General features: G+C 51.5%; 1 protein-coding gene and 2 long non-coding RNA genes across 4 annotated transcripts in view; all 3 read right to left on the reverse strand.

The window, feature by feature from the left end:
* Positions 1 to 9,326, reverse strand: part of LOC115289139 — an 18,225-nt gene extending 8,899 nt beyond the window's left edge. Inside the window, exons 1-2 of one of the 2 annotated variants that reach the window (XR_003907408.1) lie at positions 9,162 to 9,326; positions 2,265 to 2,443 (exon numbers count right to left, since the gene is read on the reverse strand). This is a non-coding gene — a long non-coding RNA (uncharacterized LOC115289139). Of the gene's footprint in view, positions 1 to 2,264; positions 2,444 to 8,081; positions 8,216 to 9,161 lie in introns of those variants that run through there. The other variant, XR_003907407.1, reaches the window with a different exon arrangement.
* An 18,494-nt stretch (positions 9,327 to 27,820) lies between these two features.
* LOC115289140 lies at positions 27,821 to 28,732 on the reverse strand. Its single transcript, XR_003907409.1, has 3 exons — positions 28,453 to 28,732; positions 28,112 to 28,262; positions 27,821 to 27,890 (listed from the first exon to the last, which is right to left on the reverse strand). It is a non-coding gene; the product is annotated as an uncharacterized LOC115289140 (long non-coding RNA).
* An 8,173-nt stretch (positions 28,733 to 36,905) lies between these two features.
* On the reverse strand, positions 36,906 to 60,634 carry FOSL2 (FOS like 2, AP-1 transcription factor subunit). Its single transcript, XM_029938031.1, has 4 exons — positions 59,706 to 60,634; positions 49,722 to 49,973; positions 44,236 to 44,343; positions 36,906 to 41,623 (listed from the first exon to the last, which is right to left on the reverse strand). The coding sequence occupies exons 1-4, from the start codon at positions 59,802 to 59,804 to the stop codon at positions 41,105 to 41,107; spliced, it is 978 nt and encodes a 325-aa protein (XP_029793891.1). The 5' UTR covers positions 59,805 to 60,634; the 3' UTR covers positions 36,906 to 41,104.
* Between the last annotated feature and the right edge of the window lie 653 nt (positions 60,635 to 61,287).

A 61,287-nucleotide genomic window follows, 5' to 3' on the forward strand; every position in this document is an offset into this window, starting at 1 on the left:
CTGCTCTCCCCCAGGGGCGCTCACAGCCCTCTCTCTCTCTCTCTCCTGATGCCTCTTTTCCCTATTGGCAGGATAACAGCCACTCTTCTGCCTTTTTAGTGAAGTGTAGGGAGAAGCTCTCGAGTCCCTTCCGTCCTCTGTTCTATCCCAGCTTAAATGTCACCTCCTCACGAGGTCTTCCTTGACCACCTGAACCCCCAGCACGCCTCACTTCCTGAAATTAGCTGCTTGCTCACACGCTTCTTTCACGTTGCCCTGTAACAGAATGTAAGCTCCCCCAAGGCAGACACTATCCCTGGAGCTCAGAACAGTGGGTGGGACAGGGTAAGGGTTCAAAAATGTTTGTTGATGGCTTGAATAATTGTGTTACTGACCAGCTGTATAACCTGGGGCAAGGCAGTTAAACTTCTCTGGACCCCGGTTTCCTCATCTGTAAAATGAGCAATTAGACTTAATGACCATGACCTCTTCTTGCCGCAGAGCTCTGAGCGTTCCAGTGATAGTCAGAATGACCTTGTTATTCCACTTGAGGGCTTCTGCCAGGCCACTGGGTGACTGCGAGGTATTTAGGGAGAGAATTCCTAGCGACCCAGCGTTGGCTGACCTCTCAGGTAGGTTCGTGGGTGTAGGGGAGAGGTCAAAATGTGTGCTGGGTGGGGGCATCTGGGTGGCTCAGTCGGTTAAGCATCTGACTCTAGATTTTGGCTCAGGGCTTTTTTTCACGATTGTGGGACTGAGCCCTGTGTTGGGCTCTGCGCTGACAGCACGAGACCTGCTTGGAATTCTCTCTCTCCCTCTCTACCCATTCCCTGCATGTGCGCTCTTTCAAAAATAAACATTTAAGAAAAAGGGGTGCTGGGTGGATTGGGACTTGGGGGAGTCCCTCCCCTAGAATGTAAACTCCAGTACAGCAAGGATCTTGTGTTTGTCTATCCCATGTGCCGATTACAGTGCCTGGCACACAGTAGTGTCAACAGTGTGTGAGTGGAGAACACAGTGCATGCGTTTCCCTTCTTGGGTGAGTGCTGTTTGGGTCAGGCGTGGGGTGAAGACAGCAATCATCCCTTCCGTCGGCGGAGCCCTCTGTGGAGTGTTTGCACCTGCATCATCTCGTGCACTCCTCATGACAACCCCACGAGATTAGTCCCATTAAGTGTTATTAGCCCCAATTTACAGATGAGCTAACTGAGGCTCAAGGAATTTGACCTGCTCAAGGCCACATAGCTGGTAAATGGCAGAGCCTGATCTCAGACCTCAGTTTTCTTTTATTCTAGACCCAGTGCTTGTCTGTGTTGGTGGTCGTGCAAAGCTCGGAGTGTGAGCAGGAGAAGGAAGTCTTATGTGACAGGCAGGCCCTGAAGAGCAAAAAGGAGGAGCAGAGAGAAGAGCTACAAGCACTGGAGTGTGCGTGGGGCTTGAGCCCACGGCCCCCTGGCTGGGGTGGGGACTGAGTGAGCAGCAAGGGGACGGAGCAGAGACCACCCGCCCCCAACAGTGGCCGGTGACCGCATACAGGGAGCTGCTGGAGAGACTGCTGACCTCATGTAGGCTCTGCTGCCCCTCAGGCCCAGACACGCACGGCCCCAGACAGGCCCTTCTAGGCCATCCTAGAAGCCAAGGATGTGGGCAAACTGGTTTGAGGAACACAAAAGCCAACTCCAAGCTTCTTCCCTTTCCCGCACCATGCACGTACCTGCCCCTCACCCCTGTGCCAAGGGGAAATCTTCAGAATGACACTTGCCCATCTCCAAATCTCGCTGACTTTGCCAAAGTCACTCACAGGTCACCCCGAACCATCCCTACACACACACACACACACACACAGCAGAATGCCACCCATGAGGGCCCCAAACACAGCCCTGCTTCACCCTCACCCACCTCCACCCATGGAAGCCTTTTGGACTCAGTCTGCAAAAATCTTCTCTGCTTTCTGGGCCTAAGGTGGATTCCCTCTTCTGCAGCCAAAGCCCGCGGCAGGCCCTCTGTCCTGGCTCCTGCAACTGGAGCCTTCCACTCTGTGTGTGTGTGTGTGTGTGTGTGTGTGTGTGTGTGTGTGACTACTTCTCCTGAAGCTGCCATATCCCTGCAGGTAAAACTCAAGTCCCCATGCTGGGCCTGACCTGGCACAGGGGGTCACAGAAGTGGTCACCTTGCACCAGCCCACAGCAGGGAGCTGTCACACCTCCCTGAGGACCTGCCCAACGCGAGGTAGAGATGAGGAAATGGGAGGCGGGGTAGAGGGGGACAAATGGCGGCCCACACACCTGCCTGTGTTAGTCACCGAGGGCACTCAGCCGAGCCGAAGTCATCTCCACAGCTGGTGCAAGGGGGACAGGTGGGAAGAGGGAGGGCTCATCTGCAAAACCAGTGGGAAGAGGCACTGTGTCCAAATGTCCTTCTCTTGCTGGAGGGACAGTTTTCCTTCCAGATGCCCCAGCGAGATCTGAAATAGCAAGAGGAGGGATGTCTTGATCAATCACAGGATACATTTGGGGTTCGCTCCATCAGCCACCGTGCACCGAACCCCGTGACCTCCCGTCCGGCTGTGTGCCAGACTCTAGAACTTAGATTCTACCTTCCCGCATCAGAGGGAGCTTGGGCTGCAGCTTTCCCTGACTGCCGCTCTGGAAATGGGTCCCAAAGCTCAACCAACCAGAGGGTCATTACCGCCAAGTGTATCTAATAGTTATTTATTGATCACATGTCCGTTGATTGCCTACTCCCCCGGGCCTCGTGCTAAGGACTTCGCACGCATTCTCATTTACTTAATGGGGTGACTCCTGCAGATGATTCTGGTGGCTACTGGGGGGAGGGGGAGAATGCGACCAGGGTGGGGTGACCCTGACTTGCCCCGGGACAGTCCCCTTATATGTCTGTTGTCCCAGCATCACCATGAACAGAGCCGCCTCTCACTCTCAGAAGTGACCTTTTGAGGAGATAAATGATGGGTTTGGGGGGTACTCTCCCTGGCCTGCCGCAGGGGAGCTGTGTGTGAGGCACCTGTTCCCCAGAAGTGCACCTGGGCCTTGACAGGCAGACACTAGAGGGCGCCAGTCAGTTGTGCTTGACCTCCGCATCTCTAGAGTGGCCAGCAGCCCTGCAAGGCCAGTCTCTGGAAAGCAGAGGCAGCAGGTGGAGGGTGAGGTGGGAGAGTACCCAACAGAGCCCTGGCTGAGCCCCTTCTTGGCCTAGACCCAGGCCGGCCCGCCCCCTCTCCCACCTCCATCCACTCAGCAGCGCTCCTGAGCAAGCAGAGCCCTCTCCCTCCAGGGACCTGGGAATCCTATGAGGGAAGAGAGGTTCTAACACCGTTCCCCTCTCCTCCATTTCAGCCTGGCCAGGCCCCTGCCAGCCTCTCCCCCAGGATCTCATATGCAGTATGATTCACCCTGGGCTGAAGGCCACGGGACCTGGGACTGGGCTGCAGGTGGCCATTCTGGAAAAAAATAACGATTGGGCCAGGTATCAAGGAAACGCCTCAGCCCTCCAAGGGATGGGTGTGGGAGTGAGGAGGACAGGACGCAGGAGGTGGAAAGGCTGATAGAGCACTTGGTTAGGTGCACAGGGCGTGGGCACCGGCCTTCTCCTCCTCAACCAACCCTCACCAGCCTTGAGAACTCAGGCCCAGTGCTCAGGCCTCAGTGTCTTCTCCCTTGGAGGGGCCAGGAGGCTTGTGACCCTCAAAGAGCTCACGTCTCACCAGCCTGGCCTGACCACGGCCCCGCCCAGCACTCTGCCCTGAAACTGCAACCAGACACATGATTGGCCTCCAGGACCCGGGCCCAGGTGACTCCTCCCCAGCAGGGGGTCTGAGATTGCTGGGGCCGTTGGGGCACAGAGCAGGGGTGAGCAGGCCTGCTTCCTTAAACCGGATGCCCCCAGGCCTCTGTCTGCAGCCCTCTCCCAGAGAAGGCTGCACCAAGGTCGGGCCTGGGGACTTAAAAGTATTTTGGTGCCCAACAGACGTGGGCACGGGTTGCAGCTCTGACATTGGGAGCTGGGTGACATTTGATGCGTCATTTAACTTCTCTAAGCCTCAGGTGACTCAGCTGCAAGAGGTAATAAGAGTATCTATTTCATATAGCCTATTTCATAAGGCTGTCGTAAGATTAGACGCAATGAAGAACATAAAATGCACAGCTCAGTGCCTGGCACCCAAGTGTACAGTGAGCAGTGCTCACAGCCGAGGACGCCCAGAGCAGCACCAGCATGGCCCTCTGTCACAGGAGTCCTTGTCTGCGAGAGAAAAAACAAAGATGGACTTCACAATGCACTGTGGTACACATAGTACACATGGCCGAACCTTCTATTTGACAGTGACATCAATGGATGTAGGCAGCCACGGACGCCTCCATGCCAAGAATCACTTATCCAGGGGTGCCTGGTTGGCTCAGTAGATATCCAATTCTTGATTTCGCCTCAAGCCATGATCTCATAGTTTGTGGGATCAAGCCCCGCATCGGTTTCCATGCCGACAGAATGGAACCAGGTTGAGATTCTCTTCCTCCCTCCCTCTCTCAAAATAAATAAACATTTTAAAAAGGAAAACGAACCATTCATTCATTCATCTGTCGATTCATTCAGTCTTTTGTCCCAGATTACAACTCTTGTCCTGACATAATTATGAATAACCTCCTGTCACTCTTGAAGTGTCCCAGTTTGGATGACAGGTTATGTGATCGCCCTGCTTTGCCAGATCCTGTGGTAGACCCTGGAGATTGGGAGAAGGATGATGTCCCCCCGCCCTCCAGGGTTTCTCTCCAAGGAGACTCTGGAATGCAGTGCAACAGGGTGAGGCTGGGATGCTGTTTGTGGCCAACTGATGCCCCTCTGCCCCTTAAGAACCTACCAGGAAAAACACCCTCTGACTCATCTGCCCTTCTTAGGTTTATTTCATTTTACTTATTTACAAACCATCCTTTAGGGGTTCAATTCTTGACATACATCTTCCACTGGATACATGAGGTATTAGTCTTTTTATTTGTTCTGATATTATTTTTTTCCAGCCTCAGAAGCTGCCTTCTATTCAAATATTTGTGGTATTCAAGAAAAAGGAGATACAAATGGGGCGGCTGGGTGGCTCAGTCGGTTGAGCATCCGACTTTGGCTCGGGTCATGAACCCACAGTTGGTGAGTTCGAGCCCCGCGTTGGACTCTCTGCTGTCAGCGTAGAGACTGTTTCGAATCCTCTGCTCCCCTCTCTCTCCCCCTCCCCCACTCAGGCTCCCTATCTCAAAGATAAATAAACATGAAGAAAAAGAGAGTTACAAATATCCCATCAGTTCTATGGGATCATAGAACACGACAGTGATCTAGAGGCACACTCTGAATGGCCAGCCGCTCATAACTTATGCCAAAACACAACCCAACATTTCATGAACGAGATCTTGTCTTAAGGAAAAGGACAGGAGGGGCAAAAGGAGATGAAAGAGGCAGTGATGTCTCCTGAGGGTCCTGGGGCTCGGGGCTGGAGCAGTCACCTCGGGGCTACTGCCTGATTATCTACGTTGGGTTGGGGCAGAGTGACTGCCCTCCCCAAGGGGCAGTAGGAAGGCAGGCGTGAGTGTGTGGGCAAGGGTGGTGCCCCCCCACACCCATGCCAGAACCAGATATGCCTAGGAATGTGGAGGCTTTAAGAGGCCACACCCCATGTCAAACATCTTCCTCCCTCCCCCACCTATGTCCTCTTGCCCCCACCCCCACCCCGTTAGCTGGAGAGCATGAGAGTCCCATGTTTACAACAGGGTCTGTGTCTGTCCATCTGGAGGTGGACAGGAATCCTATCTGTCCCACCTCTCATCTGGGGATACATCTCATGACTCTGCCTCCCATTCCCCGAGAGTCATGACTGGGTGAAAATCATGACAATCCACGGGCCATGGGGGAGTGTGGCCTTATTTAGATGTGCCGCCACCAGAGGAGGAAGAGGAGGAAGGAGGGGGAGGGGGCTGAGAAGCAGATAGGAGTGAAAGGAGAAGAAAGAAGAAGGCATGGGTGATTCTGAGAATTGAGGGTAGCTAGTGACGTTACCGTGGCGAGTGTTTCACCCAGGTCAGTGGGTGGGGGCAAAGCATAGTGACTGTGGCCCTGTGACTCAGTTATGAGCCCTGTATCCAGAAGTCCTTCATTTAGTAAGTCATTAATTCTGTCAACACACGTTTATGGAGCTGTTATTATGTTTGAGACACTGGACTAGGCAGCAGGGAAGGAGAAGGGCCCAATGGGAGGGAGGGGGTGCTGGGGCCTCCAGGCCTGGCAGAAAAGGAAGTTCCCCTGCAGAGTGTAGGTGTGCAGGGAGGTGGGAGGGAGGGGGGTACAACCCTCCTCTCAGAAGGAGTGGCCAGGGAAGGGCCAGCGGGCTGGGCTGGGATTAAGTCCCAGTGGGAGGAGTAGGCAGAAGCCAAATGGAGGAAGGGGAAGGAGGGAGCGGTAGGGAGTTTCAGGCACAGGAAGGAGATTCGTGCTTGAAGGCACGGAGGGTGGGAGGGGAGGTTTGGGGAACTGTAAGTAGTTCCTGAGAGGCTGGAGGGAGAAATGAGCTTGAAGAGGTAAGAAGTGAGAGGTAAGGGGGTGGGTCCTAAAGGAGTTCAGAGGCTGTCTCCAGGTGGTGAGGCCCCCTGATGGGGAACACCCAGGAGAGTGTGGTCAGATCCCCCTCTCGCAGGGGTCTGGCCGGTGCTGGAGGGGCTACGGGGCATCACCCACGCTGCCCTGCAGCGGCCCTCGGAGGCATCCCCCAGCAGACGGATGGAAAGGCTGAGGCACAGGAGGCAAAGAGCTGGCCCCGCTCAGTCGAGAAGCTGCCACGCCAGGATTCCAAGCAGGGCTGTCAGAGCTTCCGAAGCTGGCCACCACGAGCCCTCCCTACCAGCTCCTGCTTGAACTCGCTTTCCAGGATACTTTACAGCTCCTCCTGGGCCACAGCCAGTTTCACAGGGTGCCCTTAACAACAGCCAGGCTTCCCTGTGATGCACGGGCCCCTCTGCCTGGGCCCTGTCAACCATGCCCTATCTGGTTCCACTGTAGATCTAGAAACCCTGTCTTCCTGGTCAAGGGTGAGGCAGCTCCTAGCCCTGTGGTCCCTCCCTGTCTTGAACCCCTGTGTCCAGAGGGGCCAGAGTGGGAAGCTCCCTCCTGAGGGAATTGAAGCCATGTCCTTCTGTAGGCCACAGCCCATCAGGATGATGAGGGCTCCTATGAAGGACCCTCCCCCCCTGGAATTCTGTTTTACAAATAGGAGACCCAGGCAAGGACCATGAAAAAGGGCTCCTGGACACTGAGGACTGCTTCTCTGTGAGCAATAGCCACATCCCCCTCATTCGGGCCCATGGAGGTTCCCGTCCACACAGAAGGAAGGAAAGACCATTTCCACCTGGCCTAGGGTGCCAACATTGCCAGTACTTCCTGGCTGGCCATAAATTCCCAAATATATTTTTGCTTCTCCCTCTAACGTTGAACCTTGGATATATTTCAAAGGAAACGCCACTCTACCCGCTTCTGATTCATACCCGCTGAGTTCATCAAAACCAGAATTATTTGGTAATAGCTGTTGGGTTTACTGGATGTCCTCTGGGATCTGTAAAAATCTCTGTTCCTCAGAAACAGGAAGTTTCAACAGCAGGACAGAGGCTGGTACAAAAATCAAAATTTGAATTCTCTCTGACTATTGGAGAGGCACAGGGTTCATGGCATTTCTTTCCATCAGCCAATCAATACACATGGACCTGCGGCCTGCCTGTGTGCAGCAGCTAGCAACACAAAGATGATTTTTTAAAATATTTTTAAATCTTTGTTTTTGAGAGAGAGAGAGAGAGAGAGACAATGGAAGTAGGGAGGAACAGATTGAGAGAGGGAGACATAGAATCCAAAACAGTCTCCAGGTTCTGAGCTGTCAGCACAGAGCCCAACACAGGGCTCAAACTCACAAACTACGACTTCATGACCCAAGCTGAAGTCAGATGCTTAACCCACTGAGCCACCCAGGCACCCGACAAAGATGACTTCTAAAAGGGGCTCTGAATTAATTTGAAGGGCTGCCATAACCAACTGGATGGCTTAAGGACAGACATTTATTTTCTCACAGTTCTGGAGAGAGATGTCCAAGATCAAAGATGTTGCAGGGGTTTTGAAAGCTCTCCTCTTGGTTTGCAGATGGCTGCCTTCTCTCTGTGTCTTCACCTGGTCTTCCTTACGTGAGGCTGTGTCTTGACCTCTTCTTTTTTTAAGGACACCAGTCACATTGGATTAGGGTCCCGTTTTAACTTAATTAGCTCTTTAAAGACCCTATCTCCAAATTCAGTCACATTAGGACTTCAACATATGAATTTTGGGAAGGGGGTGAAATACAATCCAGCTGATAAGAGGCTCTGATCTCAAAAAGCCGCTCACCCTTGATAACGTCTCTTTGATCTCTATCTGAGGTTAGCATCCCAGATGAGGTGGTTTAGGATGTAATCCCCACACTAGTGTAGACTTTCTGAGGCAGATGATTCAGCGGAATGAGCACTGAGCTTTCAGATCTGGATTCAAAGTGTGCCCCCTTCACTTACTAGTCGGGTGATGTAGCCCAAGTTATATAACCTATGAAGTCTCAGTTTCCTCATTTGTATAATGTGGATAATATTACCTGTATAGTATACAGGGAATTTTTATGAAGATCTAAAAATATAACACGTGGAAAATATAGCACAATGTCCAGGAGCAGAGTAGGTGCTCCCAAAATGGAAGTTTCTTTTCCAGGTGTGTTTTCTGCAAGGTTTCGTCTGCCGGAGATTGAAGGATGTAGTACGACTATTCTCTGGCAGGCCAGGAAATGCAAGAAACTCAGGCACAGGGTCACTTCCACCTGTCACTGCCTTGGAATACATTCCACCCTTAAAGCAGCCCAGCCTGTGGGTAGGAGGAAGAAGCAATAATCTGGGATTGGACCTCACTAGGAGCACCCACTGTTGGGACCTCTGTGAGAGTGCGGTGTAGGAAAGTGGCAGGGGACAAGTGTCGGGTCCTGAGCCCAGCAGTGCCAGGCCGATCTTGCAGAAACTAACAAGCCCAAAGGCTGACAAAGCCTCTGGTCACGGGAAGCCCTCACAGTCCAGAGGCGTGGGGTCTAGTCAAGTCAGATCATCTGGGTTCTATGCCCATCTCTGATATTTCCCACTCACCTGACCTCTCTGAGCTTCAGTCCCTGCAGAGGGGCAAATGGAATAACATGTTAGACAAATGTGAGTTCATATATTATTAATAAGTCCAAAAGGCACTGAACCGGCACCCTCCTCTGGGCGACCACACTTTCTCAGCTGCCTGGGGCTGAAGGGGGAAGTCCCTGTTGCTCTGGTTTCCAGTTTCCTTAAACTGCCGGCATTTACACACACACACACACACACACACACACACACACACACACACACAATCTCTCTCTCTCTCTCTCTCTCTCTCTCTCTCTCTCTCCACACATTAAAGCAGATTAAGGATGCATATCCAGCTTCCAAGTATGAGGGATGAGGGCTCATTTGGGCCACATCGCCTCTTCGACATCACCCCCCCAGCCCTCTCCCCCTCCCCCCACCCTCCCCAAATTACTCACACTCCTGGAAACATGACTGATGACTTCAGAATGAGTAAGAGACAGAGCACGTCATGGCCCAACTGCTGGCAGGGTAAATGAGTTCATTGCTCCCTTGAGCATGGCCACTTAGACATGTGCCAGGAGTCCCTTCTGGGGGAAGGGGGTCACGGGACCCTAGAGAGCAGCTCGGCTTGATTTAGCAACGAGTTAGAAGTCCTTTGACCTATTTCCCTGTTTCCAACCCCTGAGCCATGACTGCCTTCTTAGCCTGGGGTGACTGCTCCAGTGACTTTCTGGGAGGCCTAGGCAGCGGGGACAGGGCTCACACTGAGCTCTAGGACACTATGTTTCTCTGACCCAAGCACCCCTGGCCTCACCCCAGCAATGGCTCAGGGCAACCCTGAACTTGGCAGCCTAGCCTGGACGGCTTTGAAAGGGCCCTAATCCAGGGCCCAACCTGCAGAGTGCATGTGTGCCGTGGGGGGTGTGTTTGTTCTTTCCTGCACATCCTAATCCATGGAGCCAGTCAAGCAGACATTTTTGGTCTGTTTTCCATTTCCCACGTGTTCCATTTCTGAGCCTTTGGTGGAGATGGGATGACAGCAAAGGAGTGGATTAACTCAATGCGTTTTGAAATGCCAATTTTTACATTCTTGGTGTTAAGGTACAGGCTGAACATGCTAATATAAGCAAAACAGGACGCACACTAGACTGTCCTGGCACTTAATAAATAGGGCTGAAGCATCAGTTTCCCCATACCTAATATGGGCGGAGTCGGGACATGGATGGCTTGGAAAGTAAGGCCAGGACGGTGAAGCCTGAGGCAGCCTCACCTCAATGTCCTTTGCAACCAGGGCAAGATGGCATCCTCACCCTGAGCCTCCCCTGCCAGATGATCACTCCCATGAGGGGAACAGGGCTCACCCCCAAGCTTGGCTCTGCGAGGATATCAACATGTAAGAACTTTTTTAGAGTGTTTCAGGATGGAGAGACTAGAGTGCAGAAGAACATATCGTGACGATGATTTGTTTGATGAAGTCTGAGATCCTAAAGGCAAGGGCTGGAACACAAGCGAGGTGGGCACCCAATCCCTGTCAGCCATCTCCTCTCCCCTCAGAAAGGATGGGTCCTCTGCCCCCTCCCCACTCTCTATTAACAGCAGCTCTCCCCAGCCACAGTGAGGGTCCAGCGTTCATTCTGCTGCTCCTGGGCCATCAGAGTTGGGGAGCTCTGCAAGGCTGCCCCATGCCTCCCTGAGGTCTCCATGGCCCTTGAGCTCCTGACCCCTGACTTAGGGGTGCATAGTTGTTCTAATTCCTTCTACGCAGACTAGGGGATTTTTCTGTAGTCTTAGAAGTGCTGTTAACTGGAAGTAGAGGGTGGGTTGGTGTTCTCTAGCATGCTGTTTTCCCTTGAACTCTATGTCTCTATTCCCCTAAGGACCTCTTCAGAACCAAAGCCAAAAAGGCCCCCTTTTTTCCTTCCCTGCATCTTGAGATTGTACTCACATTCCCTTGGCAATCAGCAAATAATTCCTTAAGTGGTGAAAAGGGCAAAGGATAAATACTGGAAGAAATGGTTTGGTATTTCAAAAACTTGCTACCCCATAGAGGATTTTCACTACGTGAATTAGGACCTGCAGTTAAACTACAGCAATCAAGGCAGTGCGATATTGGCTTAAGAATGGACAATGGGATCAAGGGAAGAGTCCGGAAGTTGATGTTCACATGTGTGGTCAACTGATTATCAACAAAGACACCATGGGTAATTCAGTGGCTAAAGCAGTTTTTTTTAATTTTACATGGTATGAAAACAATTTGATATTCATATATTTAAAAGTGAGTAATCACCCTTACCTCACATCATACTCAAAAATTACTTTAAGGTGGATTACAGACCTAAACACACAAACTAAAACCATAAAGCTTCTAAAAGGGAACAGAGAAAGAAACTTTTCATGACCTGGCAGAAGGCAAAGTTTTCTTAAACGGGTCACAAAATCACAAACTATTAAAAAAAATTGATTGGACTTCCTCAAAAAAACTTTTTTTTCAATCAAAAGATACTGTTAAGAAAACAGGCCAGTCTGCAGTGATATATTCACAAAATATACATCTGACAAAGTGCTGGTATCCAGAATATATAAAGAATGCCAACAAATCAATAACAAAAAGATTTAAAAAAAAACCCAAACCAACCCAATAAATGAAAGAAAGCAAAAGACTTGACCAGACATGTCACAAAAGATTACAAGTGGCCAATAACCAAATGAAAATTGCTCAACATCTTTGTGTTAGGAAATGTGCAATAACATTTCACACCCACTGGAATGGCCAAACTTAAAAAGAGCAACAATACCTAACGCTGGTGAGGATATGGAGCAACTGGAACTCATACATTGTTGGCAGGAGCATAAAATGGTACAACCATTTTGGACAACTGTTTAGCTGTTTCTTACAAAGTGAAATATACACCTACCTTATGATTCACTGATGCCATTCCCAAGTATTTATCCAAGAAACCTGAAAACACATAGCACAAGAAAAATTGTCCAAAAATATTCACAGCAGTGTTATTCATAACAGCAAAAAACTAGAAATGACCTAAATGTCCTTCCAGAGGTTAACACGTAAACAAATTATGTTATCTTCATATAAAGGTATGCTACTCAGCAACAGAAAGGAGTAAACTACTGATAGACGCCACATGGCTGAATCTCAATATTATGTTGAAAGAAAGAGAAGCATAAAACAGTACATATGGGGTGATTCCATGTTTATGAAGATCTAGAACAGGCCAAGCCAATCCATGAGGATAGAAATCAAGACATTGGTTGTCTTGGGACAGGGAGGTGGGGGTTGACAGAAAAGTTCTGAAGATCTAATGTTCTGGAAATCGTTATCACAAGGTGACTATGATTAAAGTTAAGACTGAAAAACAAATAAAAACAAACAAATGAGAAGTATGGCAACTTTGTGTGATGATGGAAATATGCTGTATCTTGATTGGAGACGTGGTTACATCAGTGTGTATGGCCATCTGTCAGAATTCATTGGGTTTTACACTTAAGATCTATGCATTCACAGTATGTAGACTACACCTCAATAATAAAATTAAAAAACAAAACAAAACAGTTTCCAGGGGCCGGGGAGAGAGGGAAATGGGGAGTTGTGTTTAATGGGCATGGAGTTTCAGTTTTGCAAAATGAAAAATTATGGAATCAGTTGTACAACAATATGAATATATTTAACACTACTGAACTGTATACACTTAATAAGGTAAATTTTATGTGCATTTTACAATAAAAATGAATGAAACATGCTACCACAAACAACCTAGCAAACTTTATTCATGAAGATTCAAACACAAACAGCTTAATACCTTTGGGTTTTTTTTTTTCAGTATTATTTATTTTGAGAGGCGGGTGGAGAGAACAAGCAGAGGAAGGGCAGAGAGAGAGAGGTGGACAGAAGGTCCAAAGCTGAATCCGAGCCTACAGACAGCAGACAGCTCAACGCAGGTCATCACACACCACGAGATCATGACCTGAGCCAAGGCCAGACACTTAACCAAATGAGTCATCCAGGTCCCTCTTAACTTCTTAATATAATATTTATGTGGTCTCTTGAAACAGAAGAGCCAAGGTAAATCATAGGTTGTACTTGATCACGATACAGTACAATAGGAAATAAAATAAAACATGCAAGTATTGCCATGATCCTGCTCTCGGGGCATCTGCTGTCTGACTGTTGGCAGTGAGTGTGCCCAACAGTGTCCTGGCTTTCTAGATGGCACCATGATGGGTTTTGAGGGGAAGTCCTCAAATGCTGACATGGCTTGTACTACTGGGGAAAAGTTCCAGAAAGACTTTCTGAGGAATCCTACCCTAAAGAACATCATTTCTTGTATCTTCATCTTGGGTCTTTAGGGTCTCCTCCATCCCCACCCCAGGCCCTGGGCCCAGACTCCACTTCACACAGTCAAGGAGCGTTGGTCAAAGTGACTGGGCTCCTCCCACATCCTGCCCTCTGGGCCCTGCTCAGTGATGGGGCTGCCTGGTGGGAACCTGAGCCCTGAAGCCCTGTCATGCTTATCATGTGACACGCTTGCCATCCTCCTTTATGGGGAGGGTCCAGCCCATCCTTCCCTCTGTCCCAGGCAGAGGACGAGGTCATTCTGCAAGTCTGGCCACAATACCCAACATTCTGTTCATTTGGCAGACATTCAGGAGAAAGCGTGGTTGAGAAAGGGAGTCTTGAGTATTCCAGAGGTTGTGACTTTGCTCTCTACTTGCATCGTTGCTATACCTCTGCACTCAGCGTGCATCTTTGCCATCCACCCCAGCCCAGTGTTATGGTGGCGGGCATGGGCAGTGTGCCAGTGGCAGTGAAGAAGTGAGTGGGTGCCCCTGTGGACAGGAAGACCTCTCTGTAGGGCTGCCTGGCTCTGAAGCTGAAGAACATCATGGACCCTTTAAATTTCAGTCTCTGCCCACCTTGACTCCCCAGGGGACAGAGAGAGATGGAGCTAGAAGGCTCAGGAGACCTGTCCTATGAACCCGTTTCCTGAGAAGCTGGTCCCACAAGCCCAGCCAGGATCCTAGAGGTTTACATGTGCCAAGAGGAGCAGGCCCTGCTTTGGGTGTGTGTTGTCTGTGGTGGGGCCCAAGGAAGGAAGAAGGCAAGGGGGCGTGATGAGCCCCTAGCCTGGACTCCACAGGTAACACCCTACGTGGCCTTTGCCAAGTCTGTCATCTATTAAAAAAAAAAAAAAGTATATATTGCAGGAAGTAGCACGGCGCTTTTGTACCAAATTTCTCAGCACTGGCTAGGGCTCCCCTCTGGCTCTGCTTCTCCGGGAACCAGGCTGGGGCCGACCCCCCACATGTGGCTGACGTCCAGGCCCGCTACGTGGCTGAGGAGTGATGTTGTCAGTGGAATGGGGGTGGGAGCAGCTGTGGGGCCCAGATGGGAGGGAGGCACACAGAAAGGGCACCCTGGAGAAGCAGCCAATCATGAATCATGCTGTTCATTAACTCAGGCTAATTAGGAGGCAAGCATGATGGCCCCGGTTTTTACCATCCCCATCACCCTGTTGATAAGACCCCCTACCTCCTCATTGGTTCTGAGTGCCCTGGCGCACTGCATGTTTGGGGGTGCTTGGAGTGGATGGCTTCCTTGTGGCAAGGGGAAAGAGAGCTGGCATTTATTAATGCCAGGTCTGTGTTAAAGCTTTCCCAAGGGTTATATATCATTTGGTCCTCACAATACCCCAAGAGGTGGGATTCATTATTCTCATTTTGTAGACGGGAAAATTGAGGCTCCGACTGGGGATTGGACCCGCCCAAGTGCTCCTACTAAATTAGGCATAGCCTCTTCCTCCCTCACTTCATTGCCTTCATCACAATATATAACTGTCTCACTTGTAAGACTGAAGATATTTCTAGATTTTCTATTCTGACCCCTCCAGTTATGGCTGTCACCTGGCCTAACAATCAGCCTCCAGATCCTTCTGACAGTCCCCTTCCCTCGCTGGAAAACTTCCTCTACTGAGACAGCTTTTAAGGGCCTGGCTGAAGAGTGCACCCCAGAAGAGGGGAGCTGGGATTTTAATCTTTCTGAAATAAATTGGAAAAATAGAAGAGCAGCATGTACAGTGTATTGCAGAGATAGATAGAAGAATAGGCTTAGAATGTCCTAGAACCTGAGGGGGCCATTATGTCTGTAGTACAAGGGCTGGGGTGGGGCTCAGACAGGGAAGAGGGACGTGTTTTATTCCACGGGCATTTTCCACAGGGGCGGCGGTGTCCACCCACAGCTCTGAGAAAACGGAGCAAGAGATGTCAGGTGGGCAGCTCAGCTGGGTCTGGGACTCAGAAGAGACTTCTGGGCTGGAGCTGACCAGAGGTCCCCCAAAGAAGGTTTGATCTCAGTGCCTCCGAGCCTGACGCAGCGAACTGCAAAGCTGTTTGGTGAAGGAAATGGCTGACCAACTGGATGTCAGCCGATGCGCTTGCGGTGGCCTGGGCCCTTGTGATATGGGAAGGAGGGTCCAGAGGAACAGTCTCGATTCCAGGCCCCACTGCACACCTTGCAGAAGTCTGGTGTCCCCAGACGCTCACCCTGTGTTGCTAGAGCCAGCAGCGTCCACCCAAGGTTCTTACCACCACAGCTCCTCAGGCCTGTCTGCCCTTGTGTTTGCAGCCTTTCCATCGAGGCCTCTGGTTCCCCAGCCCCATTTCTAAACCGGAGGACTCCCAGCGACCAGCAGGACCTGGAAGGCAAGACTCCAGGTGCACACATAGGTATTTCAGCAACGGTTCTTGACAGATCCACTCCCACATACCCACCAAACTAACCTGTGCTGAAGGGCAAGGAAGACGGGTGTCTTGAAAACAGTGAAATGTCCCCTGAAGACGCTCAGTAGCAAATGGACAGCGTCTTGCATCTGCCTGGATGTTCTTTGGAGCACTGATTTTGTCCAGAACTCCATGGGCTGCCGGAGATCTTAGGCGATGGCACCGCTCATGGAAACCAGGCAGGCCCAGGAAGCCGTCTCCTGCCAATGACATTCAGCCCTCAAGAGGACAAGAGAGGTGGGAACTCATCCTGACACAGGCATGGGGGATGGCCAAGGTGTGAGGCCCCCTGCCCATGATTCCCTAGTGCCTGCAGAAGCTTCTTGCTTTTGAAAATCCCAGGCCAGGGCTTAACTGCAAGAGACAAGAACCCAGTTACGGCTTGGATTTTCTACTATCTCTGTAATGGGCTGGAAACCCTATAGACTTGCATCATTTTTTGGATACAATAGATTTGGATGTTAAAAAAGTGTTAGCAAGATGTCTTTTAAGTATTTAGAAATATTTCTCAGCCCTACCACCAAAGATGAGTATTTGTTTTTTAAAAATAAACCCTTGGCAAAGATGCCATGTGGTGCCTTGCGCAGGTGAGGGTTGTGCAAGCCGGCCCGCCCCACCGACCGTGGGTGGGGACCTGCCTACAGCTGTCACCCAGCTCCTAACAAGTCCTCGGGGCACACCCTGCTCATTAGGCCCCAGCCACGCCCAGCCGCCCAGACTCCTGGTCGAACCAGAATGCCAGGAGTGGGCGGTGGCTCCTTGAACCCTAACAATGGGCTATGAGGAGTTAATCTAGGCCCAAGGCCCTGAGAACTGGGTGCTGGAGTTCAGGGGCTCTCTCCACTATGCCTGGCATGGGTCCATGGGGCCTACATCCCGGCCGGGCTCCCGTCTGCTGGGGGCCAGGGAGCAGCAGGAGCCCCCAGAGGGAGCCAGGCAGAGCTCTAGGCAGTAAAAATAGACCTGTGTTTAGAGGCTGCCTCCCTCAGTGGAAGGCTGAGCCTGCAGACATTATCTCATTCCTGCTCAATGTCCCCCCCAGGCAGGTAAAGGATGGGACTTGTTCCCGGTTTACAGCTGGGAAGCCCAAGCAGAGAGGATGGGCAGCCAGAGAGAGGAGGACCCCGGCATAGCCTAGCCTGCCCGGTATATGACTACAGCTGGGCATTTGCCCCCACTGGCCCATGTTCCTGCACCCTGGGGTAGGTGCTGTCCCCTGTGGGTAAGGATGTGCTGCCCTGAAACAGGCTCCCAGCCCCCCAGCCCCACCTCAGCTTGCACCCCCTAGATAATCCAGACCTGGGCCCCCTTCCTCCAGGATCCATCCCTCCCCCCTTGTTTGCAGCACTGCCACCCTCGGGGCACTGTGTGGCATGAGGAAGGACGGGGCTGCCCAGCCCAGCCCCGCCTGGGAAGTACACTTCACGGGTGCTTCTGCTAACTCAGGATAAACCGGATTGGGGTTAGGCAGGTGGCGACACGCTGCTATTTGTGGAGGCTCCTGGCCTTTCTGCTCTCATGACACCGGGAGGGTGAGGGCAGCAGCCATCTCTGCCCAGTCACGGACTCGGGCCTGTCAGGAAGCCCAGATGGAGTCACAGGCCACAGGCTGGAGATAGAGTCTGCCCAGAGCCAAGGAAACTTCCAGGAGAGAGTCCTGACTTGGGACATGGGAGACCCAACACAGAAACACAGAAAACCCAACCTGGCCACTACCTGCCTGGGGCAGCCTTCTCCTCCTGAGGCCTCATCTGTCCAATGCGGGGGTTAGATTAAATGAGACCCTCCTGCTTTGTAATTCCTCCACTGTCATTAGGCTGTGTTCCCTGTCAGTCCCCCGACTGCTTGTCTCAATAAAATCCACTTAAGTTGGGGGGTTAGAATTAACCTCTGGCTAAATTAAAGGCTAGGCAGGGAGTGATGGCAGAGGCTGGGCAGGCAGCCCTGGGGCCTCCTGAGAAGAGTGGAGGCCAACTACAAGCCCAGAGATCCTCCCTTTCCCCTCCTGCTCAGTCCCAACCCCAAACCTTGACTTTGTGAGGCTTACCAACTCCCTCCAGATCTCTAGACCTAAGGTACTTGCACCAGAGTCCTCCCTGGAGATGTGGGCAGAGGCCCTGCAGGAGTCATACAGGATGGGGGCCATGAGCTCTCAGTAGAGAGCCCTTCAAGGTGCCAAGGACAAACCATGGGGTTTGAGAAGGAATCAGAAATCCTAAAACCAGCTGTGCTCCAGACATTCATCCACTAAGAAGGCCCAGACCAAAGAAGCTCTAAGCTCTGCAAGCCCTTTTACTTACCACTTGAATTGGCTAATCATGTGTAGAGTATGTTTTAGTTGACAAAGCATCTTCTTATATGTGATGTCATTTGATCTTCATAGCAACACAATGAGATATTTTCCCATTTTACAAAAGACAAAACTAAAGGTCAAAATGTAAGCAACTTGCTTAAAGGATCCTAATGAGGAAGTGGTGGAACCAAGACTAAGCGCCTGGTGGTCAAATTCTGAGTACAAAGATCTCTCTCTCTCTCTAGGACATCATGTCCCTCTCTCCAGGCCCCAAGGACCCAGAAACACTCCCCTGGGACTAAAACAGTAGACTGAGGTTCTCCCAGCTAGCAAGCAAGGCTTTGTATGTGTCTGTAGGACAGAGGGCCTAGGGACCCACCATACTGTTGCCCTGGGCCCGTGCGCAGGCCCATAGAGAAGGATGGTAAATGGGGTGCCTGAGTGGCTCAGTTGGTTAAGCGTCCAGCTTCAGCTCAGGTCATGATCTCAAGGTTTGTGGGTTCGAGCCCCACGTCGGGCTCTGTGCTGACAGCTCAGAGCCTGGAGCCTGCTTCAGATTCTGTGTCTCCCTCTCTCTCTGACCCTCCCCTACTCATGCTGTCTCTCTCTGTCTCTCAAAAATAAATAAATAAATAAATAAATAAATAAATAAATAAATAAATAAATAAATAAAAAGAAGGATGGTAAAGCTGTTTCTCTGTAGCAGGACTGAAACTCAGGGCAAACCCTCCCTGAAGTTTGAAAGGACTGGATTTTCTTCCTGCTAGCCCCCATGATATTCTTTCTTAGAGGAAGTGACCCAGTAGCTGCCTTCAAATCTCTCAAAATCCATGAGGAACAGGGAATGGCCATCTTCTGTGGGGACCACAGACAGAGGGAGCAGGAAACAGATGCAACACAGTGTAAGGAAGGATCATGTAAGGATGAACTCTCCAGCAATGAGAACTGCATGGGAAGGTAACTAGCTGCTTTGAAAGGCGGTGAGGTCCCCATCACTGGAGGTGCATGCAAAGACTGAGTAACCATTCCGCCCTGGGAATGTTATATGGGAAACTCAACCCTTAGACTGCCAAGCAGGAAGAATGGACTACATGATACTGACACTTCGTCACACCAAGAGCCTATGAAGAAATGGGAATTATTCAGCTATTTGGACCCCAGATTCCCCACTGTGAGTGCTGTATCGGCTCAAACAGAGTTTTTGCTGAGTGCCTCTACTACCTAGTCCATGTCGGACTAGGATGGAGTAGAGGGAAGGGGTCAAGAAGCAGGGATGGGGGTGAGTATAGTAGCCCCCAAACCACAGCAAGGTGTGACATGAGAAGGTCTCCAGGAGCTCTGATCTGAGGGCTGAGTGTGTTGAGACCATCATTACTCCCCTCCCCCCCCCAGAGGTGAACAGGGCATTCCCGTTGATTTGGGGAGCTAGCCATAGACCTGCCTAAGTCTCCGGCATAGCTGTGCTCTTTGCCACAGTGACCAGAATGAATTGTCAGGCCAGGTCAAGGCAAGCCCTGCCTTGGTTATGAATGTTGGCCAGCTACCAATGTCCAGGAGACAGCTGGCCAAGTCATCTACCATCTCTTCTTTCCAGTGGCCTAGATCTTTCATATTGAGGAAGAGCTCTCTTGGGACACCTGAGTACCTGGAATCTGGAATGTGGAGTTGGAGGTGGAGAGATTTGGCATTAGCACCCAAGGACTGCCCATGGGATACTCCAAGCTACAAAGCTGTCTGCCATAGTTCCCTGAGGGTTAGGAGACACCAGACCATCCCCCTCCTCCAGAAAGTCTCCCAGGATTGTGTTTAGTTGATGAATGGAGGGTGGTACCTTCCCACTCTCACCATCCTCTTTGGACACCCACCTCCTGCTTGGTTTTCAGTTTTCCCCTGGAGGTAAGTATTACCAACCTGGAGAGGTAGGGAGGGCACCCAAGCTTAGCCCAGCCTGGCCCATGTTCTTCTAGGAGTCCTGGGAACTGCTCCCACTCATTCCTTCGATCACTCAATGCTTACTGAGCATGTGTGCACCTGCAAACCAAAAAGAAAAATCACCTCATAGAAAAATGGGTGAAGCATATAAATAGGCAATTCCTAGACTGGCCTTGCCACTCACTTGCTGTGTAAACTTGGGAGAGTAACTTAACCTTTCTGTGCCTGTTTCCTTATCTATAAAATTATGGTAATCATGGTTCTAATGCACTGGGTAACTTTGGAAAGCGAATGAGGTTATCGGCACATTATGAGTGGAATTGTGTCTCTCGCAAGTTCATACACTGAAGCCTAACTCCCAATCTCTCAGAATTTGAATTTATTTATTTAATGGAGTGATTAAGTTAAAACGAGGCCATTAGGGTGGGACACTAATCCAATCTGACTGGTATCCTTATAAAAAGAAGAGACAGAGCACTGGGGGTTATATGGAAACCAACTTGGTAATAAACCATTTGATTAAAAAATAAAATAAATACGAAAATAAATAAATAAATAAATAAATAAATAAATAAATAAATAAAAAGAAGAGACAAAACAATGGGCACACAGAGAAAGGACTGTTGAAGAGGTAACAAGATGGCCACCTGCACACCAAGGAGAGAGGCTTCTGGAGAAATTAACCTTGTGGGCACCTCATCTTGGACTCTTAGCCTCTGGAACTGTGAGAAAATAAATCTCTATTGTTTAGGCCACCCAGTCTGGACATTTTGCTAGGTGGCTCTAGCAGTCTAATGCACCACCTCAAGCACTAGAATGGTGCCTGGCATATAGTACATACTCAATAAATACTAATTACTACCATAAATATTATTGATTATCTCAGCTGTATACACACCACAGGAGTTTTCTGTTGCTGCTGTAAAAATGACCACAAACTTAATGGCATAAGATAATGCAAATTTATTATCGGACAGTTCTGCAGGTCAAAAATCCCACTGGGCTAAAAACACGGGGTGTGTTAAGCTGTACTCCTTTGGAAGCTTCCAGAGAATCCATTCCCTTGCCTTCTCCATCTTTCAGAAGATACTCACCTTCCTTCTCTGTGTCCTTTTCCTCCATTTAATTTTTTTTAAGTTTCTTTATTTTGAGAGAGAGAGAGAGAGTGAGAGCGAGAGCATGAGCATGGGAAGGGCAGAGAGAATCCCAAGGAGGCTCCACGCTGTCAGCTCAAAGACCGACGCAGGGCTCAAACTCACAAACTGTGAGAAACCAAGAGTCAGATGCTTAACCAACTGAGCACCCAGCACACCCACTTCCTTTTCCACCATTTTAAAGCCAACAGGGTAGCATCTTCAAATCCATCTTTCTCTGACCCTTCTGTCTCCCTCTTACAAGGACCCTTATGCTTACACTGAGACCGCCCAGGTGATCCAGCGTAAATAACTTTCTTTTCTCAGGACTTCTTTTCTGCCAAGTCCCTTCTACCACACAAGGTCACATCTTCACAGATTTACGGGATTAGGACATGTACATCTTTGGGAGAAGGGGCATTATTCTGCCTACCACATATACAATCTATTATTTTTATAATTTTTTTTGAGAGAGCACTAGGGAGGGAGGAGCAGAGAGAGGGGACAGAGGATACAAAGCTGGCTCTGTGCTGACAACAGGGAGCCCGATGCAAGGCTTGAACTCACAAACCATGAGATCATGACCTCAGCCGAAGTCAGATGCTCAACAGATTAAGCCGCCGAGGTGCCCCTGTACAATCTATTAATAAATGACAAGAGCAAGCCATAGAACAATGCGTATAGGTTCATCTCATTTATGTAAGAAGATAGCAAATCAATTTATAGAGATCAATTCTCACAAAACTATTAGCTTTTATAAACTATTAACTGTAATTGTTAACTGTGGTATTCCTGGGGAGGGACTTGGGGCTTATACTTTTTGTGCATTGTGTCTTCTTTTTTTCATAGTATGCACACATTCGTGAATTATTTGTGCAATTTTTAGGAATTTTACGTAAGTCAAAGAAAAAAGGAAGAGATATGTCCTCATCCTTTGGAGCTGACTCTAAAGACAGCAAACAACTTCACAGCGTCAGAACCTGTAGGAAAGTGTTCTGAGAAGTGGGAGCAGAGCACTGTGGCAGCCAGGGTGGGGGGCCCTCACTGCCTGAAGCGACACCCCTGCGGAGTTCCAAAGGAGGAGAAAGAGTTTCCCAGGTGGAGAGGAGGGACAGGAGTGTCACCCATGACAGCAGGCCTAAGAGCGAATGACTCGGCTGCACGGCCGTGGCCAGGCCCGTAGGAGCTGACGAGCAAAAGGAAAGGAAGCTTAATATCTGGTGAGCCCCTACCTGCCGGGCCCTGTGCCGAGTGGAGTTGTGGGCATTTCCTCATCGGATGGAAGTGAACCATGGCTGTGTGTTGATGGAAGAGAGGGTCCGGACTAGAGGAGAAAACCAGAAAATTTATTTCTCGTGTTTCTGGAGGCTGGAAGGCCAAGGTCAGGGTGGCAGCATGGTTGGCTGAGGGTCCTCTGGGCTGCAGACTGCTGATTTTTTGTTGTGTCTTCACACAGTAGACGTGGGGCAAGGGATATCTCTGGGGCCACTTTTATAAAGGCGCTGATCCCATATATGACCTAATCACTTCCCAAAGGCCCCACTTCCTGATATCATCAATGGGGGGCTTAGCTTTCAACATACCAATGTGGGGGGGGTGGGGGGGGTGGGGACACAAACATTCAGATCATAGCGTCCCTGAAAAATTCCCTGGTGGGGATGAGACGGGTCTGCGGGCAGGGAAAGAAGGCAGGGACTTTCAACCTGTGGCCGTCCATCCTGTGTGCTTGTCCTGACTTGCAACGAGAACACAGCCGTGTCCCGGGGATGTTGCTACAGACAGGACAGAAGGCACCTGTCAGTGGCAAAGGGAAGAGGTGATGGGGTGAGTGGGATTAGGCAAGTGGGTGGCCATCTCCAGCGTTCCAGTGGCACACTGGCCCAAAGGATGGGCTCAAGTCTCAAATCTGCCAGTTTCAAGCTGTGTGGCATTCAACTTAGCCTTTCTGGGTCTCAGTCTCCCCGTCTCTGAAGTGGAGTAATGATAGTAGTGCAGAGAAGGCAAAGAGGGCTGGCTCTGGGGGTGGGGAATGACAGTCGCCATGGCCCCTGGGGTGGAAGGAGGACAAGGAGGAGGCAGGAGTTTCAGAGTGGCAGAGACACCAGCAGGGAGATTTGCCCAGGGGCAAAGACTGTTGGTCAGTAAATGCCTGGCTTTGGGGTGTCAGAGCCGGCTTTACGGCTGGTTCACAGTGCTGAGTGTCGGTCATGATCTTCAGGGTGGCTGCGAAAATTTTTATGAAGGATTACTTGTAAGTCACTTCAGCTGGACAGAAGATCTGTATACCAGGCCGTGCAGAAAGAGAAATGCGGATGAATCCGGGATTGGCGGGTATCTGGGTACTGATTCTGGCTGCAGCCCAGGGCTCTAGAATGCTAACCTCACTCAAAAAGAGAGTGAGAGAGAGGTATGCTGATCCCTTGGAGTCCAGCTGTCTCCCGCAGGAGGCCTGTCTCGCACGAAGTGGGGGGAGAGCCTCAGTCCAGAGGATCACAACTAAACCATCCGAGTTTGCAAATTAGCGGCTTCGCTGGGAAACGGTAGCAGCCTGTGGTTTTGCAATCCCATCGCCCAATGGGAGCAAGGGGGCACCGTTCAAGTGTGAAATGCAGGCTGTCAATTTACCCCTGGGTGAGGGATTCTCAGAAAAGGCTTGACCAAGGCAGGGGTGGAAATGATTGCAAAGGAAGCCCAGGCCTGCCGCAAACTGGCTGGGAGGCCTTGAATGACTTGCTTCTAATCTCCAGGCCCCCCCTCCTGCCTGTCGTAATAAGGAAGGGCAGCTGCATAATGATAGCATTAATCATGAAGCAGGGCTTACTGCCTCTGAGTCACCTTATGCACATCATCTCATGTAATCCTACAACAACCCTGTGCACTAGGTATTTGAATCCTCATTTTGGAAATCCCATCTTCTGTTTGTCCAAGGCCATTCAGCTAATGAGTGACCCGGTGCAACTGAATGTCTTGAACGCCTGCTAACACCGCTCTCCATCTCTCCGGGTCAGCTCTGCACTCCGTCCTCGGTGTCAAAAATCAGGGGAAGCCACCTGGGTTTCTTTGTGCCCCATCTCACTGCCAGACCAGAGAGGCCACTAGGACGAGGTTCCTGGCCAGGACTGCAGGGGGTGGGCAGGGGTGGCCCTGCCACCAGGACCCCAGAGCGCAAGGGGAAGAGGCAAGACCCCAGCACCGCCACGATCCACGCACTTGGTTCTCACAGGCCTGAGAAAGGTGACTGCCTTGAGTTTAAACTGGGTTCCTCTTTCCAAGAGCTTATCACACATATCCTTTCCACAGCAACTTCCTCCTCTTCTACTTCATCGAATACTAGCTTCTCTAGAAACCTCTACAAAGGACTTTTCCACCAGGCCCATTTACTGCTCGTAACTGCCCAGGTAGGAGATGGCATCACCATCATCATCATCATTTCCATGCTCAGCTGAGGCAGAGAGGTGGCCAAGAGCAGGTGCGACAGAAGCACTTGTGGCTCTTCAATGACCAGCTCGTGGCCTTGGACACGTCATCCATCTCTCAGAGACTGGGCTTCCCCATCTAAAACCTGGGGATAGTTAATAGGACTAAATGCAGTGTGGATGTGCGACGCTCAGTGCCCTGCTCACGCAGAGTGAGCGCTCGACATGATGGCTTTCTTTTTTTCAAGTCCCTTTTTTGTTTTTTAGTTAACTATTTTTTAATGTTTATTTTTGAGAGAGAGAGAGAAGGCAGGGGAAGGCAGAGAGAGAGAACGGAAGACACAGAATCCAAAGCAGGGTTCAAGCTCTGAGCTGTCCACACAGAGCCCGATGCAGGGCTTGAATCCACCAATTGTGAGATCATGACCTGAGCCAAAGTTGGACGCTCAACCGACTAAGCCACCCAGGCGCCCCTCAAGTCCCTTTTTTAAAATAAACGATTTTTTGAGCCGTTTTCAGATGATGGCAACATTGAGAGGAAAATGCACAGATTTCCCATATAGCCCATGGCCCCCCACGCACACATGTACTCATAGCCTCCTCTCTGCCCCATTCCGTGCCAGAGCCATACTGATGACGGTCCACGAACCTGTATTCAGTCACATCGGCCCACCAACGACACGTCATTATCACCCGAAGCCCATCATTTACATTAAGGCTCACTCAGGGTGTTGCACACGTCGTGGGCTCGGGCAAGTGTATAACGCCATCTGTCCATCACTGCGGTATCATACAGAGTAGTTTCACTGCCTAGAAATCCTCTGTCCTCTGCCTATTCAGCCCTCCCTCCCCTCTAACCCTTGGCAACTGGTCTTTTTAATGTCTCTGTAGTTTTTCCTTTTCCAGAATGTCACGTAGTTGGAATGGTACAGCGCTGTAGCCTTTGTGGTTTGGCCTTTTTCCACAGAGAAATATGCATGTAAGTTTCTTCCATGTCTTTTCATGACTTGACAGCTCATTTCGTTAGTGCCGAAGAATATTTCATTGTCTGGATGGGCCACAGCTCATTTACCCATCCATCAACTGAAGGACGTCTTGGTTGGCATTTATGAATAAAGCTGCTATAAACATCTGTGTGCAGGGTTTTCAACTCGTTTGGATGAATACCTAGGAGCACCATTGCGGGTTCAGAAAGAGCAGGTTAGGTTTTGTGAGGAACTGTCAAACTGTCTTCCAAAGTGGCTGCACCATTTTGCACCCCCCCCCCAGCAATGACCGTGGCTTTAATTTTTTACTCAGAAATAAAAAGTGCCTTGCTTATGCCTATGTAGCGCAGGGACCAAAAAGCAATGCTTCTGGTTCCACATTGTGGGCGGTTTCCTTAGACCACATTGCCCATCAGCAAGACAGGCCCTCACAAACACATTCACACTTACTTGCCATTGCTTTTGAGACCAGATTCTTGGTGCAGATCCCAAAGCATTCCTTTTCCACTCCATCCAGGAAAGCCCATCGTCTGGTCCCTGCAGCTGAGTGCCTCTTGCACAGCGCCCAGGTACATGCAGGGGCCAGTGTCCAGGTATCCCAAGCTTACCCGTACCTGGGGGAGAACTAGGTAGCTCTGGGAAGCCCTTCCTCCTTTCAGAGCCAACTCAGCCAGCCCCAGAGCCCTAGGCGTCACCGTACCCCCATCAGGGACTGGCAGAGGAAAAGAAACTGACCACACACCCACCTCTCCCTCCAGCTACACATCTGCCTGTTCTCTCTTTCTTCCTTCCCAAGGTGAAATTCACAGAACAGCATTAATCACTTTAAAAGCTTACAATTCAGGGGCATTCAGTACATTCACAGTGTGAGGCGACCACTCCCTGTACCTAGTTTTAAAACATTTTCATCATCCCCAAAGAAAACCTCATGAAGCTATCACTCCCCTTTCCTCTTTCTCCCTAGCCCCTGGCAACTGCCAACCATTCAGCCTCTTTGGGTTTACCTATTCTGGTCATGGAACAAACAGAATCTGTGTCCAGTTCCACACACATTTCTCAAAGCACCCTTTCTATAACTTCCTGAGGAAGGAGGAGGAGGAGAGATCTCTCTGGCTGCCTTTGCCTCCAGCCCCGTCCCCTTGTCCATGGTGCCCTGTGCCTCCTGCTCACGGTATCCATGGTCCAGCGAATCCATTCTATGGCATTTCCTATTTCTTTGAACTCTCGTGAGCAAAGGACTTTGACGGTTCATAAATTTGTTCAACAAATGGCTCATGAGCTAGCAGGGGAAATGGTCACTATGACAGTGTGGTCAGACAAGACTATGGGTTTTTTAGAGAGGCAGGGGAGCACATAGAAGAGACACATAACTGAGCCTCAGGGTTTGGGTGGTCAGAGAAGAGGCTATGGGGACTGGGACCCGCATCTGTCTGGTTCACCTGTTTCCTTAGCACGTTGTATTGTTCCTGGCACATAGCACAGGATGAACGAACAACCAATAAACGCAGCTCTCAGCTAAGAACTGAAGGATGGATACAAATCTGCAGAGCATATCATTTCATCATTTCACATCTGAAGCCTCATAGGCAAAGGGTCAGCTGCTTTAATTCACTGAAAGACGTCTCTGTCTAGATGAACACTGAAGGGGCGGAGGAGGTGGGTGGAAAATGGGGTCAGAGCATGCAGGGCTTTGGAAGCTCTACGGAGGAACTTGACTTTAACTTGAGTGTGAAGAGGAAGAGTCTTAAGCACACTTGCATTTTAGAAATTCATCTTTCTTTCTTTTTTTTAAAGTTCATTTACTTTGAGAGAGGGGGCGAGGAAGAGAGAAACAGAGACAGAGAGAATCCCAAGCAGGAGCCACATGGACAGCACAGAGCCCCACGCAGGGCTCAAACTCACAAACCAGAAGATCATCACCTGAGCCAAAATCCAGAGTCAGACACTAACCCAACAGAACCACCCAGGTGCCCCTAGAAACTCATCTTTCTGATCTGGATTAGAGATTAGGATGATCTGATAATGTACCAGGAGGACAGAACAGACCTCGTTCTTGCCCTCCTCCAGCTGATGTTTTGGTGGGAAACAGAAGTACTTAATACATCATATAAAATAATTAATTTAATAGTCACAAGGACACAAGATGTTCTGAGGGATGCCACGGGTCAAGGAAATCCTCCTGAAGACAGCGACCTTTAAATTGAAACCTGAGAAATGAACAAGATTTGGTCAATTCAAGAGAGAGGCAAAGAGCTTTCCAGACCACATGAAATCTATTGGGAAGGTCCTGAGCAAAGTGTGCTAAAACAACTGAGAAAGGTCTAGTGTGTTTGCTGTACATAGTGTGAGACTGGGAGTTCGATCAGCTGAGGCTGGGGGATACTAGGGCTCAGACCCCAAAGAACAGTCTTACACATTTTGGACTTACCCTAAGTCAAATAGGAAGTCTTGAATGATGTAAGCAGGATCCTATTTTGAAAAATGGAATAACTGGCATTTCTCTTTTGTGCTTCCGTGCACATGACCTTCCTCCTGATCACTGCAATGATCTGCTGGCTTTGGAAGTGAAGTTAGGATTACTGAAGACAAAAAATGTTGGAGAGATAAGTAACATTTAGTTTCTGACATCCAAGACAGAATTTTTTTGTTGGCCAGATGGTAGTTTGAAAGACTTATCATTGTTAAGAAATAGGGTATTCTAGATGTCAGTAACTTCCTCTTTAAAAGATACTAAGAAGCAAGCCTGACAGAACTGATGGTAGAGCTTACCTTCAGGATGAAAACTGAAGAGAAAGCCCAGCTCTTAGGTTTGGAAAATAATGGGGAGGAGGCAGGAGCAGGTGTGGAAGGAAGTCAGGTGTGTGTTCTAATCATCCATCTTCCATTTAAAGTCAAGAGGAGGTATGTTTGATGGGGGAGGGGGTGGTGGTTTCCAGGCCCCTGGGAGGTGATTTCTGTAATATCTATCTAGAGGCCTTCACATCAAAGTAAACTTCCGTGTGGCTAGGCACAGGGAAGGTTTGAATTTAGCCTTCTCACTTGGGGTTGTGAGATCGAGCACCATGTTGGGTAAATTTAACCTTGTCAAGCCACCTGGTTCCCATGTGGGGCCTGCACTAGATCTTTAGCTATGGGTTTTGTATAAGAAACAAACCAGAAGTGTATAGTTTGAAAGCCTACGATTTAAAAAAAATGCATTGGACAAATATCGACAATGTCCTGTCATTTAACAGCTAGTTCCTAAGAAATTGCTTGGGCCCCAGACTCTACAGCAGCAGGAAGTAGACTATGAACCCCCTGAAGCTCCCAATGCCCATTTCAGGCATCGCTGTGGACCAGGAAGAACCTTCTGGAAGGAAAAGCCCAAAGACACAGACAATGAACAAAAGAATTTTTCCCAGAGAACAGAAAAGGGGCTGCCGGATGGAGCTAACCAAGGATTTGATTCCACTGCTCAGGAGGGAGAGGGGTACTCCTCCTGCCTAGGAGCACTGGATGGTTGCCATGATCCAGGGCCTGATGTGTTCCCATGCTTCCCTTTTCCGAATGGAGGTCTTCGCCGCAATTACCATGTTCCCATTCCACCTGGTGTAGGGTGGTGTCTTTGAGTTCACTATTTCATGTGGAGAGATAATTGAAGCCAGTGGAGAGGACTGCACATCGCCTGATAATCCTGGGCCCGGATCTGCATGAGGTTTGGGGGTCGTCCCCCGTAGGAGGGGAGGAGATCAGTCAGTACTGGGAAGAGGGGAACACAGGAATTTTTGAGTAGCCAAAGGGCCAACCACGCCAGAAACAGCTAGTTGCTTACTCCGGTTTCCATTCTCTCCTTCTTCCTTATGAACATAACCCGCAGTTTTATTACTAAGACTGTATTTAAGATCCTATTTCTCAGACTCCCTTGCAGCTACCTAGCTCTCGCCTTAAGAGTAAGTTCTAGCTACTAAAATATAAACAGAAGTGTCCTCAGGTTTTTCACGGAAGGAATCAAAATAAAAGGGGCCATTTCTCCATTGTGCTTCTTGGGAAGCAATGTAATGGCCTGGATTTGGGTCATGGGAGTTAGGGTCACACTTTGGGATTAGATAGGGAAGAACGGCTGGAGGGCCCTGGTCACTGACAAATTCATGAAATCATCAGATGAGCCCTTAAACTCAAGCTCCAGACTTTTATAGGAGAGCATAAAACCCAGTGTTTTAAGGTTCTGGTTATTTGGATTTTCTGTCACAGGCAGCTGAAAGGAATCCTAACTGATCTATCTCTAGGGTAGGCTTTGAGCAGGAGGCTAAGATAATCGGTTTGGGGGTAGGGCTCCAGAACCTGCAGCAGCAGGAAACAGAATGTTGAACACTCAGTCAGTTCGGGCAGCAGCGTGGGGGGAGCAGAGGTGGCTGCAAGCGTCCCAGTGAGAGGTGATGGGCAGGGACCAAGATGGGGGCAGTGGGGCTGGATAGAACATTCGGGTTTGAAACATACTTAGGAGGGGAGGCAGTGCCCTGCACTGAGACGGGAGATGAGACAGAGATGAGGGTCACAGGCAGGAAGAGGGAAGCAAAGAAAATGGCATATCCAAAAAGCAGTTAGCAACGCTGGCCACTGTGCAGTGGGCAAGGAGATATAGGCTGTGACGTGTGGGATTTGGTCGCAGGGAAGTGGTGTCAGGGCCTTTGGGGTGGCAGTCAGCTGCAGGGGGGGAGGGAAGAGTGGCGGAGGAAGTGGCCCAGCGTGTGAAGATAACTCCTCGGAGGCTCTCCCTGGCTGGGAAGCTAAGACTGGGGGAGGGGTCCAGGAAGGTTCTTCGCATTTTTTTTTGGAGATGGAGAGAGAGAGAAAGAGAGCCCAAGCTGAGGAGGAGCAGAAGGAAAAGGAGAGAGAGAATCTCAAGCAGGCTCCACGCCCAACACAGAGCCGGACATGAGGCTCGATCTCACGACCATGAGGTCATGACCTGAATCAAAACCAAAAGTCAGATGCTTAACTGACTGAGCCACCCAGGTGCCCCTAGTTTTTGGCATTTTTAAGATGGGTGAGACTTAACCTTGTTGAATGCTAATGGGAAAGGAAAGGCCCCTTGGGGAGGGAAATGTCCATGACAGAATAGGAAGAGGGGGACACTGATTCACCAGGTTCCCTGGGCACAAGGATCATGGGAGACCCAGAGCTGGCGCTGCAGTGAGCCCGGGGGCTTCTCTGTGAAAACAGGCGGAGGGCGGAAGGTGGCAGACAGGTTATAGACTTAGCGATGGCAGGGTGAGGAGATCCCCTACCGATGGCTCACACACTTTCTGCGAAGTGGCCATGAGATCATCTGTGGTAAGTGAGGGGGCTGGAGAAGATTTGGGGAGAGGGAGGAGGCAGCATGAGTACTTCTTCTAGGGAACAAGACAGAGAACTGGCCGGGAAAGCACAAACAGTGGAGGCTCCTGGCGGGCTGGAAACATGAACCGGTGGTGACACCAATCTGCAAGGCTGTGTGGCTTTCTCCAGAAGGAAATCCCTAATCTGGGACCCCAGGGTTGCCCGTGCTCCAAACTGTAGGCCCGGCTTCACACTCAGCAGAGCGTGTGCACCTGCGGATCCTGCCCCCTCCTCAAATTAACATGCCTCCCCGCCCCCACTCGCCTCCTCCACTTGCCCTCTTGCTCCTCTGGCTTTTAGTCCTGCAACCAGATGTCTTGGGCTCCCCAGGAGCACCTTCTTGTTATTCCTACCTCTCCTCGAGCTCTGGCTGTTGGCAGGGCCTCCTCATGGACCCCCTGTGCCGGCTTCCTTTCTCCCCTTCACCATCGGCCCCTGTCCTGCACATCTAATGCATTCAGCCTCTGAGTGTGAGTGTGACTGCCTCCCTCCCCATTTAAATCCACTCTGCAGCTCCCAATACTTCAAAATAAAAGCTCTCATTTCTGCTTACTTTTGGGATCCTGGCTTGAATGGTGGGAAGCTTTCCTAGACTCGGGAAAGTGTCAGCGGTAACTGCCCCTGTGACACCTTAGAAGTCTCCTCTGAGACACTCCGTAATTACTTGATCCTCCCCTCACTGGCAATGGCAAAGAGTGAGCATGTGTGTGTGTGTGTGCACACGCGCGTGCGCTGGCACATGCTTCCTCATCAGCTCTATTTCCCCAGCACGCGGACACTGCCTGCCTGTTGACAGATGAAAAGAGCCAAGCCTGTCAGTAAGACCCTGGAGATCTCGGGTTAAATTTCCATCAACCTGTAAATCAGTCCATACTCCAGATACTGGGAGCTCCTTTCCAGTGTCCCAAGCTGCCCCCTACTTTCCTCCATCACCAGAGGTCTTTGGTCCGACTGCTCCCTGTCCACACACGCTTGTGTTCCACTCCCTCTGGTATAGACAGGTACTCCTTCTGGCCCAGAGCCCTTCCACGGCAGATTTCCCTGCAGAATGTTCTCTGAAACTCCCACCCACCACAGGCCAAACCCCAGAACGTCAGCTTCCGGAATGCCTGCCTGTCTCAACCTTTCACCCCCACCAGACTAGAACCTTGAGGGAAGTTTCCAGTTTGTAGTTAATCGATATATCAAATGAAAATGTTTGATTGTGAAGCTAAGAGCCATCTTGTATAAAACACTTGTCTAACTAGTGTCCTATACAACTATGTCCCCAATGTTGCCTTCCATGGTGCCATGCACTTAGTAGGGACACAGAAATATTTTTTTAAATTTTTTTTTACATTTTAAAATTTATTTTTGAGAGACAGAGAAAGACAGAGCGTGAACAAGGGCAGAGCAGAGAGAGGGAGAGACACAGAATCCAAAGCAGGCTCCAGGCTCTGAGCTGTCAGCACAGAGCCCGTGATGCGGGGCTCGAACCCACAAACCATGAGATCATGACCTGAGCTGAAGTCGGACGCTCAACTGACTGAGCCACCCAGGTGCCCCACAAAAATATTTTCAAATGGAGAAGACATTTTCTCCTTCATATTTGTAGGAATATGGTGGTGACAGTCTCCGCCTCCACATTCATTTCAAAAATTCATTTAAATGCAGGTGTCTCATGTTTACAGCATGAAAAAGATGTCTGTTTTCATCAGGGAACAAAGTCTGTCTTTTCAGGGTTATTCCATCTTTCCTTGAGAAACAAATGCATGCCTTGTGCCGTGGCTCAAGGTAGTGACCGTATTCACCAGTGCTCCAGACACACCACTGCGTAAGGGAAAAGGAATTTCTCCTGGAGCTGATAATTTCCAACACGTTCGGTAACATTTGTCTCGTGGGCTTCTGAACGAGACCGTGAATATGAAGGTATCTGAAATCTCTGAAACACTAAAATAAGGGGGAAACTATATTGCTATCCGTATGTATTAGTTTATTTTCCATGCCAATGTTTCATGATTGTTTTTTAGTTCAGAAAATGGAGTTGTTGGGATTCTGAAAAGTACTGCCTAGCTATAAATCCATGGAGACGGAAGGCAGATTGGTGCTTGCCAGGAACGGGGGAGAGGGGAAACAGGGAGCAATTGCTTGATGGGTCAGGGTTTCCTTTTGGGCTGATGAAATGTTTTAGAACTAGACAGGAATCCGCGTTGCACAACACGGTGAAGGTACTACATCTCACTGAACTGTTGACTCTAAAAGGGTCACTTTCCGGGGCACCTGGGTGGCTCCATCGGTTAAGCTTCCAACTTAGGCTCAGGTCATGATCTCGCAGTTTGTGGGTTCAAGCCCCATGTTGGGCTGTGTGCCGACAGCTGAGAGCCTGGAGCCTGCTTCAGATTCTGTGCCTCCCTCTCTCTCTGCCCCTCCCTCCCTCACTCTTTGTCTCTCTCAAAAAATAAATAAACATTAAAAAACTAAACTAAAATAAAAGGGTTACTTTTACGTTATGTAGACTTCACCTAAATAAAAAAGTCACATATCACTTACATAATACTGAATATTTTTCTGAATGTCCCATAAGAAGGCAGAGCTGTGTTCTAGAACAGCCCTGGATTGAAGGCCCCACAGCACCCTGTACCTCACCTTTGGAGAAGGAATGGGGTCCCCCCGTGTACAAGCAGGGTCATGTCCTCAAAGCGTCCTCAGAGACACGCTGCAGAGCACCAGTACGAACACCACTACAAACCAGGCCAAACGGTGCTGTCGGTATTTTCATGTTTCTCCTTTGGTTGACACACTTGGGCTTATTAAGGTGTTTGGTTTGATTAAGGATTTTTCTAGCCCCAGAGGTAGAGCCCGAAGCAGGTTTTAATTTTTCCTTTAAATGAGTGGAATTTTCCAGGGACAACAACCCCACGGACTGTGGATCGGGCCCCGGACGCTTTGCAGGCCATCTGTCCCCCCAGCGCCCGGTGGAGAGGAAGGGGGAGGAGCCTGCCCACAGGGCAGAGTCGTGGGCTAACAGTTTGTCTCCACTCTCGGCAGGTTCTGCAAAGGCCACGGCTGACTGTAGAAGGGGTGGGTGGACGTGTCCTAACAGCTCACAGTTTCTCAGGAAACAGTCCTCTCGTCTTGTCCAAGGAGGAACCTTGTGCTGGGGTGTAGGAGCAGTGTCGCGGATCAGTAGTGAGGCGGGCCGGAGGGGAGGCCATCAGCCCTCCTGCTTGCTGGGGCCCTGGGCCAGCGAGGGCTGAGCTGCCCACGCACAAATATCCTGTCCACCCTTCAAATGTGTGGGGCCCAAAGGGAAAGCACACTTCTCCATCTCAAACATGGCACTGGAGCCCAGAGCCCAGTGGCTGAACTGTAATCAGGTTGCACCAGTCAACTTTATAACCAAGGTCTATGGGTTTTAACCGCTTAGGTTTCCTCCTGATCGTAGCACTTTGTCCCCTGTCACATGCCTTCACGTACATGGAGTCATTCAGTAGCCTAAGAGACACATGCTGCCGAACGTCTTAGAAAATACTGGCCCTGGAAGAATTCCTTCTCTGTCACATAGTGGCAATGCCAGGAACAAAGAAAGCCTGGTGACAAAGTTCTGTGCACCTGGGGAGCTCTAGGTCCAGCAAAAGAGGAGAGTCCCAGGAACCTCTCACCAAGACATCTTTCCTGGGGGCGAGGACCCTACCTAATCCTTGAAACTCCAAGTTTGTTGGAGATGTCATCAGTACAGTTTACCATGGCCCAGTCCTCTCCAATGGGTTTAGAACTGGATAGCCGAGACTTAGCAGTGACTGAAAAGTTCCCCAACAGAGGTAGGTCTAGGGACCCAACTGTGGCAGCCCATCGTTGCTTTTCTCAAAAAAAAAAAAAAAAAAAAAAAACCTGAAGATCTGTCCAGATGCTTTTAAGGCATTTATAGGTGCCCAAAGAGGCAGGACTGTTTACGACTCCATCTCCTAAGTGCCTGGCAATCATCGACCTCTCTAATTGGCATGTGGGCAAAGAGGTGGAAATTCAAACGAAGTAGATTTCGAAGTGTTAGAGAAGGATGAAAGGTGTTACAGAAGCGCCTGGGCATGAGAGAGGGGCGGAGACACACGAGCACGGGCTTCTCTCCGGGGGCATAGCCCCCAAAGCCCGCGGAAGCCCCGTGCGAACACTCCCGGCACCTGACCCTCACCCCGTAAAGGGACACGCTGGCTGTTCTGGAAGACAGAGACCCCTCTCTTTGTGGTGTCTGCTGGGGCAGAGGAGGTCCCTGGCAGGCCCTGTGCTGAAGCTTCAGAGTGCCCCGTCCCCTAACGCGGCGGGCCCTCTCAAATGAAAGGAGGGGCCACCCTAATCCTTCTGGTGTGGGTGCTCTTAGCATACAGTCATGGCCCTCCCCCTTTACAGACAAGGAGATTAAGGCTCAGAGAGGTTAAACGACTTCCTCCAGCACTCAACAGGCGCTGAGTACGGAGGACAGGCCTTCTGACTCACAGTCCAGTGCTCTCGGGTCCTCCAGAGAAGGGAGCCTGCATGCGGAGCTTGTCCGAAGCGGACTTGCAGCACCCGGTGTAAATTCAGGGGCTGATTCTCAGCCAGCGGCCGACCCCCACCAGCACTAACTGTTGACAGCTGGGCCTCCGCACCACTTACCCTGCAAGGAACGCGCAGCCCCGAACAGCTGTTGCCCATTTACCCGGGGTTTCCTGGTCTCCAGGGCAATGGGGTCTGGGCTGACACTCCTCGGTTTCACACCTAACAACCTGTATCTTTTCAGAAAGCACAAGTGGAGATGTGACCATCCCCTCACGTGCACGCCTCGGCTGTTTTCTGAGGCCTTTCCCACGCGTGATCTCATTCGACCATCTGGACCATCTTAGCGACAGGTTTAATTGGTTCTTTGAAGATTCGTGGGTTTCCAGGGCCAACCTGTTCAGACACAATACCTCCAGGAAGGGGCAGCACCTTGAACTTTTATTGGCTCACACCTTGGCAGCAGTTGGCAGCGAGCTGAGAATCAGGCCCCGAGAAAGGGGAGCAGGATGGGGAGGAGCTGAGGGAGGGTCAAGCGGGAAGCAGAGAAAGGAGGCGGGGCCCAGGCCCACTCACCGTCTGCAGAAAGAGGCTCTAGGAGCCATTTCCCCACTTTGCCCACCCACCAGAGAGCCTAACTCTGCCCCCAAGGCCAAAGGTAGAACAGTCTAGAAGAAAAAAGAGAAGGGACAGGAGAGATGGGAAGAAAAGATGGAATAAACCAACCATCAGAGGCTCTTCAATCTTAATTCATTTTATTCTACAAAAACTACTCAATTGAAAGTGGAAAAGCTAACCAAAAAAAAAAAAAAAAAAAAAAAAGGTTTACTATGTTCTTTCTTCCATAGCAGCAAGCTTTTTCTAGCAAGCTTTCTTTAGTGCAAATACTGTAGGCTTGTATTACAGCAAAGTAACAAAACAAAACAACAGAGACCACCACCAGAGATGCTTCAGGGCAGAGCTACTCGATTTTCAACACTTTACAAAGATTTTTAAGCTCCAGTCCTGCCTGGAGAGGCCTATTTAGAAGGCTTTCCAATGGAACCATTTCACCAATACTTAAAAAAAAAAAGGAAAAAAAGGAAAGAAAAAGAAAACAAAAAAAGATGCTCAGAAAGGTAATGAAATCCCCCACAGAGCTATAGGAATCTTGTACAACGTGTTTGCCTCCAGGATCTTCTAGAAGACTACTCCACATCATTGACAGATCTCAAATACAGATGCACGAAATTTATGGTTTTCCACTCTATACCAAAATACGATATGTACATCTCTCACTGCAGAAAAGACACCCTGACACCTATTCTTTATACAAAGGCGAGTATTTTCTTCCTCGATATCAAGTAACCACAAACTAAAAGAAATGGAATAAACTTTTAATCATACAGAGAAAATCACTTTTGGGGAACAGGGCAGGATCTTCCGTTGTAGTCTTTACAATGTAGACTTCTTGGTGACCACTGTCCCCCGAGGAATGACCATCCGTCTTTAGGAACAGAACCTTTTTATACAGTTTATACAGCACATGTCACAAGTCATTTTAGAAACAAAAAAGCATCACCAGCCTAAATTTTTTTTTTAAATGAAGAAAGAGAGGGAGAAAGGAGCCGAGTATTTTAATGCTGTCTCTGTTCAGGCTTGGTACGACACAAAGATGTAAACATTTTAAATAAATAATAAAATAAATGTCAATTTCTTCTCCCCCTCCCCTTCCCATACCCCGCTCAAAATTTGACCCAGCCTTTCCTGAACACATCAGCACTAGCCAATGAAAACCCTCTGTTAACGTATGGCCCAAACGCTAGGAGCATGAGATGTCAAATTAGTAGTGGGATGACTGAGTTTCCTTTTTAAAAGCTGCAGGAGCACACTAGGAAATGGAGGCATGCACGCGCATGCGCGTACACACACACACACACACACACACACACACACACACACACACACCCAACCTGTCAATAAATAGTGAGATGCTGGCTTTTAAGATAAATGCCAAGAAGACTCAACAAGCAGAAAGTAGCAAGACCCCTTTACTTAAGGTTTTAAAGGACATTACACACATCACGTATCCTATTGGTCCACAAATTCTAGAAGGACTCAGGTTACCCCTCCAACCACCTGAGGAGTGCAAAGGAGCACATCACAAGGGAGAGAGAAAAGAAGTCTGAAGGTGGGAGGGTACTGTGGGGGATGGGTCTTTGAGAACAAATCTTTGACTAAAGGCAACCTTGCCTCAGCTCTTTGAAGATGGGCCTTCTCACCTCTAAGCATTTTTGTTTGTCCAATACTTGGGGGCCTTTAATAGGGGATACCCTCGCCCCTCAGTCTCATCGTAAAGAGGGTATATCTATAAAAGTGCCTAACACAGTGCCTGGCACATAGTAGGTGCTTATTCGTTTCCTTCTTCAAGGAGCTGTGTGATCTCTGATCAGGAAAGGAGATCAAGCTGGAAGGTGAATGGTGAGATTGCAGGAACATGTTGGTCCATCAAGGAAAGGGGAGAAAAGTTCCAATGCCTATGGCGTCAAACCCTCCCTTAGACTCAGAGCCAGGTGGGAGCAGAGAAGAGACTCTTGTCCCCAGAACCTGAGGAAAGGAAGCCGTAGCCTCTGATGGCTCCTGGCCGAGATACATGTGACTGGCCAGTGGACCGCCCTGGCCTTTCTCACAGGCAGAACAATGATGCCTTTCTGCAAATTTGCCCACGAAAGCTCTGCGTGCAGCTGGCTCTGGCTATCTCCTAAGCTTCACCTGGAATCTCCTCGCTTTCCTGTGTCAGCAGCTGTGCCCCTCCACTCAGCCAGGAAGGGGACAGATCCCAGCAAGGCCAGCCAGGTAGCCACAAGGACCGTGTTTCACACTAGCCTGTCAAGGTGCACCTGCCCTATGCCGTCCCAGAGCTGCCTCATGGCTGGGGCCACAGGGGAGCCTGGCATTTCCTGGCCTAAGCACCAAGGTGCCCCCGCGCCACTGTTCCTTTAGTGGGAGACGCTGGAGGAGAAAGCAGGCCTGGTGCCTGGCGATCTGGAACAATGGTGTGTGTGCAGGAACTTCGAGAACAAGCCAGAAGAAGTAACTGAGGATATGTTCATGAGTTAGGTGTGAAGGGTCAGCCTTCCCCCAAATAACCTCTGGCTTTGGGGAAGACAAGCCCCCTCCGAGGACAAAGCCAGGGGGTCCTGAATGGGCACACAGTTTAGAGGCCTCTAGAGCCTGGTGAGGTGGTGGTTTTTTGCCTTCGGCTGGTCCCAAAGCCAACACAGCTTGAAATCTGTACTAAAGCCAAACCCTCTCCCAGGAATGTCCAGCCTGGTCCCAATCACAGACCATGGCCTGCCTCAGGATTAGTGCCGTGCGAAGGGGGGCACAAAGGGACTTTCAGAAATAAAACACCAAAAAGCAGCTTCATTTAAGAAATATATATATATCTATGTATATATGCAAAAAGAAGCAAATAGCTCCCAATTGGCCACAAATACCACTTGAGATGATCAAGCCCTTCAGAGCAGAGCACACCCCAGATTTCTTTGCCCACCTCCTGCTCCTGGCTAACCTCTGTTTCTTCGGTTAATCTGAAGCCAGAAATTCAATTGCCCAATCTAATTACCCTCCCCCCACTCCCACCGTCCCAGAACCTCTGGGAAATTGGGAGGGCAGCATCATAGCCAAGGAATGTGGGAAATGACATTATTAAGGGTTTTTCGGAAAAAAGAATCCTTTTCTTTTAATCTCCACTCTGTGCATGGCTTATCCATTCCCACTTCACTTCCGGTCAGAGCAGGCCGCGTATTTTAAGCATTTGGCTGCTCCATTCTGTGTGTTCCATTCTAGCGCGCAGAGGCGGGTCATGGGCATTAAGTGAGGACCTACCCTGGAGGCCTGGGCATGTGAAGGGAACAAATGAGCTAACGTGTCACAGTTCTCTTTCTCTCTCTCTCCCGAATCGAACTTTGAAATTTAACCCCCATTGGGTTTGATTTAAATAATATCTATATAATTTTAAATTATCATACAATGATCTCTAGAGCTGAATCACAACAGCGGGGTCTCCTCCAAAGCACTAGCCCAGTACAGGCCGATTCTAGATCAGCCAGAGCTTTGCCTTAGGGAGAAAAAGGCTCAGAGGGGTGGGAGGCAGGGCCCGCACTGAGCTGAGCTGTGCTCTCGCAAGGGGCCAGGAGGACCCCCACTCCGATACCCCCCCTTGCAGTGGGAAGCAATACATCTTATCTGATTTCAGCAGCCCCCCAGGAACAGCACGGAAGCCCCAAGCCTTAGCAACAGCTCTGGGCCAGCGGTTCACGGTTGGACCTGAGGAGCACACGGGAGGACAGGGTGTGGAAAAGAGAAAGCACTCCATCAGGTAGCAGATGACCTCAGAGGGTAGAAAAGGCCTGGCATCTCACAGAGTCCCACTCTGCCTCCCTCCTTTCCTCCCCTACCTTTCCATTCACAGCAAAGGCGCCTTTGAGGCTTGGGGAGGGGCCCACCCAGCAGCAACTGGAGAGGGGCCAGGCCCACGCTCATTAAATTTCTGTGGGTGGCGTCACCGCGAGAGCCAGGCCGGTGACAGCAGAGCCAATAGAGACTTGGGAGTGATGTGCGGTTCCTAGGGAGGGACACCTCCCTGGTCTAGAGAGAAGGGTCCAGGGACAGGATGGCGAGGCAGTAATTATAGGAGATGTCCTGCTCAAGACACCAGGTCAGGGGAAGCTGGCTAGGACACACCTGTGTGGCTTGTTGGCACTATTCCTGGCCTGGGAAGTAGGCATTTGGCAAACCCAGCCTGTGCCCCAGCTGTCTCACTCACACCCTATCTTCTGGCCAAGCCGCTCCTCCAGAAGTTCTCTCCGAGGATGGGGAGGAAGGGTCCTCTAGGCCTCCCAGTGATGGCAGCATCTCCTTGAGAGCTCAGGGAGCCCTGCTGGTGGTTCTGGAGATGGTGGTGGACTGCGGAGTGTCAAGGGAGGGAGGGTCTGTATTGCACATTGACTGTCCCCTTCTGGACAAGTCAGCCCCAGCAGAAGAGTCAGTCACCTGCTGCCCCATCTCCAGAAACGAAGAGCTTTAATATTCAGACCACCCAGATGAAATGTCATGGCAACTTTCATAAAAACCAAGAGGAAGTGAAATTGACACTAGGGGGAGGAAGGGGCTAATAGAGGGAAGGTGAAACCAAAAGGCACTGAGCATGCTTGGTGGGGCAGGGAAGGACACCATCACTCCAGAGACAGATCGTAACAAAGGGACAGGAACGGTCCACACCAGCTTCAGGCTTTTCGGAAGCCAGAGAGATGCCTGAGTCCACCAAACCAACGTCTCCAAGGCTTTTCAAGACACAGGATTCGCTTTGCAAGATGAATGAGGGAGGAGGTCCCATGAGTGCTAAGAGATCCCCAAAGTCCTCAATGCCTCACCGCCAAATCCCACCTGGGTCTCCCAGGAGCCAGGAAGCTCTCAGGTAGGGTCCCCCTCTTGCCCTCACGGCCCTGGAGCGCTTGCAGGTGCTGGTCCCTGGGAAGGAGGCAGTGATGAGGACCCCCTGGGAGCTGGGTTACAGAGCCAGCAGAGTGGGGGAGTTCAAGGAGTCTGATGACTGGTCCCCACTGCTACTGCTTCTGCGGTGAGCCTTGGAGCAGGACTCAGAGGGTGACGCAGGCGACTCCTGCTCCAGGACGCTGGGGTAGGTGAAGACGAGGTTCGAGGTGCCCGGAGTGATGGCAGGCGTGGAGGTCACCACAATGGGGGTGTGCAGGGGCTCCTCCCCATAGAAGCCCCCAGCGATGCTGATGGGCTTGATGACAGAGCGCTGGGCCTTGTCCAGCCCGGCCGAGGAGGATGAGGGGCTGTCCTCTTCCAGGGGCTCCTGTTTCACCACAACAGCACCCACTCCACCGCCTCCACCGCGCAGGGGCTGGAGCCCAGAGGCTGGGGGCGATCGGCGCTCCTCGGGGCTGATCTTGCACACGGGCCCGTGGGCCACTAACATGAACTCCAGCTTTTCCTTCTCCTTCTGCAGCTCGGCGATCTCCTTCTGCAGGCCTGACTTCTCCTCCTCCAGCTCCTCTGTCTCCTGCAGGGCGAAGAGAGGTGTGAGAGGGACAGGAGCCTGCCTGGGAGACCTGCTTGGGGCAGGGGTTCCAGTCCAGGTGAGAAAGGAAAAACCAGAGCTGTCCTCAGAGGACCAACTGTGAAAGTAGCCTGCTCACACCCCTGGCACAGACCCCACTGGCTCTGAGTCACCTGATTCCTCAAGATTCCTTTTATGTCCAGGGGCACCTGGGTGGCTCAGTCGGTTAAGCGTCTGACTTTGGCTCAGGTCATGATCTCACTGTCTAGGAGTTCAAGCCCCATGTCAGGCTCTGTGCTGACAGCTCAGAGCCTGGAGCCTGCTTCAGATTCTGTGTCTCCCTCTCTCTTTGCCCGTCTCCCGCTTACACTTCTGTCTCTCTCTCTCTCAAAAATAAATAAACATTAAAAAAATTTTTTTTAATTTAAAGAAAGATTTCTTTTATGTCCAAAGCTGCTGAGAAAGGAGGAAAGTCCACTTGGGGGCAGGCCGAAGTGACAGCTGTAGCCACCACCAGTAAGGGCTTACTTTGTGCCAGGCACACTGCAGATCAAACCTCCAGGAGATTTCTGGAACAGGCGTTATCAATCAACTCACTTTGCAAATAAGGAAACGGAGATTCGGAAAGGTTTTGTCATTTGCCCAGTGTCACAGAGCAAGCGGGTAGGGTAGCCCAGACTTGACCCCAATTAATCTGACTCCAGAGGCCATGTGCTACCAGGCGCTACAGCCTTGATGCCAGGATTGCCCCCAGGTACTCATGAGGGGGGACTAGTGAGGTCTGGAGGGGCAGGGAGGGCAGCACGCATTCCCTGCCCCCCACCCAGTCCTTCTCATACCTCTTCAGACCTGTCCAGCCTGCCTGTGGATGCATCAACGCTAACTCTAAGCTGCACACACAAGCTGAGGACAGTGCCAGGCTGGCAGGAAGTTCTCCATCAGTCCCCGCTCAGTCGCCACTGCCCCACTTCCCTTTTTTGCCCTAATTTCTGAAGCATGTGATTCAAGACTCACAGAACCCTTGGAGAATATTCCGTTCAGTCCCTGTGCTTTAACAGATGAGGAACCTGCCAGCCTGAGCAGGCTTGGAGGATGGCGAGGTCCCATGGCAAGGAGTTCGGCCCCCCTCCCTTTGACACAAAGCCAGAGAAGCAGCAAAGCACATGGAAGGAGCAGGTATGAAAGATGAAAAGGCGTGTGTCACGGCCTCCTCCCCACTTTTCCCCGAACACAGATTCCCGTTCAAGAATGAGATGATATGGGCCAGGACTTCACTCAGCAGAGTACAGCATATTCCACAGTGAAAAAAAGTTTCCATCTGTCTCAAGGGTCTGACGAACGTCATGAGCTTAAGAGAGATTTCCTGTGGAGGATGTGGCTCAGGGGCCTGGGTGGCTAGGGTGGGTGGGGCGGCGGGGGAGTAGGGTGTGAGGCTTCTGGGGAAGGGAGGGGAGGAAAGCAGGCGGCCCCCGAGGAGGAGGGGCTACTTGGGGGCTAGTGATAGGGAGCACCCAGGGCAGACCAGAGGACCTGGTCCCTTAGAAGATTAGTGGTGGGGAGGACTCTCCTGGGGGAGTCTACCAGGGAGTACCGATCACCAAGGGATCTCTTCACCTAGCTATGAAGAGCTCTCACTCTTCCTCCTGAGGCTCACACACATCACGGTACATCACTACAGGCTACACAGAATTACACAGTACACATTCAATCCCCAAGAGCCCTCACTCTTGGACACAGTGACCCTGAGGCAGGTGGACAGTACCTGCGAGAATTCAAGAAAGTCATGGGGTGTGCAAGGTAATCGGTGATTTCCAGAGCCCGTCCCTGGCTGATCACTGTAAGGACCGCCAACGGACCTCCTCTAACATTCCGCTCAGGAGAGTTAGTCCTGGCTTTGGGCTTCCTCCACACACCACTCAGCCCATCCTGCAGGGCTAGGCTCTGGAGGGAGTTACGTGACGTTGGTCAGGTTTTTGAGAGGGAAGGGCAGGGCCACAGCCCCCAGGTGTGGGCAATTAGGCAGCAGGGGAGAGTGACTCACAAGGGAAGAATGAGGTACCAAGGTGACAGCTTCAGGCTCATAGCAGAGGTTAGGAGTCCTCCTGCCCATGAAGGATACGAGGAAACCCCAAGATAGTACAACTCAGCTGGCACATGACCACCTCCATGAGACCCAGAGAGCTCCGAGACCCCCACAGACTGCAGTGGCTTGGATCACCCCTGCATGGAGGCGGCTGGAAGCCTGGGAAGTAGCCCCAGAGCGGGCAGGTCTGGACCTGCTCTGGCTCTCAGGGCCTAGCAATGCCAACACTCTGTACCATCCCTCACCCAGGGGCCCCAGAAGGTCTGAGAGTGGGGAACGCGCAGGTGTTAGGTGCCCGCAAGCTGTTGAACTCCCTCTCTGGACCCAGGCTGGTGCCAAAGGCAGGGTCTCTACCCCAATCTATTTAATCAGAGCAATGCTAAACCTCTGTGCTCAAAGGAAGGAATGCTTCTGTCTTCAAGGACTCATCTCTACAGGCCACTGATGGGCAAGGAGAGGGTGGGGGCAGAGAGGCCTGGGGCCCTTGCACGTGCCCACCCAGAAGGGCGCCCGGCCCTGCAGAGCTCCTTACCGCCTGCAGCTTCTCCGTCAGCTCCCGGCGTCGGTTTCTGCACTTGGCTGCGGCCAGCTTGTTCCTCTCCCTTCGGATTCGACGTTTCTCCTCCTCTTCCGGCGACAGCTAGAGCCCAAGGTCAAGGATCATGATTAGGTTTTGGGTAAATGGCTCCCCAGCTTTGTTTCCTAATTGCATTTTAAGAAACTCTTCTGGGACAGGTGTGGGGGGAGGGAGAAGGCGAGAGGAGTGTGGTAGGGCTCAGGGATCCCAGAATATGCACCTGGGAGGGCACTTAGAGCCAAGCCCACCCTGGAAGGGGACATCCCATGTTTGAGGGGAGACAGGGCTGCAACTTGTCAGGGACTCATCAGCCCAGGCAAGATGGTAGCATTTATCAGGTCAGCCCTGATCCAGTGCCAAGGCCAGAGAGAGGCAGCTGGGGTTGCTCCTCCCAGAGTCCCTTCATACCAGCCAGGCCTGGTACCACCCACTTAAACAGCTTCTCCCAAACCCTGGATAATTACTCCCCACCACTCTGCCTGCTCTGCAGGCCTCATTATCCCCGTTTGGTTAAGTAGCCTGGCCCAGAGCAAGAACCAACCAGGATGCGGGGTGAGGGGTGGGGTGGGGGTGTTCTATTGCCAGAGGGTGGGCCATGGGTATGACCCAGCTCCCAACTTTTCCACCAGCCCCAGCATGCCAGCTGCTCACAGTTCACCCTGGAGGACTCACTAGTGTGCCTGGCCCAATGCTAGGCTGGACAGGATAGGCAAAAAGGAGAAGGGACCCTCAGGCACGTTAAATCCTGCAGCCTACCACACGCATTCATTCAACAAACGAGAATCTCCTATGTGCCGGGCATGGTTTGAGAGGTTCGAGATCTATCAGAGAACCGAATGAACAAAACTCCTTCTGCAGAGCGTACAATCTAGCTTCTTACAAGGAGGCTGGTTGGGGGCCTGTGACTCATGGCTCTCCCCTGCCCCCACCCCCAGGCAAGAACTCCACTCCCAGACATAGGGCTGAGGCTCTGTTTACACACAGCTCTTTCTGTGACCCCAGTGCCCCTCGGTGCAGGCAGAGGTGACGGGAGGAGATTGCTGTGAGCCAAGGCAGAAAGTAATTCCAAAGGAAAGCCCATTCTGTGTAGTTCTCAGGCATCGATGGCACACCTACTACGTGCCAAGCTCAGTCCTGAAGGCTCAGAAGAATCTTAGAGGAGTAAGATCTCGGTCCTACCCTGAGGGATAACATGGGGGAAAAGCCAAACCCACTTTTGGAAGAGGGGTGAGAGAAACTGTCCCCCTGAGAGAGGGAGAGATTCATGGCCCGGGCTGGGCCCAGGTCATAGTCCCCGGGGCTCCCCGCAGCCCTGCAGGTCTGTCGTTGTGACATCCTGACCAGCAAAGCAGGGCACAGCATCAGAGGGGACAATCCCATCTGTGTGTACACTGGGGTAGCCCTGTGGCCCCAACCAAGGTGCCAGAGCCCCACATCAAATTCTCCAAATGTTGGCATGAAAACGTGCCAGTCAACGGCTCGGACATGAAGTCCCTCTGAGGCATCAGGCCACCTGAGCACAAAGAGGCTCCTCATACCTTCTTCCCCACCCCCCGCCACCAGCAGTCAAGGTGTGGGGCCCAGGGGGAGGCAGGAAGCCTGGCACACTAGGGAGACCTACCAGCCTCCCAGCACCTCAGGTCCCCATCTCCCAGGGCTTCGGCTGAGCGGTGTTCATGCCCTGCCTCATCCTGCATGGGCCCCTCATCCTGCATGGGCCCGGGGGACCTCCTTCACGCCCGCACATCCTCCTCCTGTTCCTTCACCTCCTCCACGACTTCCGACTTCCCCTCATGGGATTAAGAACCAGACCCAGCTCCCCTCCCTCATCAGCCCCACCCTCGTTGTGCCCCTTCCCCCTGCAGCAGTCTCCAGGTGGGGCACAGAGAGCACAGAGTCTGCCTCTGTGAGTCCCCAGGACCCTTCCAAAGACCTGGCCTCAGAGTCCCATACTTCGTCCCGGTGCCACCGCCGTCCTCAAGCCCTGTCTTCAGCTTCTGCCTCTGAAATCCTCTGCCTCCCCTAGAGGGCCAAAGGCTCCACATTCTCTCTTCTGAGAGGTGTAAGGTAGACTGGAAGCAAAACACGGATATGGGGGCCAGAGGGAGGGGGGTTCCTGGAGGGCTCAGTGGGTTAGGCATCTGACTCTCGGTTTCAGCTCAGGTCATGGTCTCACAGTTTGTGTGTTTGGAGCCTTGTGTCAGGCTCTGCTCAGGACTCTCCCTCTCACCCTCTCTCTGTCCCTCCTTCCCTCATGCTCTCTCTCTAAATAAATAAATAAACTTAAAAAAAACCACGGATATGACATTTCTGTGTTGCCATGGACAAATCACTGAGCCTTCTGAGCTTCAGATTTCCCATTTAGAAAATAGGATTCTTGGGACCTGCCTTGCCTTCCCAGAAGTCTCTGTAGTGATCAGATGAAGACTCAGTGTGAGGGTTGCCTGGGTGGCTCAGTTGGTCAAGCGTCCGACTTTGGCTCAGATCATGATCTCGGGGTTTGTGAGTTTGAGCCCCGTGCTGGGCTCTGTGCTGACAGCTAGCTCAGAGCCTGGAGCCTGCCTTGGATTCTGTGTCTCCCTCTCTCTCTGTCCCTCTCCTGCTTGTGTTCTCTTTCTCAAAAATAAAAAAAAATAAAATAAAAACCTCAGTGTGAGAGCCATCTCTAACCTACAAAGTAGGTGGAATTCAGAGGTCTCTCTCTGATGCTTTTTCTGAGCCCTGAAAGAATCCAAATGAACCGGAGACCCACAGTCCATGAACCTGGCCCCTTGGCGCTGTGTGGGGACTGGCTGCCTGGCTGAGGTCATGAGGCCACTTGGCTGAGGTTCTGAATGCTTGCTGCTTCTAAACTTGTCTCGACCTGAGCCCAGCAGAGTTACCAAGAGAGCCTGGCAGCCCGGCTGTACTCCAGCAATCAGGATTCACCACGCAAAGGGCTACTCTGGAGGCCCAGATAAGCCCTTCATCCCTCACCAGCAAGGGGCAGAAAAGATGAAGAGCTTGCTGGGGTACATTTCAGCCTCCCTCCCTCTCGCTTGGGCTGCTTCCGGACCACTTCTGGGCTCCTGATTAGCCCCGAAGTCTCTCCCCTCCCGGTAAGCTCCGGGGCAACTTGGGGGAGCTGTCAGCATAGGAAGTGTTCAGGGGTGGTGACTTCAACGCGGTTTAAGCTTGAGTGTGTCAGCACCACCACGTTCCCACCCACAAGCCACACACCCTCTGCTCCCGGCCTCCTCGGGTCACGGCCACGGGCCTAAGAGGGAGCCTCTGGGCAGGCTCAAGGAGGGCAGTGAGGCGCCAGGCTGGCTCTGGGTAACAGGCTCCTCCCCCTGGGGGAGGTCAGGAAGGAGGAAATAAGCTTCAGAGAAAAGACCCTCCGGGCTAAGGAACCCAAAGGGCCAAGGTTCTAGGATGCTCCTTCCCAGGCTTCCTCCAAGCTGCTAGATGATCGTCTGAATTCCTAATGATGTGGGACGAAAGGCTCCTGGCTCTCTCCCTCCCTCCCAGAAAAGGAAGGAAATCCTCCAGACAGATTGTTTTAAAGGCATGCCTAGGGTAGTGTGGTGGGACAGCCACAGGGCTGAAGGTCAAAGGAGGTCGATTCCAGCCCTGGCTCTGCCACTGACTCACTTTAGTGAGAAGAGACAGGGCCCTTCTCCCTTCTGGACTTGCTTCTGCATCTGTAAAATGGGTACAGAGAGGAAACTGGAAAAGCTGGTCTCCAAAGGCCCTTCCAGATATAAGCTTCTAAATTTAGTGTGAGCGAGGCCCAGAAAAGATGGAAGAGTGTTCAGCACATCCTGCTTTTTATCCTGCCAGTTCGAGACAACCTCACAAGACCAGCTCTCATTGAGGGGTCACTTACATGAGGGCACGAGCTAGCTCATCGGTGACCTTGGGCTCCTGAAGGAGTCTATTTCATCAAGGACATTATGATCACCGCTACTGCAATATTTACAATCACAGTTACGGAAGGCAACGGTGAGGGGGATATCGGCCATTTGCCCCAACAGCAGCTGACAGCTGCATCTTACGGTGGCTGTTACTCTCTGTGTCGCCCCACGCAGGAGTCCTCCCATTAACAGAACAAACCAGCAGGTAGCGGACGCAAGGCCCAGCTTTGTCCTCGGAGGAACAGAGATCCTATGAGTGCTTGCAGTGTCTCAGACTAGGACCCTTGTAATTCTAAGTACCCTGGGGACTGCTGAGACTGGGTCCATGATTATCCACAGGGGACCATGCTTGCAGGGGCTTGTATTGGAACCCTGTGGACCTGGGATCTCAGAGTGGAGGTGGACAGTGGTGGAAACAGATAGGATTGAATCCCCAGGCTATTATTTCATTTGAAAAAGGGACTTCACTGCTCTAGTGTTTTCCCTTCCCTGGGTCCATGGTGGCAGGGTATTGTCAAGAAGGCACTGCACAGGGAGTCCAGGGAATGGGTTCTTGCCCAGACTTCCCCATTCTCTTGCCAAGTGGCCCCAGGCATGTTTGTCTGAGGCTTTGGTTGGGTCATCTGTGAAGGGGGACAGATGGGGGGAGACTCACTCATTCTTTTAAGGCATGAGTCCAACCTCCCTTTAGGGCATCAGGGAGCCTATCACTACCCTGGCTCACTACTGATACAGATGACGTGCCTTTTTAGCATGGGTAGACGGTGTCCAGAGAGCACGAGCCCACACTTTCTGATGTCCCTCCCTGCCAGGCGGACTCCTTCCCAAAGCTGAACCCTTTGAGAAGAAAAAAAGCCGATGCCTGACTTCCGACCCTCACACGCAGTCACCTAAAGCAGCCGAGCAAATTCCAAAGGCCCCAGAGTCACTGAGCTTCTGGAACGGGCATTCCTGGCATCAAAATGGGCTCCTGCTACAAGCCGGAGGCCTGGGACACCGAGGAGGGAATGGCAAGTACCAGGGGCCTGGAGGGCGGCCCCGTAGGTCAGCTGAGTGTTTCACCTGCACCAGACCCTAGGGGACAATCAAGGGCTAATCCAAAAAAAAAAAACCTCCCCGTTAGAGTTTCATCCTGCCTGTCCTGTGGCTTCTCTGCCAAGGATCAGGGAAGGACACGGCTGTAGGCAGGTCCTAACAGTCTTCCCATTTGCAGACGCCTTACTACATACAATGTGTCTTCACACATGTGACTACCTTTGCATGGCAACAAGTCCTGGCTGGCAGGGACCAGGATCCCCATTTTGCAACTGAAGCAGAGACTCGGAGATTCTAAGGGATATGAGCAAGGTGAGAGAGCCAGGGACTTCCAAGCCCCCAGCTCTGCTTCCAACCAGAGGGTCATGTGATCCTGGTCCCAAGCTCCCTCTTCTCCCCAGTGCTCCCAGACCGCTGCCCCAGCTCCCCACCATTCCACAGAAGAGCACTGCACGTTCCAAGGCCCTGAAAGTCACTGACGTGACTCCGTTATGCTGAGAGGAGCCGTACCTGCTCATCTCTCCTCCTGCGGCCCACGGTGGTGCCAATGGTCTTGATCACGCCGGGTCTTGGGAGAGCCATGTGCCCAGGGACAGAGGCCAGGCCCGGCAGGGGGCTGTAGGGGTGTGAGCGGGGGTACGGGTTGGACATGGAGGTGATCACTGTGGGTTGCACCATCCACTGCAGGTCCTGGCTGGTCGTGATGGCGTTGATGGTGGGGATGAAGGCGCTGCCTGAGCCAGGCATATCTACCCGAAATTTCTGAAATGAGGAAAATATATAGTATTGAGCCAACGGGTACTGAATGGAACAGGACAAGCAGAGCCAGGAGGGAAAGCAGAGTCAGTGCTGGGGGGCGGGGGGAGGGCAAGGTTGGAACACTGGGTGGGCTTCCCTGGGCATCCAAGAATCCAAGGATCAGGGGGAATCTTAACTACTCCTGAGGCCCCATGTCAGATCTGCTCCCCGGATGTCCTGGCAACTCCCTCCCCAGGTGGCTCATAAGCATGCGGTGATATGCCAAATGACTTAGAGGACAGACGTGGCCCCTGGCCACTCAACACTCAGCAGGCTGGCCATGATGCCTGCATCTGCAGGAGGGCAGGCCTCCTACCTGGCCTCAAGAGCCTCTGGGTCACCTGCCAGTTAGTCCCCAGGGTACTGGGGGGCTCCGGACCCCCTGAGGACATTTGCACACCCACAGGTTTGGGGGGGGCAACAAAGACCACCAGGAAGCTTATTGTGTTTGCCTTTGTTACTTTCCAAATAGGTTCAGGATGGGGCTGTGACCCCATCAGGGTGAGACTAGGTCCATGAAAAGGTGTCCTCTAACCACTGAGACTCAAGAGTGGAAGCATCTCTGGGCAGACCTTCCTTCTCCTCACCCTCGACCACCATCTTGCTTGGGGCAGACACACTACGTCTCTCTCTGCCTACCTCCGTATCTGTGTTTACAAGTGTGTCTGTGGGAAACTCTAGTGTTGTTAGCTCAAGAGTTTTCTCCCTGTCTCTTAATTTATGCCCAGACCATGGTGCAGAACTCTCTGGAAGCCGCAGGAAGCACCCTATTTAAAATATAAGATGATGACAGAGTACAAACACTAAAATGGGTCACGCTCTTTCTTCGGGGTGGCTACAAGAAAGTGAGGGGAGACAGGAAGGACCTCCCTGCCCCTGCGGCTTCCAGGTTTTCAGGGGAAATCACCCCTAATGGAGCCTTCATCCTCAAGTGATTCCTGTCTCCACACAAAGGTTCTGCAGATCCTTTCTTCCCTAATCTGGCGGGTGACGGGATGCAAGCAATAATAGCACCTGCTGATCACTTACTAAATGACAGGCACCATGGCAGTGTTTGACCTAAATTATCTCCTTCATTCTCCCTCTGAGGTAAGAACTACCATTATCTCCACTTTAGAGGCAGAAATTTAGGCTTAGAGAGATTAAGTAACTTATCCAAGGCCACACGGCTCATAAGCAGGGGGGAGTGAGGATTCAAACGCAGTTCAGCCTAACCAAGAGGCCAGGGCTCTCAAGCCCGGTGCTACACCAGCTTCCCTAGTGCTGCTTCTTGTTTCTTGAAATCCAGACCCAAGTGCCGGGACCCACCCCTACTGCCCTCAGAGCGTCAGCTCATCCCCATCGACCACCCCTCTCGCCCAGGAGGCCCCACAGGTGCGATCCCGGTTGAAATCCTGCTATCATTGGCTCGGGTGCTGTAGCTTCCCCTATTTCGGCCTGGTCAGACCAACCAGGAGTAGTGGCAGCTGCCACCACCGTTGCCTTTGTCCCCGGTGATGACACCTGGGTCCCTGTTGTGCAACCAAGTGGAGTCAGAGCACCTCACCGTAACCGAGGGAGCTGGGGGCCCCTCCTTGCTCACTCCCCTGCCAGCTGCCTGACCCCACTCTGAGTGGCAGATGTCTCTACCTCCCTTCCCAGACTGCCCTGGGGCCCCAGGCCAAGGGCGTTTTGTGAAGAAAGCATAACCCAGCACAATGGGTTCTGGGATTCGGGGAGGAGAGCCCCAGTGGGATGAATCCTGGGATTCTATGAAGTTACCCATGTATTCTGGGATACTTGGAGGAGAGCTGTCTGGTACACAGGATTCTGAGTCACCTCGGAAGGCAAAGAGAACTCAGCTTTTTATCAGGAGCTGAGCTGGGTGTGTGTGTCTGTGTGAGAGAGAGAGAGAGAGAGAGAGAGAAGGAAGGATGCAGCACACAAGGAAGACTCCAAGTAGGAAATAATCTTCAAGGAGGAAAAAAATGGACAACTCAGCTGGGCCTTGGAGGCGGCGGAGTATTGAGAACGTGTGTGTGGCTGAGTGCGTGCAGAGGCGTGAAAGGCCCAGACAGCTACACTTCTCCTGGGCTGGGGAGCTGGGGGGCGTGGGGAGGTGGTGAGAAGCCGGCACTGTGCCCGGAGTCAGGAGGCCAGGATGGAGGCCTTCGTGAAATCGCTGAGGACTCAGGTCCCCCCTCTGGGAAGGAGAATCTCCCTGCAGTGTCACGAGGATAAATGAGTAGCTCCTTAGAACCGCTGGCTACAAAAGGTACCCCAGTGGTTCTCAACCGTTGCCGTGCACCAGAATATTCCGAGGAACTTTCTGAAAACACCAGTGCTGGAGCCAGCCTCACCATTAGAGCCCTAAAATAACATGTCTGGGGTGGGGTTCTGACAGGCAGTTCTACAAAATGCCTGGAGAGATGCTAAGGTGCAGCCAGAGGGTGGAGAACTGGCGCTCCGAACAAATGACACCGCCGACGCCACCACCACCACGGTCATGCATCATGACGGCGTCTGTGCACTCCGCTTGGGGCGGCTCCAGAAGAGACGGCTAGCTTCGCACCCCTGGGAAGCACCCAGGTTCTGGGTCTGAGGGACCCCTGAGGCATCCAGCTTGATGCTTTGAGGGGACCCTCCAGCTCTGTGAGGGAACTGTCAGATTTGCCTTCCGGAAAGCACCCAAGAAATTCACTCCTCATTCCAACAAACAAAAAAGCTCCCATTTCGGCTCAGGGGAAGCAAGCAAAATGCCTGAAGCACAGCCTGGCGACTAGGAGCCCTTGCGAATTAAGTGGACGACTCAGTCTCAGCCCCTCTGGGCGCTCTCCAGTCCCCTGCACACAGAATGTGCTCCCCGGCCATCATCCAGACTCCCGGCAGCAATGGCTTGGTCTAGACAAAATAAGACAGCAATAAAAACAAGGCACTAGGTAATGACTGCCTCTAAATGCATGTACAAGTTGTTTCAGAGGGAGGTAAAGCCATCTGGATAACACACTGGCTCTAGGAAAACAATGTCCCATCCCCACAGGGGACTGGGCTGTGATAAAGAAGGCTTTTGTCTCCTGGAGGAGCCTCTCTGAGACACTCTCACAAGTTTAAATGAGTTCTGGCTGATGTGACTTGTCTCAGCTCTGAAGGTATTATTCAGAAAGCGACACTGGAGTAGGAGAGATGAGGTGAGGCGAGAAGTCTGTGGTCCCGGGAGTCAGCCTGGCATTCTTCTTTGCCAGCAGACCAACAATCAGTCAAATATGTTGGGGGTAAGTCATGGTGCTCTGTGGAAGGCTTAGTACTGAACAGAAACCAAGATAGGGTGCCCCAGCTCTGAGCATTGGAACACTAAGCCTTGCTGCAGCACCAAGCGCGTGCTGGGAAGGGAGGATACAGCAGGGAACCCAGGGTGTCGCTTGAGTCCCTGGGGGCTCCCCAGCCCCCTTGGAAGCTCCTCCTCTGGGGACAGGACCAAGATGCTGGACCGCAGTGTGGCATTCCAGCCGGGCAAAGCTTCCTGATGCTTTATTTGACTGTGTCATCCTGTTGACTTCTGGGTGGGCAAGAATGCCTATAAAAGGACAAACTGGCCCCCACCAACCTCCCAGAGCAGAGTTTGACAAACTTTTGCTGTAAAAGGCCAGATAGTAAATATTTTAGACTTTGTGGGTCATGTGGTCTCTGTCGCAACCACTCAACTCCGTCATTGGAGCGTCGAAGCAGGCACAGACAATATGTAAACAAATAGGTGTGCCTATGTTCCACTAAGCCTTAGTTACAGAAACACGTGGGTCACTGTTTGGCACCCCCAGTTCTAGAGGACCATTCCCTCTCCTAATTAATGCTCACATTAGGGAAAAAGAATAAAGAGAGGAAACAAAAAAGGCAAAACATTAGAACTCTTTCTTTAACCCGGGGAGTTGATTCTCCAGACCCTCCCTGAAGCTGAAGTTTGAGCGCTTACAAAATTTGTTGGGGGTCTTTGGGCATTGTTAAGACCCTTCTTTATCCCGAAGCACTTGTAATAAGGATGCCACAAGGCTGTTCAGACCTGCTCCTGAGCCTGTAAGCAACCTCAGAGCACAGCGCCCTAGAGCCACCAAGCTTCCTCTGGTCAGAGAGGTCCCTGCAGCCTTGCATTTTCTGATTTGGGGAAATGACCTTCCCGAATTTGACAGCTGCACATTGGACTCAGAAATAAGGGTCACAAGCACAGTCTTTTTTTGCGCAACGGTCTAGGCAGCAGGGTTTGGATTCCCATTTCCCGAAGACATGGATGGGGTCGAGCTGACCTCAGGAACTCCTGAGCTGGGCACAGATAGCATCTGAGATGGGAGTCAGGGGCGGTGCTGTCGGCCAGGCAGTCCACCATGACATTGATTCTCAACTGGGCCCCCAACCACTCAAGCCGTGAACCCCATGAATACCTGTGACCTGTCTCAGCAGGCAGGCAGGCAGGTCTGACTGCGCATATCTGGAAAGGAACTGGGTTCTTTCTTAAGAACCATCCCCCCTCCTTTATTTTTATTTTTTTCTTTTTTACATTCCCAGCATGGAAAAAGAAAAACTCCAAAATCTCCAGAGACTGGCTCAGGGAAAGAGGACAGAGTAAGGGCAAATGCTGCCCTCATCCACCCCAGAGCACAACTGAGTCCAGCTGGACTCAAATGCTCTCTATTCATATGAAGCATGTCATTTTCTCCAGAAGTCTTCCATATGGAATTCGAACCATCTTCACAGATTCTGCATGGGATATTGCTTTGACCTTTCCTATCTGAAGAAAGCCATTCATGTCACAACGGAAACGGTTGCTAATAACTCATGATTTCCCCAAATTTTACAGCACACACACCCTCTCAGGTGACTTGCCTCCCCGTCAGCCTTCTCTCTTTCCCCGGTTCACTTGAAAGAACTATGCTCCCCCCTTCCTCCTCCTGACTGCCAGTGTGAAGCAAACAAGGAAGAAAAGAAAAACAAAGGAAAAAAGAAAGTGACTGATACGGAGTTACCTCCCAGCTTCCCCAGTTTCTTTCCTCCCAGGGCGCTTCTGGCCAGAAATCCCACTCCAAAGCATGGGGGGTAAGGGGGGGGGGGGGGGAGTAATGTCCACTGCGCACCCCTTCTGCACTCAGTGGAAGGGCACGGCACTGTGATATTCTCTTTAACCACAGCAGGGTGAGCATAGCCAAGTCCTGCCAGTGAGACGGTGCTGGGCAAGAGAATGCCTATCTTCTCTTTTGGCCCAGTGAGTTGAGAGGGATAGAGTTACCAAGTGGGGTTTGGAACAGATCTATTTGCCTCAATCAAAGCAGCTGCCGTCATGTTGAAATGTTGCGGCCATCAACAGATACCACATGCAACATGGATGAGACACGTCCACAGAATAATGATGCTATTTTTTTCTTCCTTTCAACAAACAGACCACAAAGTTGGCTTCCTGAATTCTCAAAACCAACAGCTTCATTCCTGTTTAACATGGGGGTGGAATCTAAAGTTATAGAAGGCAAAAGCGCCTACTTTGGTGTTCCCTGTCTTGGTGACTGCTCTCCCAAAGCAGACTCTTGAGATCAAGATGGAGACAACTCTGGGTCATACTGTGCTTTGGACCCAGCTGGATTACCCAAGCCTTCTATGTCAGACTTGATTCCTTATATGCCACATCTTCTGATAATTTCCAAATATCAAACTCACCCTCAAAGGACGTTAGCAGGGAGGGTTTTCAAAAGAATGTGCTGAAGGCCATTCGAAAAGAGGGGCATTGTAAAACGTGCATCTAAGAGCCATAACGTTCAAATAAGTATTTAGTCTCCTCAATGAATCATTATGAAGGGGACCACAGGGATTCGAATGTGTAAGTTCTGGTGGGTTTGCATTAAGATAGAAACGAAAAAAGAAAATGAGGCCCCTAACTTTATACTCACTTTGGATAATAAGGCAGGCAGAAATAAAGTAATGGAAATGCACTCAGGGGCTTGGACAAAAAAAATTCAGCTACCCCTTAGACAATACATGACTGCTATTTCACCCCGTTGGCTTTGATGAAAAACTGACGCTGACTTCCACCATCAAGAATCCGTAGAACCGACAAATTCCTGGGATAACATTTCGTTTGATCCTAATCTACAACATTTACAAGATCAAAGACAGAAAAGGGGGGGGCACCAAACCCTTCATATACACCTCCCACCTTCCCACCAATTCTGAAGACCACCTCCCCCAAAACAATTCCCAGTGTCCTAACACAAACACATCAAGCAAGCACGCCTTGGGAGTTTGAGGACGTTGTTCCTGGTACCCAAAAGATCAGACAAACATCAAGACAGGGAAAGAAAAAAATGCACTCCTTTTTCAACCAGGTTTTATTTAGAACAAAACAAACTTAAAAAAAAACTGCATGTCTAAGTCACCCAGTCCCGAGTTAGCCGCTGTTAAATATATGGTATTTATCTGTCCTGAATTAAAAAGAAAAAAATCCTAAGAATTCCGAAAACTCACCAAGTTAACCCTGTCTGGGGCTGGAAAAATACATTCCCCAGACAGCTCTTCTAAGAATGTCCCGTAGGGGGCACTAGAGAGGTGTGATTGGGACTGACTTGGGAATCACAGTCATTTCTGGTAAAAGTTCTTTTGATGTGAGGAATGTCCCAGCCTGGTACAGTTGGCAAAAGTTCACTCCGGGGAATTTTGTGTGTGTGCAAGTGTGCGTGTATGTGTGTCTGTCTGTCTGTCTCCTGGGAAAGGGCGGTTGCCGAAGAAGAGAGCTAGTCCGGTATTCCTTGATTCCAAAGAGGAATTGTCCCTCTTGGTTTATTTTCACAAGCTATCTGAGGAACAGACAAATGGCAGCCTTGGAAAAGTCCTAGATCTTGTTTTTGTTTTGTTTTGTTTTTTCATTAGAAGGGGGCCCAGCTGATGAAAACAAGTTATGAAATGACCTATGTTTGTGTAACTGGCTGATTGCGTAATGCTCAGGTCCTGAAACCGTAAGAGTGGAGCAGCCAGGCAGGGCAGATATCTGGGAGGTGTGTTCCTAGGAAAGTTAGGGGAGAGAGAAAACAACAACAACAAAAAGAAAAAGCCAGGAGGGGGAGGCATGTGCAACTATTACTGACAGAACAAAATCACCAATGCTTTGAGATTAAAACTATAACTAGAACAGGAAATATTTTTCATGCTTTGAGTTCCTGCCATATACACGAAGAGTGTTTTTAACCAAGAATTATCTGCCCCCCCCCCCCCAGTCCCTGGAACTCACGGCCATGTGTTACAATCAAGCTTTATTAAGCCAGAGAAAAGGTTCTGGTCTGGGGAAACAGCAACAAACTTATCAGGACTATTAGACCCCCCAAACAGAGCAGGAAAAAACGATACTCACTTGCCCAGAGGAAACCCAGAGAACCCCCTTCTACTGACTGGTCTACTGAGATACCACAAAGGAGGAAGACACAACACTCAATGCCAGGAAAGCCTCCCCATAAAGGAAGCTGAGAGAAATAAAGTGATTACAAGTTGTATCTGGTATGTAATCAAGTTACCCTGAGCCCGCAGGGTCATAGCACAGACTGGTGAAGTAACAAACGCCTCTCAAGTCAGTCCTGAGGACCACAGAACAGCTTGGCTCCAGGTTGGAGAGGTGATGGGAAATCCTTCCCCCCCCCCCCCAACACCCCCCTCACCACCACCCCCCGCCCCGAGTGGACAGGCTGAAAGTCTTGTCCAAAGTAGCATTCCCTCGCCAGTCTCTCTGGTTTCAAAGTCACTTCACTCAAGCTGCTGGGCCAAACAGGCAGGCGTCTATGCAAGAACCCGTGCGCTAGTTATTACTAATTGCAAAATTCTCATGTGTTACAGCATGCTAGGAATTAGCCAACAGCTGCTTTTTGCTTCAGTAATGAGGCCCCATTACACCCTGCTGGACTGAGTTCTCTTCCTTCTTCCTAGCACTGGTTTCCTGTCTGATTTTCTTCCAAAACAGGGAATTGCCTCTGCTCACATCCTGGGCTCAAAGCCCTAGTGACACAGATTATTCAATCGGGGCACTGATGTCCGGTCTGACTTCCCATTCAGGCCCCAGGGTCTGAGCAAAGCCAGGCGGCGAGATTGGAATATTGCAGTGATGACTGCCACAAAAACAGCAGGGAAAGGAACAGACAAGATATAAAAGACCTCTCGGATTCTAGGAGGAGGAGAGGGATGTTTTGGCATTCGTTGAATTAGAGAGTAATGGGCATATATGACTCCAAACCGTGGCCTAATGATACTCGGATTCAATAAAAACCACCAATGGGACTGGAAAACAAACAAAATCACTTTTAGGACAAGATTTAAAACTCACCACATTGGTGCTCATTATTAAAGGCGCACTGAATGTACTCTCAATGCACAGACTAGGTCTTCTTCAGCAAGTGCTTATGGGGATGCCAGGGGAGGTAGAGGAAAGACACAGAAGAGCCATTCAGGGGACTCTCCAAGTATGGGGAATCACTTTGGAACAAGGTATCCCTCTTCAGGTCCTAAAGAGAGCCAGGTTTCCATTTTATTTTCTGCCAGGGTCCACCCCTCCCAGGAAGGGCACCCCAGCCCCTCCTGGCTGGCTGCTTGTAGAGGCCAAGGCCACTGCCTTACTGACCAACTCTTGGCTGCAGCCAACTTGGCTAGAGGCTCTGCAGATCCTGAGGGAGCTGGGCTTCAGGTAGTAGTCCCTTGTTTGTCAAGCCAGCTCCCTCTGAAGCCTGGGGGCGGGGGGGGGGGGACACGCAGGGCAGGCACCCCACTAGCACAGCCACCCCAGCAGCACCTTTCTGGTATTTATAGTCACAGATCCAACGCACAATCCTTCCAGTGCAAACCAGTCTGGCTGCTTTAGAAACAAGTTGTTTTTCCGCTTCCAGAACCACCCAGGAGCCTAAGCAAGGTCTCTTCAACCCGCCCCCCCACTTTTCTCTGCAGGCGTTCTTGCCCCAGGTACCCCCCAGACCCTCAAGGCGCCCCTTCCGGTGGCAGTACCAGCTCCTTCTCTGACCCGAACAGGAGATGGATGGGCGTGGGGGCACAAAGGCGCAGGCCCGGAGCCTATCAAGGCTGACCTCCTCCTTCCCCGACCTTCGCACCCTATTCCCAGAGCGACAAACCCTCGCTCTCACTCTGGATGACTTGAAGAAGCCCAACCATGTTTCCGAATCCCCAATCTCTTTCAGAAATTAAGACTGATGGGGAGCAGGGGAAGAGAGGGAGAGGGCTTTCCCACAGGAAGAGTCCGGGAGGGGCCAGTGGGTGCAAAGGTTTTTTGTTTATTTTGGGTTTTTTTGTTTTCTGTTTTTTTTTTTTTCTTACCCACCAAGGAGAAGTGAGGGGAGAGAGGGGAGCGATTTCTGGGAGAGGAGTTAACAGGCTCCTGGGAAGGAAGGCTGCAATTCCAGAAGCTTGTCTGGATAAGATGTAGTGTGAGGGAAAAGGTTTGCCGGCTCTTCAAGCCCACTCTCGCTCCAATTTTGTTGGTTGATTGGTTTGTTAAGTGATGGGGGAGAGGGAGAGGGGGGAGGCCGGTGGGCAGGACAACACGAAAATCCAGTACTTACAACGGTGACCCCGGAGGAATTTTCTCGTCAAGCCAAAAAAAAAAAAGGGGGGGGGAGAAAGCAAAAGAGGCAGTGGCGGCAAGAGGAGGTCGGGGGTCCGCCCGCGCCGCCAGGTGCACCCAGGGCCCGCACCTACCTGCTGGCCGCCGCCGCTGGTGTAGGACTCGGCGTGCGCAGGAGAGCCGCTGCTGCCCCGGGACGAGGTGTCAAAGTTCCCGGGATAATCCTGGTACATGATCCGCGGTGGGGGCCCGAGAGGAAACAGGGTGTTTTTCTTCCCCCGCCCTCGCCGCGGCCGCGCACCGGCTGCGGCGCGCTCGCTCCCTGCCGCCTCGGGCTCTAGTCTTCGCTCCCGGGCTTCTCCCCGACGGCGGCGGGCGCGGACGGGAGGCGGCGACGGCCCGGGGACGGTGCCTCCCGAGCGCCGAGCGCCGCACTTCTTTCCTGCTCCGCGAACGCCGCGGGACCGGCGGGCCACCCAGTCCCTCCCTCTAAAAGTCCGCGCGTCCCTCCGTCCCTCCCCTGCGCGCGCCCTCCCGCTCCCGCGCGCAGCCGGAGCCCAGCCGGACGGCTGGCCGGATCAAAAACTGGAAATTAAAAAAAGAGCAAGAGCCCGGCGGGTCACGCCTGCCAGGTCCGGGGGGCCCCCGATTTCAGACAGAGCGAAAAAGGCGAAAAGAAAAAACTGCCCGCTGGGAGAAACTTCTATTTCCTCCTTTTAGAAAAGGAGCTGAGAATAAACTTCCTGTGGTCGACTCGCCGCCGGAGTTTCGGAGCGGCTCGGACACTTGCCGGGATAAAGCAGCCTGCGCCCGGGGGGCCCGCGGGGCTCCAGCTGAGCCGGCGCTGAGAGGGACGCGGCCCCGCTTGCCCGTGCCGCCGCTCCGGCGCCCGACTGCACCCCTTCCCCGGCGCCCGCTCCCGGACGGGCCGCCTCGCCCGGCCGCGCCTCTCTCCCTCTCTCCCTGGCCCGCCGAGCGCCGCTCACTTGCTCGTCGCTTCGCTCGGAGCCCCTGCGCTCTGCCCGAGATGAGTCACTACAATGGCACGAGTTCAACTCCACTCTTTATTCTCCAACCCCTGTACCATGTGGATTCACTCACGTCAACTCCAGACTCCACCTTGCGGGGAGGAGCGCGCGGGGAGGCGGGGGGAGGAGGAGGAGGAGGAAGAGGCGCGGGAGGAGGCGGGCACAGCGCTCCCCTCGGTGCCCAGGCTCCCGGCCGCGCTGACGCCAGCCGCACTCCCGGCGCGGGGAAGAAAGGCGCTGGCTGGGCAGGAGTGGGCCGCCGGCGCTGCTTGGGGGCGCCGAGGCGGCCCCTGCCCTGGCCCGGGCCCTTCTCCACCCCCGCACACCCCCGAGCTCAGCGCCCTTGGTCTGTTCCACTGGCGCACGTTGCCAAAGATGGTCATTTGCGTTAGAGGACGCGAGTGCGGGTTCCCTCGCTTTCGGGTGACGTGGAGGGAGAGGGATTCCCTCGCCGGCTCCCGAGCGCGCCGAGGCCTCCTCCTCCACCGCCCGGGGGAAGGGGCGCGGGGCGGGGCCCCCCGAGAGCGGTCGCTCCGGCCTCGGCGCCAGGTTTTACAAAATAATCACAGCCTGAAGAGCGAGACGGGCGGTTCAGTGCGGCGCCACCGCGAGGCCGGGAGCCGGGCGCGCAGAGCCGCTCTCAGCGAGGGCGCGGCCAAGCGCGGTCGTCGGCGCCCTCCGCGGCGCC

Source organism: Suricata suricatta, chromosome 4 (genome assembly GCF_006229205.1).
Source record: "Suricata suricatta isolate VVHF042 chromosome 4, meerkat_22Aug2017_6uvM2_HiC, whole genome shotgun sequence".
Lineage (NCBI taxonomy): Eukaryota > Metazoa > Chordata > Mammalia > Carnivora > Herpestidae > Suricata > Suricata suricatta.

What these genes read in the sequence shown, in the direction of transcription:
- FOSL2 (XM_029938031.1), bottom strand. Translation starts at nt 59,804, where the DNA reads ATGTACCAGGATTATCCCGGGAACTTTGACACCTCGTCCCGGGGCAGC. An exon ending in CCAGCGGCGGCGGCCAGCAG is followed by an intron (nt 49,974 to 59,705) that starts GTAGGTGCGGGC and finishes TCCTCATTTCAG; the next exon opens with AAATTTCGGGTAGATATGCC. An exon ending in GCAGGAGGAGAGATGAGCAG is followed by an intron (nt 44,344 to 49,721) that starts GTACGGCTCCTC and finishes CTTGGGCTCTAG; the next exon opens with CTGTCGCCGGAAGAGGAGGA.